The sequence below is a fragment of the Musa acuminata genome, chromosome BXJ3-4 (assembly GCF_036884655.1).
Source record: "Musa acuminata AAA Group cultivar baxijiao chromosome BXJ3-4, Cavendish_Baxijiao_AAA, whole genome shotgun sequence".
NCBI classification, from domain to species: Eukaryota; Viridiplantae; Streptophyta; class Magnoliopsida; order Zingiberales; family Musaceae; genus Musa; species Musa acuminata.
The window spans coordinates 28,312,115-28,384,203 of NC_088352.1; the positions used below are offsets into that span (position 1 = coordinate 28,312,115).

At 35.9% G+C, this 72,089-nt stretch overlaps 5 protein-coding genes across 6 annotated transcripts; 4 read left to right on the forward strand and 1 right to left on the reverse strand.

The window, feature by feature from the left end:
- Positions 1-23,833: 23,833 nt before the first annotated feature.
- Positions 23,834-33,400, forward strand: LOC135634696 (peptidyl-prolyl cis-trans isomerase FKBP20-1-like). Its single transcript, XM_065145213.1, has 6 exons — positions 23,834-24,248; positions 31,075-31,202; positions 32,101-32,234; positions 32,318-32,397; positions 32,484-32,576; positions 32,978-33,400. Exons 2-6 carry the CDS (start codon positions 31,094-31,096, stop codon positions 33,126-33,128), a joined length of 567 nt encoding a protein of 188 aa, XP_065001285.1. The 5' UTR covers positions 23,834-24,248; positions 31,075-31,093; the 3' UTR covers positions 33,129-33,400.
- Positions 33,401-34,552: 1,152 nt separating this feature from the next.
- LOC135634695 (probable protein S-acyltransferase 16) lies at positions 34,553-41,693 on the reverse strand. 2 transcript variants are annotated; one of them, XM_065145210.1, is made up of 7 exons: positions 41,193-41,693; positions 39,590-39,679; positions 39,414-39,515; positions 39,260-39,337; positions 39,087-39,185; positions 38,908-39,003; positions 34,553-34,958 (listed from the first exon to the last, which is right to left on the reverse strand). In XM_065145210.1, the coding sequence occupies exons 1-7, from the start codon at positions 41,457-41,459 to the stop codon at positions 34,848-34,850; spliced, it is 843 nt and encodes a 280-aa protein (XP_065001282.1). In that variant the 5' UTR covers positions 41,460-41,693; the 3' UTR covers positions 34,553-34,847. The 2 variants fall into 2 exon arrangements, with proteins under 2 accessions (XP_065001282.1, XP_065001283.1); XM_065145211.1 differs by lacking the exon at positions 39,087-39,185.
- Positions 41,694-42,371: 678 nt separating this feature from the next.
- LOC135635799 (uncharacterized protein At2g39795, mitochondrial-like) lies at positions 42,372-43,709 on the forward strand. The gene is made up of 3 exons (XM_065147140.1): positions 42,372-42,734; positions 42,889-43,253; positions 43,340-43,709. Exons 1-3 carry the CDS (start codon positions 42,468-42,470, stop codon positions 43,497-43,499), a joined length of 792 nt encoding a protein of 263 aa, XP_065003212.1. The 5' UTR covers positions 42,372-42,467; the 3' UTR covers positions 43,500-43,709.
- Positions 43,710-45,285: 1,576 nt separating this feature from the next.
- Positions 45,286-46,134, forward strand: LOC135636378 (mannose-specific lectin 3-like). Its single transcript, XM_065148067.1, has one exon. It carries the CDS (start codon positions 45,286-45,288, stop codon positions 46,132-46,134), a length of 849 nt encoding a protein of 282 aa, XP_065004139.1.
- Positions 46,135-64,362: 18,228 nt separating this feature from the next.
- LOC135635751 (heavy metal-associated isoprenylated plant protein 4-like) lies at positions 64,363-65,474 on the forward strand. The gene is made up of 4 exons (XM_065147049.1): positions 64,363-64,538; positions 64,665-64,846; positions 64,925-65,009; positions 65,081-65,474. Exons 1-4 carry the CDS (start codon positions 64,433-64,435, stop codon positions 65,389-65,391), a joined length of 684 nt encoding a protein of 227 aa, XP_065003121.1. The 5' UTR covers positions 64,363-64,432; the 3' UTR covers positions 65,392-65,474.
- The last annotated feature ends 6,615 nt before the right edge of the window (positions 65,475-72,089 follow it).

Genomic DNA, 72,089 nt, shown 5'->3' on the forward strand with positions numbered 1-72,089 from the left:
ACGTAAATCTACGTTTAGACGTAAAACTGCGTTTAGACGTAAATCTGCGTTTAGACGTAAATCTGCGTTTAGACGTAAATCTGCATTTAGACGTAAATCTGAGTTTAGACGCAAAACTGCGCTTAGACGCAAAACTGCGCTTAAACGCAATCTGCGCTTAGACGCAAACTGCACTTAGTTACAAACTGAGAATTTGCTTTTGCATCATAATAGTTTTTGAACGAACGCAGCTTTTGGTTTTTAAATAATTGTTAAGATTTCCGCTGCACTAATTCACCCCCCCCCCCCCCTCTTAGTGCTCTCGATCCTAACAATTATGTCATCAGTTTTCTTTCAAAATCTATTCTACTTTACCCCTCCCCGCCCCCCCCCCCCCCCCCCATTCTGTATCAAACCGGTATCAGTTTGGTATCAAACCTAAAGGCTAGATATCATGGCAAGGCGAAATGGAAAAGATATAGTTGGTGAAGGTAGTTGCCATGAAGATGATGCTGAGTCATTGAGGCTATAGCTAGTTACATAGTTTACAAGAAAAAAATAAAATAATCAAATAACTTCAAAGTAGACACAACCAACATGAAAATGATGTCTATGAATTTACTTCTGATGATGATGCACTTCCTCATCTAAGGAGTCGAGAAGATTTCAAGCAAGACATGGAATCCAAGACGAGTGGCAGAACAAATACAACCCAAGATTAGATATTTCTGATTTTGAAGGAAAAATAAAAGTTAATGACTTTATCGATTGGCTTAATACTATAGAAAGAATATTTTATTTTCATGAACCACTAAAACAAAAAAAGGTAAAACTTGTAGCACTCAAACTCAAACGAAATGCATCTTTTTGGTGAAAAAATCTAAAGAAACAAAGAGAACATAAGGGGATGAGTAAAATCGTGACATGGGAGAAAATGAAAAGGGAGTTAAAAATAAAATATTTACCTCACAATTATAGGTAAGAGATCTTTCTCAAAATCCATGATTTCAAGCAAAAAGATCTTAGTGTGGAGGAGTACACTGTAGAATTTGATAATCTGATGTTAAAATGAGAGCTTGTGGAATCAGAAGAGCAAACAATTATAAGATATTTAGGAGGTCTGAAATATGAGATTGCTAAAGTGGTTCAACTACAGCCATTTTGATCGTTAAATGATGTGAGTAAGCTGACATTAAAAGTTGAAAAGCAATAGAAGTTTGAAAAGAGTTCTTAATATGGTTCAAAAGAAGCCTACTGTCCAAAGCAATGTCATATCGAAGGTGCAAGAAAAGGGTGAAGAATATGCTGGTAGTAAAAAAATTCCTAATTCTTCTACCCCAAGTGGCCGAAAATGCTTCAATGTCATGGTTTTTGGCATATTACTTCAGATTGTCCAAATATGAGGATTATAACTTTGGTTGAAGATCATAGTGATGGAGGAGAAGATGAAGCCGATGATGAATCAAAATATGATGAAGATGAGGAAGAGGTTACTTATGTAGATCATAGTTTATCTATTGTATTGTGACGTAGCTTACAAGTGTCTTATGTGGTCGAGGATGAAAGTTGAGTGAGAAAAAACATGTTTCACACTAAATGCACTTCTCTTGGCAAGGTGTGCTTGGTGATCATCGATAGCGGTAGCTTTAAGAATATGGTATCCTTGGAGATGGTGCAGAAGCTAAAGTTTAAAGTTAAACACAATCCCTCATCCACATCAGTACCAATTATATTGGTTGCAAAAAGGAAATGACATCAAGGTAACTAAAAGATATTTAGTTTTATTTTCTATTGGCAAATATTATAAAGACGAAGTATGGTGTGATGTTGCTCCTATAGACGCTTGTCATTTGCTATTGGGAAAACCTTAGCATTATGATAGAAGGGTGTTGTATGACGGCCACAAACATACTTATTCTTTTAAGGTGAATAAAAAGAAGATTATCTTAGCTCCATTACAAACTTCCGAAATCAGTGCACCAAAGAAGAAAGTTAATGCTTTTATGTCTTATGGTGAATGCAAAGGTGAATTAGACAAGGGCGGTCATGTTTTAGCCCTAATGATACTAGAGTAGAAGGAACAACATAAGGAGACACCAACAATCATGAAACCAATCCTAGAGGAATTTCAAGATGTTATACCGGAAGAGATTCCATATGGCCTTCCACCTTTGAGAGACATCCAGCATCACATTGATCTTATTCCCAGGGCTATTCTACTTAATAAGGTAGCATACAGAATGAGTCACAAGGAGCATAAAGAACTTCAAAAGTAAGTTGATGAATTGGGGAAAATGGGGTTAATTCGAGAGAGCATGAGTCCTTATGCGGTTCCAACCTTATTGGTGCCTAAGAATGATGGTTCTTGGAGAATGTATGTGGACAGCCACACTATCAACAAAATCACAACGGATTATCATTTTCCCATTCCAAGGTTAGATGATTTACTTGATCAATTATGTGATGCTTCTATTTTCTCTAAAATTGATTTGAGGGGTGGCTATCACCAAATAAAAATGAGGCCTGGAAATGAGTGGAAAATAACTTTTAAAACTAGAGAAGATTTATATGAATGAATAGTTATGCCACTTGGGCTATCTAATGCTCCTAGCACTTTCATGAGATTTATGAATCATATAGTTAAGCCATGCATTGGAATATTTGTTGTAGTTTACTTTGATGATATATTGGTATACAGTAAGACTGAAGAAGAGCATATGACTCCTCTTAAAGAGATCTTTTTTATTTTGAGATAGCAAAAGCTTTATACTAATATGAAGAAGTGTGATTTTTTTACTCATATTGTGGTATTTTTGGGGTATGTTGTTTCAAAAAATAAAATTATAATGGATCAAAGCAAGGTAGAAGCTATTCTCAATTAGCCAACACTTGCTTCATTGCATGATGTGAGGAGTTTCTATGGCTTAACTTCCTTTTACAGAAGATTCAATAAAGGTTTCATCTCTATTATTGCTCCAATCACCGAATGCCTGAAATATGATAAATTCAAATGGATTAGTAAGGCTAATAATGCTTTTGAGCTTTTAAAAAGAAATGTGACCGAAGCTCCTATCTTAGTTCTACCAAATTTTGATAATATGTTCTAGGTTGAATGTGACACCTCTAATGTGGGAATTGGTGCTGTTTTGAGTCAAAACAGAAAGCCTATTACCTTTTTTAGTGAGAAGCTGAATGATATGAGAAGGAAATATTTTACCTATGACAAGGAGTTTTATGTCATTTATCGAGCTTTATCTCATTGGAGTCAATATCTTCTTGCAAAGTCATTTATCCTATATTCGGATCATGAGGCTTTAAAGTTCATTAATCAGTAGCACAAGCTAAACAAGAGGCATGCAGTTTGGGTAGAGTTTTTACAATCTTACTTTACAATCAAGCACAAATCTGATGTTCAAAATGTAGTTGCTAACGCATTAAGTAGAAAGCATTCTTTATTATCAGTAATGAAAGTCAAAGTGGTTGGATTTGAGACATTCAAAGATCTATATAAGAATGATGTAGATTTCGGCTCAATATGACATAATTACAAATAAGGTTCCTTTCAATAATTTTCTATCTTTGATGGTTTTTTTTTCAAGCTAATGCCTCATGTGTTCCATCTTGTTCTTTGAGATAAGTAATTCCAACTGAAGCTCATGGTGGTGTTTTGGGAGGATATTTTGGTAGGGACAAGACTCTAGGTCTTGTTCAATCAAATTTCTATTAGCTTAAGATATTCAGAGATGTAGAGAAACATGTGAAGCAATGTCAAGTGTGTCATTTGGTAAAATTAAGAAGTCAAAATTCTAGTTTGTACACTCCATTACCAGTGCCAAATGCTCCATTGGAGGATGCGACTTTTGATTTGATTTTAGGACTGCTAAGAACTCAATGAAATAAGGATTCTATCATGGTTGTTGTTGACAGATTTTCAAAAATGTCTCACTTTGTTCCTTACAATATATCGAATGATGCATCTCATATTGCTGATTTATATTTTAAGGAGATTGTTAAATTGCATGGTATTCCAAAAACTATGGTGTCTGATCGAGATTCAAAATTTCTGACTCAATTTTTTAGAACTCTTTAGAGGAAGTTGGGTACTTCTTTAAATTTTAGTAGCTCTCATCATCCATAAATCGATGGGCAAACTGAGGTAATAAATAGAAGTTTGAGAAACTTACTTAGAAGCTATGTTGGCAAGAACATTAAGTAATGGGATCTCCTTCTTCAATAAGTTGAGTTTGCCTTCAATCAATCCATACATCATAGTATTGATAAGAGTCATTTTGAGGTTGTTTATAGTGCTAATCCTAGTGGGAGTGAAAAATCTCGAAGGATCAATTTTGATATTGAGAAAATTCAGGTTAATTCTCCCATATCATCTCCTATTCAAGAAATTATTGTTCCTCAAATCAATGAAAGTATTGATGAGAATGAACAATAAAATAATATCGAAGAACTCTCATATGATGTTGATGCCACTACTGATGATCTTGTAGAACAATCACAATTGGCAACTTTGAGAAGATTTCAAAGGAAATGGAAACATGCTATTTCTGATGATTATATTATATATCTATAAGAATCGAAATATGATATAGGAATAAAAAGAGACCCCATATCATTTTCATAAGCCATAGAAATCAATGATTCTAAAAAAATGATATGATGTAATGAAAGAAGAGTTAAAATCAATGGTCTAGAATGTATTTGGGAACTCGTTGAATTGCCCAATAATTGTAAAAGAGTTAGTTGTAAGTGGGTCTTTAAGACAAAACGTGACTCAACGGGAAATATCGAATGATATAAAGCCAGACTTGTGGCCAAAGGTTTTTCTCAAAAAGAAGGCATCAACTATAATGAGACTTTTTCTCCAGTTTCTAGAAAGGACTCGTTGAGAATCATCATGACATTAGTAGATCATTATGATCTTGAGTTACATTAGATGGATGTACAAATAACATTTCTAAATGGGGATATGGATGAGGAAATCTATATGGTACAACCTGAAGGATTCATAGAAAAAGGGAAAAGAAAGTTTGGCTTATAATCTTAAGAAATTCATTTATGGCCTTAAACAAGCTTCTAGATAATGACATATAAAGCTTCAAGATACCATTACTTTCTTCGGATTTAAGGAAAACACTATTTATCAATGCATATATATGAAGATAAGTGAGAGCAAGTTTATTATATTAGTCTTATATATGGATGATATTTTACTTGCCAGTAGTGATATTGGTTTATTACATGAAACCAAGATATTTCTCAATAAGAACTTTAAGATGGTTGATATGAATAAGGCAATCTATGTTATTAGCATTAAGATATTCATGGATAGAACTTAAAGATTATTAAGATTGTCTCAAAAAGGATATATTAATCGTATCTTGGAGAGATTTAATATGCAGCTTTGCTCAGCCAATGATATATCTATTACTAGAGATGAAAAATTCAATCAAAACCAGTACTCAAAAAATAACTTAGAAATGAATCAAATGAAGAATATTCCTTATGGGTGCGCAGTTAGAAGTCTATTATATGCTCAAACCTGTACAAGACCAGATATCAGTTTTGTAGTTACAATGCTAGAAAGATACCAAAGTAACCTAGGAATTGATCATTGGAAAGCTGCAAAGAAAGAAATGAGATATCTGCAAAGGACGAAAGATTATATGCTCACATATAGGAGATTAAATCAGCTTGAAGTGATAAAATATTCAGATGCTGATTTTACAAATTGCCTCGATAGCAAGAAGTCCACTTTAGGATTTGTATTCATGTTAGTTGGTGAGGCAATTTCTTGAAAAAGTGCAAAGTAATCGCTTATTACATCATCAACAATAGAAGCTGAATTTGTGGCATGCTTTGAGGCCACAAATTAAGCTTTATAGCTGCGAAATTTTATCTCATGACTTAGTGTGATCGACTCAATTATTAGGCCGCTAAAGATATTTTGTGATAACAATGCAGTAGTTTTCTTCTCTAAGAATGATAAGTACTCTAGTGGTTCCAAGCACAATGAGATAAAGTACTTGGTGGTTAGAGAAAGAGTCTAAAAATAGCAAGTGTCAATTGAGAACCTGAGCACCACTATGATGATTACTGATCCATTGATAAAAGCTTTACAATGTAAAATATTTAAAGAACATGTTCTTAGAATAGGGCTTGTGAGTAAGTCATAAAAGATATTGTGATATATGTTTAGGTGGATGCTATTATTGATATTTTTCTTACTTAATTAAAGTTATTTGTTTTTGCTATCTTGTTTACATTTATGCTTATGCATACTATAGTTGAATGTAATAACATGATTGTCTTGACAAGACAAATTACAGGGGTCATTATAGACTATATTAAGAATGACTAACAATATTGTGGTACATATAAGGGAGTAAGACATTAATGATATACAACCGTTGTGACTCACAATGATAGTTGGACTTAATATAGTATTATTGTGTTTATTTAACTTATTAGCTTATTTTAAAATCCATGACCATATATAAATTTTTTTTAAAATTCTTTGGAATCCAATTAAGTAAAATTATTTTCAAATAAGTTTATTTTGATTTTGAATATCTTTTTTATATTTTTATTAATTAATGGGTCAAGTAGGAGAATGTTAGATTTTTGTGGCCCTTTATAATTGGATAAGATATATACAATATAACTAATTAGATTCTGAAGAAATATATTGGCCAATAGAAAAGAAGTCCACTTAAAGTAGGATTTTTTAGGAGATAACCTTGATGGGAGGAACTCTCCTAATTACTTATCTTATATCCTATGCTCTTGCCTATAAATAGATAAGACCTCTAGGGACTGAACACAAGAAGAAATAGAGGTTATCTCAATTGAGAGTTTATAGTCTTTCCATCAACCCTTCTCCTTAATCATCAATCTAGGTGGGTCCCCTTTTGCAGATTCATAGCGATCTTGGATTAAAGATGATGCCTTTGTAAATTAAACAGAGATCTAAGGTACGCATCATTAAATCAGATCTAATTATTTGATTTCAATCCTGGCATAAAAGATTGTTTCCACATTTAATACAGCATATTATAGATTTTATATATCATTAAATCAGATCTAATTATTTGATTTCAATCTTGGCATAAAAGATTGTTTTCGTATTTAATACAGCATATTATAGATTTTATATATAAAATCTATAATATGTTGTATTTAAATATGGAAACAATCTTTTACGCCAGGATTGAAATCAAATAATTAGATCTGATTTAACGTTGCATACCTTTTGATTCCATCTGAAAAGATATCTCTGTTTGATCTACAAAGGCACCATTTTTAATCCAAGATCGTTATGAATCTGCAAAAGGAACTAGATCCTTCTCCTCTCTTCCTATCTTTTCATAGGATCATCTAGATTGATGGTTAGGGAGAAGAGTTGAGGGAAAGACTATAATCCCTCAACTGAGATAACCACTCTATTTCTTCTTTTTGTTGTTCAATCCTCATACGAGAATTCCTCTAATCAAGGTTATCTCTTAAAGAATCCTACTTTAAATGGATTTTTTTTCTATTGACCAATATATTTCATCAAAATCCAATTAGTTATATTATATATATCTTATCTAAATTATAAAGGATCATAAAATCTAACATTCTCCCACTTGTCCCATTAATTGATAAGATATAAAAGAGATATTCAAAATCAAAAATAAACAAAACAAAATTGTTTAAATATAATTTTACCTAATTGGATTCAAAAGAATTTTGAAAAGCATTTTATACATGGCTATGAATTTTAAAATAAGCTAATAATTCTAATAAATAAAATAATATTATATTAAGTCTAACTATCAATGTGAGTCATAGCGGTTGTATATTATCAATGTCATACTCCTTTCTATATACCACAATATTGTTATTCATTCCTATTATAGTCCATAATGACCTATTTAATTTATCTTGTCAAGAAAATCCTGTTATTACATTCAACTACAATATGCATAAATATAAATATAAACAGGATAGCAGAAATAAATAACTTTAATTAAGCAAGAAAAATATCAATAATAGCATCCACCTAAACATGAATCACTATATATTTTATGACTTGCTCGCAAGCCCCATTATAAGAACATGTTCTCTAAATATTTTACACTGTAAAGCTTTTGTCAATAGATTAGTAATCATCATAGTGGTGCTTAGGTTCTCAATTGACACTTGTTGTTTCTGGACTCTTTCGCTAACCATCAAGTATTTTATCTCGATGTGCTTAGAACCACTAAAGTACTTGTCATTCTTAGAGAAGAAAACTACTGCGATTTTATCACAAAATATCTTCAGTGACATGACAATTGAGTCGACCACATCAAGTCCTGAGATTAAATTTCATAGCTATAAAACTTAATTTGTGGCCTCAAAAAATGTCATAAATTCAACTTCCATTATTGATGATGTAATAAGCAATTGCTTTACACTTTTTCAAGAAATTGCCTCACCAGCTAGCATGAATACAAATCCTGAAGTGGATTTCTTGCTATCGAGGCAATTTAGAAAATCAGCATCTAAATATCCTATCACTTCAAACTGATATGATCTCTTATATGTGAGCATATAATCTTTCGTCCCTTGCAGATATCTCATTATTTTCTTTGTAATTTTTCAATGATTCATTCCTGGATTGCTTTGGCATCTTCCTAGTATTGCAACTACAAAACTGATATCTGGTCTTGTACAGGTTTGAGCATATAATAGACTTCCAACTATGCACCAATAAGGAATATTCTTTATTTGATATTTTTCTAGGTCATTTTTCAAGTATTGGTTTTGACTGAATTTTTCACCTATTGTAATAGGTATATCATTGGCTGAGCAAAGCTGCATATTAAATCTCTCTAAGATACAATTAATATATCCTTTATGAGACAATACTAATAATTCTTGATATCTATCCCTGAATATCTCAATACCAATAACATAAGCTACCTCATTCATATCAACCATCTTAAAATTCTTATTGAGAAATATCTTGATTTCATACAATAAACTAAGATCACTATTGGCAAGTAAAATATCATCCATATATAAGACCAATATAATAATCTTACTCTCACTTATCTTTATATATATGCACTGATCAATAGTGTTTTCCTTAAATCCAAATGAAGTAATGGTATTATGAAACTTTATATACCATTATCTAGATGCTTGTTTAAAGCCATAAATGAATTTCTTAAGTTTATAAGCCCAACTTTTTTTTTCTTTTTTCTATGAATCCTTCGTGTTGTTCCATATAGATTTCCTCATCTAGATCTCTGTTCAGAAATTTTATTTTCACATCCAATGTAACTTAAGATCATAATGAGCTACTAATACAATGATGATTCGCAATGATTCCTTTCCAGAAACTGGAGAAATGGTCTCATTATAGTCGATGCCTTCTTTCTGAGAAAAACTTTTGACCATAAGTCTGGCTTTATATCGTTCGATATTACCCGTTGAATCACGTTTTGTCTTAAAGACTCATTTACAACCAACTCTTTTACTATTATTGGGCAATTCAATGAGTTCCCAAACATCATTCTGGACCATTGATTGTAACTTTTCTTTTATTGCATCATACCATTTTTCAGAATCATTTCTTTCTATGGCTTGTGAAAACGATAATGGGTCTCTTTTTATTCCTATATCAGAATCTGATTCTTGTAGATATACCATATAATCATTAAAAATGGCATGTTTCCTTTTCCTTTGAGATCTTCTCAAAGCTATCAATTGTGATTGTTTTACAAGATCATCAACGACGACATCAACATGATGTGAGAGTTTTTTTATATTATTTTTTTCTTCACTCTCGTCAATACTCTCATTGATTTTAGGAATAATAATTTCTTGAATAGGAGATGATATGGGAGAATTAACCTGAATCTCCTCAATATCAAAATTGATCCTCGTGATTTTTCACTCCCACTAATTTCATCATTTTTTAGAAATTTTGCATTACCAAATTCTACTATCGTACTATAATTAGGGCAATAAAATCTATATCCCTTGGATTTTTCTGGATAACCAATAAAATATCCAAAAATAGTTCTTGGATCAAATTTATTTTCATGTGGATTAAATACTCTTATTTCTATAGGATATCCATAAATATGTAAATGTCTCAGATTGGGCTTCCTACCAGTCCATAACTAAAATGGAGTTGATGGAACCAACTTACTAGAAACCCTATTCAAGATATACGTAGCTATCCTAAGAGCTTCATCCCACATTGACTTATGTATAGACGAATAACTCATCATTCTCCTAACTATATCCATAAGAGTACGATTTCGCCTTTCAACAACATCATTCTGCTATGGCACACTTGGTAATGCATATTGAGCACAAATACCCTGTTATTCTAGGAATCTAGCAAAATGACCAATGTTCTGACCAAATCCATCATATCTGCCATAAAATTCACCACCCCTATCAGATCTAATAATTTTAACTTTTCTATCTAATTATCTCTCAACCTCATTTATGTACACTTCAAGAGCATCAACGGCTTGAGACTTTTCATGTATTAGATAAACATAGTCATATCTAGACAGGTCATCTATAAATGTGATGAAATACCTTTCTCTACTAAAATAAGGAATTTGAGTGGTCCGTAGATATCAGTATGAATAATCTCAAGGAGTTCTTTACTTCTTATGGTATTTTTCTTTATATGTTTAGTTTGCTTTCCCTTAATGCAATCTATGCAAACATCAAAATCAGTGAAGTCTAAATGTTCCAAAATATTATCCTTCATTAATCTTTCAATTGTTTCCTTAGAGATATGCCTCAATTGTCTATGCCACAATATAGAAAATCTTTCATTATTAAAACTACGTTTCAATCCACCACTTGATTGCAGAGTCAATAATGTCTTTGTAAACTCAAGATCCAAATTAATTATATACAAACCATTACATAGAATTCTAGAACCAATTTTTATTTAATCATAAAATATATTGAGTTTACCATTATGAAAAGAAAGACAATATCCTAACTCATTAATTCTAGATAGAGAAACTAAATTTTTAGAAATAGTAGGAACATAACATGTGTCAACAAGATCCATTAGATGACCCATCTCTAAGCGTAGATGATAAGTCGCCACTGATATCACTTTCACTTTAAGACGATTCCTATAATGATGAATCTTTTATGTTCTTTTGGTTTCCGGATTGAAATAAATCCCTGCATATTATTGATAACATGAGTTGAAGCACCAGAATCAATCCACTAAGAGTTAGAAGGAACTTATATAATGTTTGATTCAAAACATATAAATGTCGAGTTAATACATTTCTTTTCGAACCAGGTCTTGCGTTTAGTATAGTCCTTCTTCATATGTCCTTTCTTGCCACAAAAGAAGCACTTTACTGTAAAAGCTTTCTTTTCATTAGTCTGTTTAACATTTCCGAACCCGACAAATTTCTTTGATGGATGATGCTTCAATTTTCTTATTATCAACTCCTTGAGTAGTAGTCATGATATTATATGAGCTTTCCTACTTTAATCTTAATTCTTCCTGAACACATATACTAGTTAACTCATTCAAGTCCCAATTATCCTTATTTATATTATAGTGAATCTTGAATGGGCCAAACTAAGGAGAAAGGGAACTGAGAATGAACTACACGAGGAAAGACTCATCAACATTCATGCCTAATGCTTTAAGTTTTGCAGCTTTATCAGCCATAATGAGGATATGATCCAGAATTTCTCGAGTGTCATCATACTAAGCCATAGTCAGTTCTTTCATTAGTATTCCAATCAATGACTTATTAGCAGATTTAAATGTGTCTTTAATAACCTTTAAATATTCATGTGCGTTAGTTACAATCGTTAATGAAGTCTTTGTTGGATCTCAGATTTTGATGATTAAACCAATCAATATGTGTTTATGTTTTAATCTGTATTTTGAGTGACATAGGATGCTTTGATCAGGATGAGACACTTAAAGCAGGAAAAATCATGTTGGGCCGGAGGAACATGTCAGAAGATTGGACGTCGGGCCAATGGATCAGTCAACGTATCGACAGAAGGCTTCGGGCCATGGATTCGGGCATCGAGCCAAGAAGAGCGGGTATTGCGCCAAGGATATTGGAGTTTCGGAGTCAACTGGCCGATTGGGCAATAGGCCGCAGGAGAGGATGATGCGCCAAAGAATCGGACGAAGCGTCGAGAGACCAATGACATGTCGGACAACTTGATTAATGCTTAGTATTAATTGTCTAGATCGAAGTGTGTTTTACATGTGCAGGATTAACTATGATAGCAAGACATGAAGCAAAATGAAGTCCCGAAGTCAAGATCGAGATCATGTTGGGAGTTCGAGAGTTCATCGAAAGTCCAGACATTCGTCGGAAGTTCTGCGGGAACCAACCGAGAAGTCACGGAGCTTGCCAAAGAAGCTCGTCAGAACTCACCAAGAAGATTGTCGTGAAGTCCAAGAGCTTGCCAGGAGTCCGTCGAAACATTGCCGAGAGTTCGTCGGAGATTCGCTAGAAGATCGTCGGAAGCTCTCTAGAAGAATTGACATAAGGATTTGTTTAGCTTAGAATATGTCTTAGGAATCATAGTTAGCACGTAATTGGGATTGGATTTGGGCCAACCCAATTAGGGTCCAGCTAGACCCATGTAAAAACTGTTTTGGGCCAAATAAGAGGCCTAACAGTGTCCCAAGAAGACTCACCATCGTGGCACAGTCTTCGAGACTGTGTCAGGCGGTGGTACTGCCAGTTTGGGTGATTGTACCGCCCCTAGCAAGGTGTCAGGCGGTGGTACCGCCAATCTGGGCAGTGGTACCACCCAACACAGCCTCCTGGGCGGTGGTACCGCCCAGGACAATGTTAGCCAAACTGACACTAGGTAGTAGTACCGTCCAACGTAGGCGGTGGTACCGCCCATGCCTAGGGAACCTGGGATGAGATGTTTTTAGGCTCTAAGTTTGAATCAACTTGAAGCCTATAAATACCCCTCTCATCCCTGGCTAAAACACACAAGTATTGAGAGTAAAAAGTATAGAAATGCTGCTGCAATCTTATGTGAGCTCCTTTCATAGTTCTAAGTGTTAGAATAGTTTGAGAGAGGAGTGAGTGGGGTGTAAGGGTTATCTCCTAAACCTGTCAAAAGGAGTGAAACTGTAAAAGGGTAGTTGGCCTTCGCCTATTGAAGGAAAGCCTCTAGTGGATACCAGTGGCCTCAACGGAAGAGGAATCAGAGGAGTGGATGTAGGTCACGATTGACCGAACCACTATAAATAGTCGTCTTCTCTAGTTTGCATTTATTCTTGCTATTACATTACTGCAAACCTCTTCAATAGCTTACTACCTTTAATACTTTTACGAACTCGCTTTCAAGTTAAGTTTCGGAAAATGGTTTTACGTCGGAAACGATTTTATCGTACGAAAGTTTTTAAACCGACGTTATTTTACCGCTGCACTAATTCACCCCCCCCTCTTAGTGCCGACCATGATCCTAACAATTGGTACCAGAGCCTCGTTTTTCATATTTGGTTTAACACCCAAATTGAAATGGCTCTTTTCGGCAACTAAGAGGGCCACTCTCTCATTCATCCTCCCTTTTTCAATGGGACGAACTATACTTATTGGAAAACTCGAATGAGAGTTTTCTTGCTTTCGTTGGATTTGAATTTATGGCACATTATCGAATCTAGTTTTAAAAGGTCTTTTCTTCCAATGAAAGATTGGAATGATATGGAGAAGAAGACATTTTCATTAAATGCTAGAGCTATGAACACTCTATTTTGTGCCTTGGACAAAATTGAGTTTAATCGGGTTTCTACTTGTGAAACAGCTTTCGATATTTGGTGTACTCTTGAAATCACAGATGAAGGAACTAGCAAAGTTAAAGATTCAAAAATTAATTTTTTAATACATAATTTCGAACTTTTTCGAATGAAGCCGAGCGAAACCATTATTGACATGTACACCCATTTTACGGATGTCGTCAATGGTTTAAAAACTCTTGGTAAATGTTTTTCGAATTTTGAACTTGCTAACAAGATTTTACGATCGCACTCTAAAACTTGGGATTCAAAAGTAACTGCAATTTAAGAATCAAAAAATTTGAATACCTTTCCGATTGAAGAACTAATAGGGTCCTTGATGACCTATGAAATGACGTGCAACGCACGTAAAGAACTTAAAAACTACCTTCCAAAGAATAGGAAGGTTTTTGGACTAAGAACAATCGAAGACCTCTCGAGCATAAGCTCAAGTGATGGTGAACTTGAACTCACTATGAAATTTTAAAAGTTTATGAAACAAGAATTGAAGAACAAAAATAAACTTAAAAAGAACAAACATACTTGCTTTGAACGTAAGAAGAACACAAAGTGGTATGAATCGAGCTCCTCCGAAGACGATGAGAAAATCAACAAAGGCAAGGTGGCAAACTATGCCTTAATGCCTTACGACGTTGAGGTAATCAAAATGCCTTTAATTTACTTCGAAATTACATGATGCTTTTCATGATACATTTTCCTTTTTTATTTAGTTTAGAATTAATTTTTTTTAAAATTACATGTTTAATAATTTAATAATAAAAATGTAAAAATTAAGAATTATGCTTATCATTCTAGTAATTTCGAAAATAATCATGAAAATTGCATGTCTATGATAAACAAAATGATTTTGATTAAAAATACCTTATGAAATCATGCTAAGAAATAATAATATGTATCATGTTGATTTCCATAATCATTTCTCGATTTTGATTAAATGAAATCATGTTTAATTTGACGTAATGCATAATGGTGTAATGAAAATATTAAATGTTTTGATACCATGATTGACTATTTTATGCATGAAATTTTAAAAGTTATACATGATGATTTGGTCTTGATGGTTTTTATGACGAAATTCATTTTTTGATCCTAAACATTGATGCATATTTTTATTTGGCATAAAAGAAAATAACATGCATGCATGAAATAAATCACATGAATTAAAACAACTAAAAAGTGGAAAGGTTTCTTCTTGAAAAAATTATTTTTCCGACTTTATCATTTTTCAAAAAGAGAAATTAATGAATCTATTTGTATTGCTTTTGTGAATCTCTTGAAAATGATCTTGATTTAATGATTTAAACGAGGTTTATCTTGATTTTTTGAAATTTGTAAATTGAGATTTCTTATGCTTAAGTCAAGATTTTATATGCATGAATTAATATCTTGTTCTCTTACAAGATTGAATGAATTCTATCTTTTTCATGATCTCCTAAGAATTCTTTACATTATTTATTTAAGAGGAGATTGTTTATGTGTTCTCTTATGACATCTTTTAAGGTTTATGACTTGAATTTTGTTATGTAAAATTCTTTGAATGTATGAAATATATCTCATCACCAAGTTCTTTTTGATATTCTTTATGTGATGATATGAATGCATGAAACACACATGATATTATTTTGATGCATGCAATGATAAAATATTCATCATGAAAAATTATTTTGATATTCATATCTTGATTTTTTTAATCTTTGTTACCTTACCTTTGTCATAATTTGAATGTATGAAATAAGGGTCTTCCCTTCTTTTTGACAATGACAAAGGGGGAGCAAAACGTGCTAGAAAGCAAATTTGCTAGCTTGCACAATTCAAAAAGAGGCAGGCAAACTTGCTAGCTTGCTAATCTCGAAAATGAAGCAAAAAGTGCTATCTTGCAAATCTCAAGAGAAGCAATGTTTGTCAAGTTACACATTTCAAAAAGTGGCAAAATAGTCCACCTTGCATATCTCAAAAGATGTAAAATTTTGTTAAATTTTTTATGTGTAAAATTTGATAGCTTGCATACTATACATTTGCATACCAAAAGTGCTATCTTGCCTATCTCAAGATGCAAAACATGCTAACTTGCACTTTGCAACAGAAGCAAAATTGCTAGCTCAAACATTACAAAGGAAGCAAAAATTTGCTAGCTTCCAACTTGCACATTTCAAGAAGCAAGAGTTGTTTTCTTGAACATCTCTAATTTGCTAGCTTATGATGTAGAACTTGCTATCTTGAACTCTACAAAGAAGTGTTATCTTGCCTATCTTAAGAAGCAAAAATGCTAAACTTACATATCTAGCAAAAGTTACAAACTTGCATAACTCTAAATCTTTGCTAGCTTGTACGATGATAAAAATGGATATTATGTTTTTTATACCATGTATTGAACTTAGATATCTCAACACCTAAAAACTGGAACTTCTCCTTTTTGTTGATGATAAAGGGGAAGTATGTTGATGTCATACATGATTTGATAATGACATGTTGCTTAGATTTTTTAATCCAAAAGTTTCTATCAATATGGCATATTGATAGAGGGAGTATGTTTAAACTTCGGGAGTTAAGGTTAACCCCGTCATCAATTGGTTGTCATTATCAAAAAGGGGAAGATTGTTGAATCTCGGATTTTGATGATGAAACCAATCAATATGTGTTTATGTTTTAATATGCGTTTTGAGTGACGCAGGATGCTTCGATCAGGATGAGACAATTAAAGCAGAAAAAATCATGTTGGGCCGGAGGAACATGTTAAAAGATTGGACGTCGGGCCGGTGGATCAGTCGACGTATCGACAGAAGGCTTCGGGCCGTGGATTTGGGCATCGGGCCAAGAAGAGCGGGTATTGCGCTAAGGATATCGGAGTTGCAGAGTCAACTGGTCGATTAGGCAATAGGCCATAGGAGAGGACGATACATCGAAGAATTGGACGAAGCGTCGAGGGATCAATGATATGCCGGACAACTTGATTAATGCTTAGTATTAATTGTCTAGATCGAAGTGTGTTTTACATGTGTAGGATTAACTACGATAGCAAGACATGAAGCAAAATGAAGTTCTGAAGTCAAGATCGAGATCACATTGGGTATTCGAGAGTTCGTCGAAAGTCCGGACATTCGTCGGAAGTCCGGGCATTCGTCGGAAGTTCTATGGGAACTAGCCAAGAAGTCGCAGAGCTTGCCAAAGAAGCTCATCGGAACTTGCCAAGAAGATCATTGTGAAGTTCAGGAGCTTGCCGGGAGTCTGCCGAAACATTGTCGAGAGTTCGTCGGAGGTTCGTCGGAAGATCGCCAGAAGCTCGCCGGAAGAATTGACATAGGGATTTGTTTAGCTTAGAATATGTCTTAGGAATCGTAGTTAGCACGTAATTGGGATTGGATTTGGGCCAACCCAATTAGGGTCTAGCTAGGCCCATGTAAAAACTATTTTGGGCCCAATAAGAGGCCCAAATAGTGCCCTAAGAAGACTCACCATCGTGGCATAATCTTCGAGACTATGTCAAGCGGTGGTACCACTAGTCTAAGCGGTTGTACCGCCCCTAGCAGGGAGCCAGGTGGTGGTACCGCTAGTCTGGGCAATGGTACCGCCCAACACAACCTCCTAAGCAATGGTACCGCTAGACCTGGGTGATGGTATCGCCCAAGACAGCGTCAGCCAAACTGACACTGGGCGGTAGTACCGCCCATGCCCGGGGAACCCGGGATGAGATATTTTTAGGTTCCAAGTTTGAATCAACTTGAAGCCTATAAATACCCCTCTCATCCCTAGTTAAAACACACAAGTATTGAGAGTAAAAAGTATAGAAATGCTGCTGCAATCTTGTGTGAGCTCCTCTCATAGTTCTAAGTGTTAGAATAGTTTAAGAGAGGAGTGAGTGGGGTGTAAGGGTTGTCTCTTAAGCTTGTCAAAAGGGGTGAAACTGTAAAAATGTGGTTAGCCTTCGCCTATTGAAGGAAGGCCTCTAATGGATGCCGGTGGCCTCGACGGAAGAGGAATCGGAGGAGTGGATGTAGGTCACGATTGACCGAACCACTATAAACAGTCGTCTTCTCTGGTTTGCATTTATTCTTGCTATTACTGTTAGGATCAAGAGCACTAAGAGGGGGGGGGTGAATTAGTGCAGCGGAAAACTTTCAACGATTAAAACTGCGTTCGTACGATAATAGCGATTTCGGTAGAAAAGCCGATTCGTAAATCACTTGAACTTGTGATCAAGCAAGATGCAGTTAAAGCAAGTCTATGAAGGCAGTTTGCAGTTATGATGGAAATTAGAATGTAAGCATAAACTGAAATATGATGTTCGTACGATAAAACTGATTTACGTCTAAATGCCGATTCGAAAAATACTGAACTTTGAAACATGATCGTAAATGCGCAGAAGGCAATAAGCTGTTATGGAGGTTTGCAGTAAAGATAATATGCTCAAAGTAAATGCAAACTGAGATTTAGAGTGGTTCGGTCAATCTTGACCTACATCCACTTTTGGCTTCCTCCACCGACGAGGTCACCGATGTCCACTAGAAGCCTTCCTTCAATAGGCGAAGGCCAACCACCCTTTTACAGTTTTACTCCTTTTAACGGGCTTAGGAGACAACCCTTACAGAATTTTCTCTCCTCTCTTGAAAGATCAGAACTTGGAAGAAAAGAGGAAGGAGAACTTTTAACTCATACAACACTTTTGAGCTCTAAAAATCACATAGTAAGATTAGGATTTCGATGGTTTTTGGTTGCCCTTTCATTGCTGAAAGGGTGGGGTATTTATAGGCCCCAAACCAGTTTGAATTCCGAGCTCAAAACTGTCATCTCCTGGAATCCCGGGGTCTGGCGATTGCACCGCTTGGCAGAGCTCAGAGGCTGAACCTCTAGGCGATGCCACCGCTTGTCAGGGGCGGTTGCACCGCTTGGCAGAGCTCGGAGACTGAGCCTCTGGGCGGTGCCACCGCCTGACAAGGGCGGTTGCACCGCCCAGTCTTGCTCAGAGACTGAGCCCAAGCGGTGCCACTGCTTGCCTAGGGCGGTTGCACCGCCCAGCTTTCCTGGGAGACCCTCTCCTAGGCGGTGCCACCGCCTAGTAGGAATTTTGGTCCAAATGGGTTGATCCATTTGGCCCAATTTGGGTCTATCAAGGGCCCAATTGCCCCCAGATTAAGTTAATGGGATCACCTCCCATTCCTAACTTAATCTTCATGCTAACTATGATAATTCTTAAGATAATTCCGGCGAGCTTCCGGCGAACTTCCGACGAACCTCCGGCGATGCTCCGACGGACTTCCGATAAACTCCTGGACTTGCGACGATCCACTTGGTGAGTTCTAACGAGCTTCTTTTGGCAAGCTCCTGGACTTCTCATATTTGTTCCCACAGAACCTCCGACGACCATCCGGACTTCCATCGAGCTCTCGAACTCCCAACGTGATCATAGTCTTGACTCTGGTGCAACTCCTGCTGCATGTCTTTCTTTCATCGTAGTTAATCCTGCACACTTAAAACAAAACTTCGATCGAGACAATTAATCCTAAGCAATTAACTAAGTTGTCTGGCATGTCATTGGTCCCTTGACGCTTCGTCCGATTCTTCGGCGCATCGTCCTTTCCTGCGGCCTATTGCACAATCGGCCAGTTGACTCCACAACTCCGATATCCTTGGTGCAATACCCGCTCTTCTTGGCCCGATGCCCAAGTCCACGGCCCGAAGCTTTCTATCGATACGTCGACCGATCCATCGGCCCGACATCTAATCTCCTGACATGTTCCTCCAGCACAACATGATTTTTCTTGCTTTAATTGTCTCACCCTGAACGAAGCATCCTACGTCACTCAAAACGCAGATTAGAACATAAACACATATCAAGTGGTTTCATCATCAAAATACGAGATTCAACAATTACCTTACTGCAAACCTCTTCAATAGCTTATTACCTTCAATACTTTTATGAACTCGCTTTTAAGTTAAGTTTCCGAAAATGATTTTACATCGGAAACAGTTTTATCGTACGAAAGTTTTTAAACCGACATTATTTTACCGCTGCACTAATTCACCCCCCCCCCTCTTAGTGCCGACCCTGATCCTAACAGTCTTTATATTATTTGCAGTCGTCATTCTTATGAACATTAAACTAAGTCTATCATATCTTTCCCAAGCCTTCATTTCATTAATTTGTTCTACAGTACTTTCATTAGTCAAGTCTGCTAGCTTTTCAACAAGCAATGCTAAATCAAGATCTAATACACCTAGTGTAAATTCCACATGCTCTAACCATTCTCAATAATTTGATCTAGAGAGTATAGGGACACTAGAAGCATATGAATGCATAGACGAAAGTACCACAGTAAAATATAAAATAATATTAATGTTTTGAGTTTGTCAAAAATTTGATGAACGATGTCATCTATATTACATCTTTAGGTAAAATATTGGAATATTCACTCAAGATCATCTACGAAGGACTGATACCATCCTTTACGGAATAGTTTTGTTACCTTTGGATATACAATCCTAAATTGCAAGGATATCCAAAATAATATCATCCTACCTCATCACATAATTATTTGAAATAGATTCTCCTTTGGGATTATCTAAATCTCCTAATTATGTGTGTCATTGTAAATATTATTTTCTTACTGTAATTTAGGACTAATTCTTTAATATTATTTTATAAGTTATTGGTCTATGTCACTTTGGTGGCTACAAGACCAATACAATAATATAAAATATAATTAAAAATATCTTATAAATGATAAAAATTTTATTATAATTCACATCACAAAAGCCTATCATCCTAGGCCATTTTGGCAACTACAAGTCATATAAAACTTAGCGAGATGAGTTACAAATAATATTTATCAATTTTTTTTAATTTAATTTATGCTAAGCAGTTCAATAGTAGAATAACAACCATAATAATCATTGAACATTAATTAGCAAAAGAAAAACTCATATGATAATCATGATAATTATTTCGCAATGATAATTATTTTATAATTTTAAATATATATACATGTGAATAATCAAATGAATATCCAAGAATAATAATTAGATTTTATTTATCATATGTAAAAAAATATAATCAATAATTCATATAAGAAAACTATAAAACTAAACCACAATTTATATTTTTTTAATCAATGATTAATTCCAGTCAAATACTCAAAATATAATCATGATTAAATTCAATCATAATTATAATGAATCATATTTATCAATTTTACAATTGAAAATATAAATTAGAATTCTCAATTTCATAAGGGTAAAATTATAAATATTTGATAGAACATAAATTAGAATTACGAAATTTGTAAAGGGCAGAACTATAATTTGACAAAACTAGCCTCGAGGGCAAAATTATAAATATGTCAAAACCCTAATTTGTGTGCGGTGCTGCTGTTGCCCACGCGCGGCCCTATCGCTGCCACCGTAGGGCTGCGTCTGACCACACGCGGCACTACCGTCGTGGGGTCGCCTTTGCTCGCGCGCGTCCGCTGTGGTGGTTCCTACCGTGCATGGCAGTCGCCGGTGCACAGCCTACCTGTGCACGACCGCCGCCGATGCACGGCTCCTGCCTGTGCACAACCGCCGCTTGGGTGTGGCCAACCGACACGCAGTTGCCACTCAGATGCAGCTCCTTCACGCGTGCGACCACCGCTTGGACGCGAGTTCTGCCGCGCCTACTGCGCTGCGGTGCGCAGGCTACCCAGCGCAACAGAATCTTGGCTGTACACAACAATGTCGACGGTGACCATTGCTGCTTCACGATCATTAGAGAATATGTGTCATTCATGCATCATGATTATTGGAGAATAGGTTATCATTCATGCATCGTAAATAAAATAATAAATCTAATGTATTTGATCTCAAGAACATAGGCTCTAATACCAAATAATCTTTTATGTCAGGATTGAAATCAAATAATTAGATCTGGTTTAACGATGTGTACCTTTTTGATGTTATTTGAAAAGAGATCTGGATATGCAAATATATCATCGTTAATCTAAGATCGCTATCATCTTCGCTATTAAACTAGATCATTTCCCAAGAAGTCTTATCTATTTATAGGCGAGAGCAAAGGGTCTAAGATAAGTAATTAGAAAAATTCTTTCCATCAAATTATCTCTTAAAGAATCTTTTTTTTTTTTTTGAAGGAACCAAAGTCAAGTCAATGGCGACGAGTTAATTTTGATCAGTGATTTACCATTGCAAAAGTAATCAATGCTAAATTTAAAATGGGGATGGCTATAGGGATCACTTACTGCCGGAAATCTCTGTCCGGTCCTTTAATCGCAATGACATTCTATAAGAAATTACTAGCATGTTGTTGTTATTGTTTCTGTGATCCACATTGGGTAATCTTGTAGTTCTAACATGCAGGTAGAGAGCATAGTTCTGAGTATAATTTCTATGCTGAATCTCCGGCAAATGTTGAAGCTGCTGTAAGTGAAATTGGTAGTGTATTTTACTGCTATGTCCATGACATGATGGTAGCTCTATTCTCTTCAGATGAGCTCTATTTATTTGTATTCGAATCAGATGTGAGCCTCAGAAAATGTCTGCATAAAAAAAAACTAGCCAATCTTTTCGTGATGTTTTTGACTATGGTCTTATGCAACTCAGTAAAGATCTTCACTAAGTTCCAAGAGATCATGAAGATGTTATCATCGTGGGTCTCTATGTGTGTGTTGGGTAGGAGGGGCCTTCTATGTGTGTGTGTACATTGGACATCAGATGGGAACTGAACAAATAGGTAAGATCTAGATAGCTTTTCTTGGTTTCGAGAAGTGCTCCTTTCTTGTTCTAGGGCTAGGGCTTGGTTTGTGTACTTGTTAGATGATTTTCTATCAAGTTATAATCAAGCGTTCAACTTTGTTCCCTCCCCCAAAATAAATTTTCATTATAGGAAAGTTTGAAAATTCTTTGATGTAATTTAATCTTAAGTTACACCATGTTAATGTATTGAAGTATTTTCATTTCTTTAATAAATTTTTTTTTCTTATTCGATAAAACATCTTAAATAATTATTTTTATCTTCTATTATTTTCTTCGATATAAACCTGCAAAGATATTAACATGGATATTTAGTTTTCTTTAGATCTTGCTGCAGAGGAAAAAATTGGAATATTACAGATCGTTTGTTATTGTTGTCGTCTTTCACAATGTACCAATTACATTGCAGAAAGAATAGAATGGCCGGAGAGGAGGGATGAATTCAAGAAGAAGGTTAGCCACATCGTCGGACGGTCCCAGGAAATGGTGTGAGCCTGATAGCCTGACAAGAGAGAGTGAAGCATCACGGTGCACGAGGCGGTGGTGGCCGACATGCTTGTTTTAAGCGAGTCATAGCGTGGGAGATATCTGTCATTTGCTTCTTTTCTGAGTTGTAATGTAATCAATCTCTTGCAGCCTACGTGGATTTTCCGATTTATCAAGGCTTGTATTTGTGGTCAAAAGCTGTAAATGATGTCGTTTTGTAGGGTCTTATGTGATTTTGGGAGAGACCTCTCAGTGCTGGAATGTTTAGTATTCCATTTGTTTTGTGAATTTAGCCTCTTATTTTTCGGATTTGTGATCTAAAAACTCATTCGTAAGTAAGTTAGTTACATTTATTTTGAATTACGTGACACGGATGTCTAAAATCTTTTCCACATGCTCTAATTTCTTGCCTTAACTCGAGAGATTATATAATGTAACCTATACCCTATAAAACAACTCCGGATGTGTAATTATTTTATCTTCAACAGCAAAACTAAGTGTTCTCATTCGCAACTGAAACACGAAAATTACGATAAATATATTCGACAATAAACTAATAATAACGACACCAACATAACAAGATCAAATTTTTAGAGGGATTAAAGGAAAAATTACGGAAGAACCTGCGAGGTTTCTTCGAGCAGCGGTATGCGATCGTCGAGCGCTCGCGGACTCGGCGATTCCGAAACCAACGAAGAAGCAATCTAAGGGATGTAAAGAGGAGGAAACAAGAGAGAGAAGGCCGAACTTTGGAACAAAGTTGGTGACCCAACCGGGCTGCTCCGATCTCGATGAACTGCGCCTACGAACCAACTCGTGCCGGAAATGCTGCGCAATGGGCTTTTCGGGAAAGGAGGCGTTCTCAGAGTCTTCTTTGAAAAGAAGACGTGATTTGAAAAATCCAAACAAATAGAGACCTTTTCCGAAAATTCACCATTCATCGAGTGCTTATAAGCAAATCTTCAAATCCGGACAGAGAAAGCCCAAAGTAATGTTTGTTTCGGCAAATCGCCAATAGATAAAAGCCAAAACCAGCTCACATATCCCTAATCTTGCCCGGCCTTTTCCGACCGCTCTCTGCGTTGGGCCACCGTCATCGGCGCCTCGCCGGACCTCAGCTTTTCCGTTGTGAGGGCTCCCCGCCTGTTTCGACCTCCGCGGCGGCGGGTCCGACACGAACAGGCCCTTCGGTCATCGGCGAGGAGCACAAGCTTCCCTGGTCTGGTTCCTTCTTGGTCGCCAACCTTCCCCTCCCATCTGTCCCGATCTTCTGCTCCTTCTCTATATTTCTTCGCCAATTTTGCATCTTTATCGTATTTTTAGTCTCGAATTTCCTTTCTTCCTTCATCCTTTGCTCTTGATTCATTCTAGATACGTGTAATTTGGCTTGATTAAACGTCGACGATTGGAATATGGATGAAAAATTGTTTCTTTCTTTTACTTTTCTCATAATATGTTCAGTCTTTCCTTGATATCGTTATTCACTATCTTGGATGATTGCGTTCATTTGTTTCTTTTGTGTTACTGTTCGAATATGGAACTCTAGCCTTTTCCTTCCTGACTATTTCTTGATGTTGTGCTTCTAAGTTCCCTGTGTACTCTGTTACTGTTATGCTAATTAGAATGATAGATCGATTCGTTTACTTCTTTCGATAATTTGAACAGAGTCAAGCACGGATTCGAGCATATGTGCATTCAGCCTCCGTCTAGGTTTTCATGTCTTTAACAAAACCGGTCATATAGGCAACATAAACCTTTTGCATGTGAAACTGCAAGTAAAAAGTCTAATCTGCTAATGATTTATTTCGTGTGATTAAAATTAATGCTTACTGTCTGAATTCTCTATGAACTCGGTGTTGCTGGTGTTTGACAATTTTAGTTAATTAGTAGTAATTTTCTGTTCTTTTAGCTTATCGAAATATTTGTTTTTTAATTTTTTTTATAATTATAACGGAAAATTAAGAAAAGCTATAATCATAATAGATGACATCTTTTTATTTTAACTATAATCTGCAGTCTGACTAGTTAGCCCACTAGTTGGACTAGTAATATGACCCAAGCCAAGCCTTTGCTTGGTCTTGACTAAGTCGTTTTGGTTACGTCACTAAAAAGGAGGCTGTCCATGATGTCATATGTTCTCGACTAGAGCAACTAACATTACCTCTGTAGAGATAATGAACATAAATTTGTTTAGAAGACTTCAGATTGAACTCAATATGATGTTTTGGATCTGACACAATGAATTCTCTGATAATATATAATTTGCCTCATAAATATCTTGGAATTTATATCGATATTAATATGAAATAAGTTCTAAATTTTGGTTCACTGAAAAACTAAGAGATTAATGTGAATGCTTTGACTTCTCTTAGTTTAAGGCATAAAGACACTCCTCTAGCAACCTCCTTTGGTTGAGAAAGTCTCATTCTCAAGTCCTGACTATTTTTCTGATTAAGATAACTGTGAGAGATCAACAAAGATTATAGGATTTTAGAAATAACTTCGAATGGGCTATAATTAGTATCTTGTCTTTTATATGCAAATTCAATTTGAGCCAAAATAAGATCCCACAAATGAATATTCTTTTTTACATAATTTCTTAAAAGAACTCTCGAACTTCGATTGACAACTTCAGTTTTACCATCAGCTTGGGGATACAAGAAGGAACTCCAGTGAAGATCGATTCCTAATTTCTCCTTAGAGTACATCAACTTTAAATCTCTATTGGAAACAATGGGTTAAGAAAAACCATGGAGTTTTACTTCTTTGACTTTTTGTAATGTGCTCTTAATGGGTTAGCAGGTCCATTACACAGGGTACATCTCATTATCAGCATCTACATTCGGAGAGATACCATGTTCATTTTACTATCGTATTCTTTTGACTATTTTGTTGAGTCTCTGAATCTTACTGTTCATGAATGCTAATCTCTAACTACTTTTTCCTGTCATTGTTAAGTTGTAGGTTACACTCACCTTGTGTATGAAGCTGTTTTTAGAGGTTAAACTTCCATTGCCTAGGATTCCTTAAAAACTTTTATTCACCATAACCATAATAGAATGTTCATCCCTCTGGATTTTGCACAAACCGACAACAAAATCCAGTATAGATTCCTAGTCCTGGTCCATGAGCATGAACTTCCATAATGGTAGATTCTCTTAAAGAGCATTGAGGAGTATAGAGTTGGTTGACCTTGAAAATATTACCATCATAAAGTATGAATTAATCGCTATTGCAACTTTGACACTTTTTCCAAGTTTCCTTGACATCAAGATTATCTTTGTACCACTCTCAGGATTTAATCCTACAATATTTTATGGCAATTAAATGCATATGGCATATGTCCTGCTTAGAGAAACAACAATAATATTTTGAACACTGGACTTATCCTTTGTAATAAAATTATAGACTTGCATAAGCTCAATCTACGTAACATGTCACATGATGAGTTTTTGTTGATTGGTGAGACATGTTAAAGCTTTATGATCATGATAACGCGCATATGACTTCAAAAGTAATTACTGATTCTAATAATTTAAAGCTCGATAGGGTGCATAGAATTTCTTGTTGTAAACAGAGCAATTCTTACGATATTCATTTAACTTTTTGCTAAAATAGACAATTGGTGTACCATCTTGATTAAAGATAGCACTAATTTCCATATCAGGGGCATCATATTCAACTTAGAAGTGATAGAGTATCAGCTTTAGTTGTTTTACTTTTGAGAAATACAAAGCTGGTTTGAGCCTTATTTGTCCATTTAAAACCATCTCTTTCAAATATTCAATATTAGAATCATGATGGAGTTGGCTTTTATAAACTATTGATAAAGAGAGGCAAGGCTATGAAAACTTCAATATCATGCAATTTCTTAGGTGTAAGTCAATCCACCTTGCCAGGCATCTTGATTCCATCTTTAGATAAAACATAACCCAGAAAAATGAGAGTAAGAGTGAAAATTTTGTATTTCTTAAGTTAGTATGTAACTTTTGTTCTTGCAAAGCATTGAAAACATTATGAAGACGTTGCATACGTTGCTCATCATTATTGTTATAAATAAAGTGTCATCAAAATATATGATAGCAAATTTTCTAATGAAGTGTTCAAAAATAGGATTCCTAAGATGCATAAATATACTAGGAGCATTAGAGAGATCAAATTGTATTATTTTTTATCCCTTGTTTTGAATGTTATTTTCATTCAGGTCTCACGTAGATTTGATGATAGCCAAGATAAATCTTGGAGAATATATATTGTCCCATGAAGTTGGTCAAATAGATAATAAGGATGGGGAATATGAAGGTATAGTCAACAGTAGTCTTGTTCACAACTATGCTTTTGACACACTTTCACCAAGGTCTATCTTTTACAAGTAGAGCTAACATAACATAAGGGTTTATGCTTTCTCTCACCAAATCCTTAGTCTATCTTTGTAGCTCTACATGCTCCTTCGATCTCATTCTATAAGTTGTTTTGTTTGGTAAAATAACAGGACATATAAGATTAATGCACTATTGAATCTTTCTCATGGGTGGAAGTCTAGGATTAATATCCTCAAGTACAATATTATGGAATTCTTCAAAAGAATACTTTATGATAGGAGAATATCTCCACTATCCTCATTCTCCTCCCAAACTATGATAGCATAGGCTTGACACCTATTTTCAACTCCCTTTTGAATCTAAGGAGGGTTTAATCGTTATTTTTCTCTCTTTTTGATGGTTTAGAAGAAATTTTTTGTTACAGAAGGACCTAAAACAATTTTAACCTTCATCCTTGACAAAAGCATAAGTATTTTTAGGCATTATGAGAAGTTATTGTATCAAGGATGCCTAAGTAGGTGACAAGTATTCATAAGAACTAGTGTAGTCAAAGGCGCTAAGGTACCAATGCTCGAGGCACTTGCCCGAGCAAAGTGAAGCACTCCTAAATATTAAAATTTTTAAAATATATATTATGGTTGATAAACATGATTATTAAAATAAAAATGACACATCAAATTATATTTATGTAAGGTATCAATTTACATTGTCTAGATCCAATCACAAAAATAGCAATACTAAACAAGATTAGCAAGTATGCTACCATGATCATCCATCACTTATCACATTCAGGAAAAAAGAAGTGCAGCGTGAGATTTCCCCTCCCTCTAAGCTTCAGTGGGACAATGCACTCACTACTCTTTAACACTGTAAGCATTCAGGTATTTGCTTGTATGGGTTTGCATGCATGTATTCTCTGCACTTAATCTTTGGTCTTCTGCAAAAGTGAGAAGATACAATCCATGATTGTGTTCCCTCGAGCACTTGAGAGAGATACAATTCAAGACTAATGTGATGGTATTTTATGTTCCCAACAATCAATGGAACTGCTACAGATGTGAGGGATGGCGTCATCACCATCACTTCTTCCCTCTCTCCACTTTGTCGAGAGAACGACACAATGGACCAATCGTCAGTGTCATTTAATGTCTCTTGCTTCAATTGTTTCTTGAGCTAAGAGAAAAAGGAAGAAGTTATTGGGGGTTGCGGTGGAAGAGGGGGGAGGAGGTGGCTGTGGCGGAGTAGGAGGCAGGAGAGGGGTGCTGTTGGAGGTTGTGGCAGAGGAGGTGACTATATCGGGAGAGCGATGTTGTTGAGGGCTACGATGAAGGAGGAGGAGGCAGCTATGGCGGAGTAAGATGGGGAGGGGTGCTGTTGGGAGCTGCGGTTGAGGAGTAGGTGGGAGATGGGTGCTATTGGGGGTTGTGGAGGAGGGGAGGGGGGAAGGCCGACTGCAGTGGAGTAGGAGGAGGGAGAGGGGTGTGGCGGAGGAAGCGACAGCAAAGGAGGGAGAGGGGTGCTGCAGCGGAGGAGGAGGTGGCTGCTATGCTTGAGGAGGGAAAGGGCGACGACAAAGGAGGAAGGAGAGAGAGAGAGATTCTGAGAAAGGGTTTGCTGAAGATCACACTAGCATGAAAGCCTCTTGTTGGAGGAAGACGTCATCACTGTTTGCAGATGGAGGGGAAGACATCGTCGTCATTCACCAATGGAGAGCAAATCACCGTCGTATAGTTCATCGACTAAGTCTTCTAAGGGGGACAATGATTTGTGTGTGCAAGGGGAGGAGGGTTGTGGTAGTGATCAAACCAAATCAATGATCGGGCCTATTTATATTAGGTTCGACCTTGGTTCGATTTGCCTCAGGCGGGTGCTTGAGCTGCTTGGCACCTGCGCTCGACTGAAATCGCCCACCTAGATCACTTACCAAGCACTTAGGCCTCACCTCGCGTCGCTCGAGCGCCTTCGTGAGCATTTGGTGACTTCCCTAATAGTACAACATCACACCATAGTTGTTCATGATTGAACACCATAGTTGTTCATGATTGAAGATGAAATAAGACAATGCATGTTAATTATGATTGCAGTATCTTTTTGAAGCCATGAAAGATTGTAAGGTTGAGGATATGTCTTCGTTTTTAGGTTTAATTTATTTATTATCTTAGTAGAGACCTCATTCTTGATCACAAACTTTTTCATGACAAGCGTAATTGCTGTGAAAAGTATGCTTTTTTAATCATTGCCCTTTTATTTCAATCTGGATAATATTTATTTAAATCACCATAGTTTGTTCATGATCAACATAGATAATATCTTCATCTTCTTTTGAAGTGATTGCATAAGAATCTTTTGTTGAAGTTTCCAAATAAGTTTAAGATTCCTCATTCACCACATCATCATTTTCTTTCTTAATTGGACTGTCAGTTTTGCTTAGGTCATTCAAAAGCAATATACCCATAGTCATGGCATTTAAAACATCAATGAAAATTCTCGCTAAAAGAAATCAAGGGGTGCTTGGAATTGGTCCCACCATCTCCCTTAGAGATTGTCTTTTTATGTAGTTTTCATAATTTAAGTAGATTTAGAATTAGAGATATTCCTCAAGTAAATGAGGCATCATGATCTATAGATTGAAAGTCATTCCGTGAAGCTTATTTTTGTTTACTTTGAGTGCAAGCTGACAAACATCATTATAACTCAATAAGGTTGTAGTTGAACTACCTTATGTATCTTGAGCTCTAGAATAGCAAGATACCTTGTTGTAGTTTGCCCCTTTGGTCTAATAAGGTCACATTTCTTCATAAGATCAAATTCTGTTATGTAGATCTCTTTATGTTTGACATTTTAAAGTTATGAAACTTGAAAAGAACATTTTGTCTATATTTGTCAAGAAGATATTCATTCTTGAGTTTCTTTGTCAATTTTCCCATGTCAAGATCCTTTCTTCTACCTTAATATTTTCTTTTTTCCTTTGAGATTTTCGGACCATAAAGAGGCATGCTTCATCGACTTCATAGCAACAAGCTTGACTTTCTAGGAATCATGATCCAAATCACTGTTTCTTTGAGCATGAGAAGGCATGGAATCATCTCTTAAAGGTTGATTTCAATTAAAACAGAAAGGATTAACATTGTCCTTAGCCTAAGAGATATGGCTTGAATCATTATGTTGAAAAGGCTAAAAATGACCCAAACGATGTTGAAATCATTGTAACATTATGATCACATTGGTGATCACAACAATGGTAACCAAGACCCCCTACCAAATTTGATTATGAGTGGAAGAGAAGAGGACTGAAATGGATTAAAGAAAAGATAATCAAGCTCCAAATAGAAATATCTAAGGGATACATATATGATCCTCTGAAGGATTCTAATTGGGGTTCAGTCTTTATGAATCTCTACTGAGTCCAAATGAAAGGTGTTATTTCTAAGTTTCATGTAGCCTGAGTTTTTCTTTTTGCTTTTGATGAGTTACAAGGACTTTGGGTCCATTTCAATGGTGCAATTCTTCTCTGTGAACAATGAAGTGAATACTATTTAGTTATTATTGCTGGCATAGGTAGATCTCTCGCTGACAATATAGCCTCTTTCTGTTTATGTTGTTGTTGTCACACAAATATATTCCCCAATTTACTGTATGCTAGTCTCATTCATATTTTCTTATTATTTCAAAATTATATCTTTGTTGAAGTATGGTCTCTACTTAAAGTGCTTCTTTCAACAGCTTACAAGCACAGGCAACCATGGGTGATATGATAGATTTATCAGGGGATGGCGGTCTTCTGAAAACAATTATTAGGAAAGCCAAAATTGATGCACTTGCACCATCAGAGAGCCTCCCTCTTGTTGATGGTATGATAAATTTTTAAACTGCTTCTGCACTGCAGAAAAGCTTATGTCTTACAGAACCCAACTTCTGTCATTTCTTTCTATATTATATACTCATAAGTTTAACAATAGCATAGTTGGTTTATTTCATCTCCCATGTATTTTTACAAGATCTATCATAATTGTTTTGAAGAGAACGTCTTGTCTATTTTGAAAAAGAAAATGAGGAAATTTTTGTGCTGAGAGAAACTTATTTTGTTACAAGACAAATTTGACTCAGTGTCCATGAAATTGACTGCATCTTTTGCTTGACAGATCTAGTAGTCGAGAAATGGTCAATGTAGTTGATATAAGCATTTCTTGATCATGTTTTGAAGTTGTCATTATTTTCTCCTTTTTCCTCTTTTCTGTGACCTGCGTGTTTTAGCAAGTCAATTGTTCTTCGAATTTCATATATAATAACTGGGTTGTAGTTTCATCAATGTCTGTGATTTTAATTAACAAACAATAAACTCTTGGAACTTGATCAATATTCTTGATGATGAAACCTGTATGAGCTCCATGTCGAAATCTGAAGAACTAGTCGTGATTGAAGAACTGAAGTCTGTTTTGAATTTAGAGATTTTAGGCATCTAGCAATGCTTTTCTGATTGATGGAAATAGCCTTTAGGGTGAGAATAAACTAACCGTTGATGTACTACGTTAGATGGCCTTCTTGACAAAGCAATAGCATCATACTGCTGGTTGTCCTGTCAGAATTTGTGATCATATGAGCTAGTCTACTAATTCTGCTAATGAGAGAATAGTGGACTGAGGACCAGGAGGATGCTATTAGGATGACTAAGCATGTTTATTGCTTTTTTTTTCCCTTGTTTTCCTCGTCTTTTTGATTGACTTGGCTTCCTGTCTGATCTTGTGGCAGTTCATTACGAAGGCACGCTTGCTGAAACTGGTGAAGTTTTTGATTCAACGCATGAAGATAATACTGTTTTCTCCTTTGAGATCGGAAGTGGCACTGTCATCAAGGCTTGGGATATCGCTCTAAGAACAATGAAGGTGAAGTGTATAATGTCCACTAGTGAGATTCTTCATATTAGTATTTTAAAATATCTGATTACATAACTGTAATTTTGTTCAAGGTTGGGGAGGTTGCAAAAATAACTTGCAAACCAGACTATGCCTATGGAAGTGCTGGTTCGCCACCCGATATACCACCTAAGTAATCCCCATATATTTATCTAGTGGTTCGAGTTTGTAATTGTTAGATTATGATATATACTTAATCAGGAACTTTTGTGAGTGCAGTGCAACTCTTGTCTTTGAGGTGGAGTTGGTGGCATGTAGGCCTCGGAAAGGTGCAAGCCTTAGTAGCGTCTCAGATGAAAAAGCTAGGTTGCTGTAAGTTTAGACATTCAACTTCTGCCGCAATAATCATCTTTATTTATAATTGCTGACATCTTTTTGTGGGTCAAATTTGAGCGACCGTATAACAAAACTAATATGTGCTGCAGGTTCTACTTGTCAACCCTTTTTCATCTTTCTTTTTGTACTTTGACTTGTTAGCATGTCTCTTAAGACAAAAAAAGAAGAAGGAAAAACAGATCGACTCTGTGACATATTTCCTTTTATAATTGATCAGATTTTGGTAAATTTTCTTTCGTGGGACATGCTTGTTGCATGCTAGATTTTGGTAAATTATCATCGGGTGGCATGTCATGGCATGCAGAAATTTTACTCTTTAAACATCAGTTGTCCTTAAAGTGTACAATGATGTTTCTCCTGTACTAATTTTGATTCAGGGAACTGAAAAAGCAGAGAGAGATGATTGCAGCTAGCAAGGAAGAAGAGAAAAAGAAGAGAGAAGAAGCAAAAGCTGCAGCAGCTGCTCGAATACAAGCCAAGTTAGAATCAAAGAAGCACCAGGGTAAAGGCAAAGGGAAAGCAAAATAGTCGTTTATGTTTCGTCCCTCGACAGTTATTTGCTACAATGGTAAAGTTGAATTCGAAACCGAGACACTACTTACCTTGTCTCTGTGTCACTCAGAAATATGTGCCTTTGGGTGACTTCATATAAACAGAGAAATTTCTGGTCAGCCGAAAAATAAGAACAGCAATGCGGTTGCCATTCTTCTGAACGACGTTTTATGTCCTCTGAACAAGCATAGTTGCATGTTGATGTATGCATTCATTGTCAAAGCGTAGCGTAGAGACCAATTCTTGCACACAGTGATCCCTACATGGTTGAATGTTTGACATATATATGCACGCTAACCTATGAAGATATCGAAATATACCATACCAAAGTGCAGTTTAGGGTCATCGTTTAACCAAAAGTATGGAAACGTTGTGTTTTTTCACTTGGGCATTTTTGGTTATCCGGAACTATTTGAGTTTTCTATCTTCATTTTTTATGGTTGACATTATCAAACATAAAAAAATTTATCGGGTTAATTACATATTATCTTTTATAATTATTTATTTTTAGTATTTTGATCTTTTAAAAGTTATATTATAATTCTTATATTTACGAAGTGAAATATTAAAATCTTTATGTTCGATTTTTCATATATATATATATATATATATATATATATATATATATATATGCCAATAATCTATTCAAGTTGTGCTAAGGCGAGCTGGTTGGAAGCGCTAACAGAGTTCTTTTACTTACGCATGAGGAGTTACAGCTTTCCCTTACAGCGAGAGAATCAATTGAATCAATTGGAATGTGTTGGCTTCGTTAATTCTTCTCTAGCGGTTGGGGGGCTTTTGATCAAGCAAAGTTACTCAAACCATTCGTGTTGCACTGTGACCTTCATATTCGACCTGCTTTAGAGACCAACATAGAATAGAATTCAATGTATTTTGTCGTATTGTTTGTGTAAATGTCTCCTGTATTCCATCATTTCACTATGATTGGACAAACATTTTAAGATTTTGTGTGTTCGTTGGGTGCTGAGTAACGAGTTGAATAAGCATGCAGTACTCACCATACATGTATGTATCTACCAACCCAAATATACACATATCACTAAGACATTGATTTTATTGTAACATATATCATGTCTCGGTGACCAAATGATTCATACAAACATCATTTTTACAGTATCAAAAGTGCATGCATATCTAGCACAGAATTGTTTGGTCGTGATTTCTTTTATTTATCAAATGACATCCTATGCAAATCTTAGAAATAATACACTGTACCCGATGATCAAAATCTGAAGAACTAATACAGATACAAGGCACCAAAAATACTAAAAAACTAGAAACGTGTTCTCTGAGCATGTTCTCCTCTGGGAAAGAAACCTTGAGCTTCCAAATCGTGAACATCAGCAGGTCAAATTTATAAACACATAGCGAATAATATATAACCCAAAGACGAGCTGAAAACTACTAAAAAAAAAAATTTTTTTTTACAGTATTCATTGACTAAGCTCACAATTCTAACGTGGGAATGCTCTCCAACACTGAACACTCCAAAACGTTACCAACTTAACCTATTCACAACCATGTAAGTGCCGCTGGTGGGTAACAAGAAACCCAACAAGACTCATCCACGAACAATTGTCTCAGTTGTAGCTGATTGAAAAAAAGCTTTTATAAGATCCTCAACAACTCTCGTCATTCATCTCAAACTACTGCATTTCTGCGTCATCACATAACTCATCTTTGAAATGTGGATAATGGAACGTCGTATGCAGTGCGAAAACGGAGACCAGAGCCTAAATTCTTCGTCACAGGGCAGAACCAACAGAATATGCTGGGTCCCAGAACCTGCAAGAAATTTAGATTTTATTTATCCCAGAAGGCATTGACCATCTGCAGTCATTCCTAGAAACTAGCTGTTTCATTATACCCAAAAGATGGGCACTTCAAGCTCTCTTCTAGACTGCTTATAAATTTTCTGACCATCAAGAGTCAATTAAAATCAATGAGACTGTTGCTGACCTTCCCAAATTCATCCTGCTAGTCTACTACTAATCCCTCTTAAGTTGTTTGAGCAGTGCACCATTGTTCACCATATAAAAAAGCCTAAATCTCGACATCAGTGCTTTGAAATATTCCCTCCAAGCATGCATGCCAATTTGGATTGAAAACTATTTGCACCACCGTGCAATAGAATCTATCCAGTGAAAAGAGGCAAGCACAACGGTTCGCTGTACCATACCGTACCGGCGTTTCGACCCGAGCTCGGTATGGTATGGTACCGGTGTACCGGGTGGTACATCAGGGTGTACCGAGCGGTACACCCTGGTGTACCGAATATTTTTTTATTTTTCATACTGTAGCACTGTAGCGGTACCGGATGGTTCACGTACCGATAACCTATCGGACCGGTACATACCGCCCGGTATGGGTGGTATGCTTTGGTACGGCAGACCTTGAGCACAACAACCTTTGAGTCTTCAAGAATAGTCATGCATTTTAAGAATTGCTTTGCTATGAAGAGCTAATTAGTTGGCAACCCTTGTCAAACTTGGGAAAATAACTTCCATCATATGATGGGTAAACCAATTTGTAGCTCTGATTGCTCTGCAGGTTGTGCTAGTGCCAATTCCAGTGCAAGGTTTTGTTGTTGCTCCTAAAGAAAGTGCATCATAGTTCACCATATAAAAAGGCCTAGTCTTGACATCAGTGCATAAAAAAAATACCATCCAAGCATGGATTAATCTAGTGCCAACACAAGTCAGTAATTGACGTAGAGATGAGAGGGAGGAACAGCAACAACAACAGGAAGGGGCAGAGTAATGGAAGAAGAGGAAAAATAACAAAAGAAGAGAAATTAAAATAGAAAAAGAAAGTGGCGCACAATGGGTATAGGTATCTGGCAGTAGGCTGATTGTTGGGTATAGCTGGGTACTGGTGTGGTAGATTACAGGGCAATGAGCTTAGATTCAGATCAAATCAAGTGAAAATGCCCAATCCATATACTGATCAGTCGTTGGACCAATAAAACTGGACCATATTGATCAATAAAGTTGAGGAAACAATGCCTCAAGCATGCAAGCCAGCCCCCATTGCATACTAACTGGATTTAGTTGGCCAAACTACTGCTGCTGATGGGGTTGATTAATTTGCAGTGGAGATGAAGAAACTGCATTAATCAATCATTGAAGTTGTCACTGCCAACACATTGGGCCGTAGGGGTTATAGAACTGGTTGACCCCTACTATTGTGACCACGTGTTGGTATTGGTATACCCAAAGAAAATCTATGACATGGTTATTTCCTATCCTGGTACTATAATGATGCAGATAGTGATTGCTCCAATGGCATTAGTAGTAATTTCATCCACAACCAAAACCTTTGTAGGAGGTCTTGATGTACCATTCTTATAAACCGCTTGATCGGTCTGGCTGTCCTCTGCTTGCCTAGTGTTTGTAGTGTCATATCTTGTCGGTATTGCATGACTGGAGGTGTTTTCATCACAACCTCTTGTTGTGATGACACTTTGTTGCTATGTAATCGATCAACACCTATAAGTAATTAATGTGAATCTTTGCGCAATTTTGTTTTTAGGATTCCAGTTATAATGAGGCTGTCATAATCAATTCTTTTACCAATTGCTCAAATCAATAGATAAAATTTTTCATGAAGTCGTTAACCTTTTCCCTACAATTGTCGGAAAATATCATCTTCTCGATCAAGTCCTCTAGCCTCTCAATGCAAAAATCATGAGATGCCCAATGCAAAAGTACACCATACACCACAAATCTAGAAGCTTGATTCTCCATGGATCTCTCATAGAAAAACTCTGATACCAAACTATTAGGATTAACCCTTTCAACTTGGGTTTTCTATGATTCAAAGAGAAAGGTGTTGTAAGATATAATCTACAGAGAAAACAAAGGCTTTACTGCTGGAAAATGACTAAAAGACAGTAATAGATAATCATAGATGATGAAGTTGATTTCAGTCATCCAACTGACATGTGGTACTTGGACCAGTCTATTTCTTTGCCATTATGCCTTGTAAGCTGTACACCTAGGATAGTGTTGAGTATAAACAAGCAACAAGAATGGTCCTGGCAGGGTCCTCCTCGATGCCTATCAAAGTCCAAGTAATAGAAAACTGTGAAGGCAATTGTCTTAATCCTTTACTCTGAGAACTCTTTTTATACCCCTTTTGTGCAAACAAAGGTCGGCAAACCCATTGCGCCAATGATGACGGCTTTTGAGTTCCAAGATTCAACGAGACGGCTCTTAAATACTGGTAGATGGTCCATCAGTGACCAATTGTCACGTCAGTCAGCTTAAATATATCTCTAGGCTGTAAGGTGCATTATTTTTCATCCACATCTGCTTCTTGGCTTGGTTGATTAGGCATTTGTTCAAACAGCACCCACAATTAAAAAAACAATAGTCTTAGAAGTGCTTATTGCTCTATTGGGCCATAACCTATTGTCAAATACCCCGGTTGGGCATTCAAGAAGCTACAACATTTGCATCTTTCTCACCCTGATGACTTCCAAAGATTGGACAACATAGTTAGGCTCTTTGGATTGGGAGGAGCATACGGATGAGTCATGGCTCCTACCATCAACTAGTGTTGATTACTCCACCTATGTTTGTGACTAGGTACAGTCACCTACTACAGTTGGCAACTAGGCTTATCCAACTAGATCAGTTGATGCTTTGACTCAACCTAGTAGACCGGTCAAGAGATTTCACCAATAGATGGAATATGAACTAATCCCAGAAAAAAGTGCATGAATCAAGGATTCACTAGATATTTCTTTCAAGGTACTACATGCTAAATGTTAAAGGCTTGTTTTGCTAATGAAGAATTACTTAGAGAAGGGACAAATGTACCTTTCAGAACATGTAAAGTTTCCTGTATATTTGTCTAAAGTTGCAAATATGGCAAATAATCTAATAAACCAAGAATTTAGCTTGACTAATATCTAATTAGTTACAATGAAAAATATTATTCCGACCCCTAATGTTGTTTCTCTTTTTCTCTTTCATAATATACCTTACTACATGTTATATGAGTTTTATTTCTATGAACCCAGGTCTACAATCTTCATTGCTCAGAGCACATATGAAGCCATGATCTATAGCAATTAAGTTCCCTTTTACACATCCTATCACTATACTTGGTGAACTACATGATCAAATATAGTCACTGATGGGTTTTACAAGGATTGCGGAAAAGATTCCACTAATAACAATTTATCCTTTAATAGATTTTAGTATGGTTCGTCTCACCAATCCATACTAGTGTACTAACCAACTGTCAGTATGGTACATATCGAGCTGTGTCGAATGTACCAATGCATGATATATGCAGACATAATAATATATTACTCATACTAATTCCCTATCAGACCGATACATACCACCTATATCGAGCGGTACACTATGGTACGATGAACCTTGAATTTTAGAACATCTATCAGTTAAAAAGTTCATTTCTTTAGAGAAATATTTATAATATTTTTTATTTTATGTGTTTCAATGAAATTATAAGTGAGTGGTGGGGAATGTACAATACTTTGTCCTTAAAAATATAATAGCAATAATTTGGTAAAAATTGGAAATGAGATGCAAGAAACATTAATTTGACATCCAAGAATACTAAACAGTACTACCTAGTGAATACAATTATTATTGTCTGTATTGATTTATTCTTAAAAGTAGGTCTTAATGCATGCAATAGCACCAAAAGCTTCTTGTTACCAACAAAGTAAAACTGTAGCCAAATAGCAGAAAGTTCTTACCCACATAAGGTTTTCATAAATACCAAGGTCATATGGATGCCGATACACATTTCCTACCTTTTCTGCCAGCCACATTGCCTTTACTCCTTCATGATACTGCAGGGCACAAAAATAGTACAAAGAGTTGTTTGCCGAAGTCAAACATGAAATACTCAAACGATATTCAATAACTTCCAAACCTCGATTGTGGTCATGTTTTGTAGGATGAGGTAAATATGCCAACCCAAAAGGACAATTAATGCAATAGTTAAGGGAAGTAGCAGAATGCCACAAATTATCTGTCAATTATATCACTATTTCAAGTCAATGCTAACATAAGAACAGGTTGTATCAATGTTCGTAAGTCACTTACATACGAAATATTGAAAAATCCAGCATTATGTTCCTGATCGTTGTGGAGAGCATAAGAAGCACTTCCCACAAGCAAAACCTATAGCAATATCTTAAATCCTTTGTTAACGAAAATCTCCCAGGCTGCTAAAGGCATAAAAGAAATGAAACTATACCATAGAATGGATGCAGGCAATCACACCATAAAACACGAAAATAAGGAAGGCCTTGTAGTTCTCATGCCCGACACAATTGTTTATCCAGACACAGTGGTGATCCTGCAAGCATCAATAGGCCATAATAAAACCAGCAAAAGGTTTGAAACTACAGAAGAGAAAGTCAAGATGCATACCATTCTCAAGACACATCTTTTACAAGTACGACAGTGATGTGCACGAGGAGGCTTATAGTGGGAACACTTCTGGCAATATCTCAGGTCACCCTGAAAAATTACCGATGTCAAGTTAGTTTCATCTGTGGATATATATATATATATATGTATGTATATATATATATGTATGTATGTATATGTATATGTATATGTGTATATGTGTATATGTGTATATGTATATATGTATATATGTATATATATATATGTGTATATGTATATATGTGTATGTATATGTATATATATATGTGTATATGTATATATATATATATATATATGTATATATATATATATATATGTATATATATATATATATATGTATATATATATATATATGTATATATACACACACACACACACCAGAAAAATATGACCAGAGATAAAGAGATAAGAGATAAATTACTAAGAGCAAATCATCAGCAGGTGACCAATAACCATATAGAAATAACAAAATACTAGTTTGAAGGCCATTTTAAGCTTTAGGTTGAGCATCGGGCCAAAAGGATAGATTGCAATTGAAAACATGTGACCAAGGGGTAATTTTCATATCAAGCAAATCTAACTATGGCAATACATCAATTAATCGTCAAACAATAATACAAAGGTTGAGGTTTTAACATAAAACTGATGAGCAAGAAAGAACAAATACATACTTATCTTTAAGTGAACATTTGCTAAAGTGACAGATAAACAGATCTAATACAAAATAGCTAGATGGACGAATCCAATAGATGCTCTTGGGCTTTAAACAAATAGTGTATACCTTCACGGCAACAACCAGCGCCCACATTGTCTCAAGTATTTAGGACCGTTAAATGGATCTTCACATGGCATTGAGCTCTATTTAAGCAATATCAAGGCCCATATGTGGGTTCTGGTTCGGCATGCTATATCATGAAATTGGTGGGAAGCCATATATTAAAAAGTTCAAAGAAAGTAACAGACGAAAGTTTTTTAAATGCTTGTTTAAGGGTAGGCCCGGGTGCATTTTTAACATACATTACTTTTTTTAGTGCCTGTTTGCAATATAAAATTTAAATATTATTATCTACACAATTTTCTATTTCATGATCATATACCTTCTGCGGTATCATTTCGATGTGGTGTAGGGTTTAAACCCAGTAGGTAGATCAAAACAACCTGAGTGAGTCTCAGTTTAAATCAAATATTCAAGTTCACAAGCGAATTAACTGTCCAACTGCGGAAAAGAGTGCATTCAGATTCGTCTTCCTAGTAAATCTGTGCCATATAAAATGTAGTGCTTGTTATTAAGCAACTTTAGAGATTAACATGCAGACATCCGATCCACGAAAGAGAATTCATGTCGCACGACAAGATCTCCAATGGCAATTTGGTGAAAATCAAAGTCACTACAAAACAAAACAGATGCTTGGAAGGAAGCCAGACGAAAATGTCCACTATTTTACCAAATTCAGAACAGATGCTATATAAGAACCAGTAGAGGATCGCCTTTATTCAGCAACGAAGGACTAAAACCATCATAGTATAGCATACAAATCACGAGAAAAATTACTGGGATATTTAGGGACCAGACGGGAATCCAGACCTTCCTCTTGATCTCGTGGATTGGGCTCTCTGAGTGCTCGATGTCGGGTGAGAAGGAATCCGGAACACGGCCCGGATCCTCGAACACGGCGATCCCGTAGGTGATAACGACCACGACGGCGAGAGCGGTGAACACGGCGGCGTTCGCGAACCCAGCCGCCGTCGACAGCCCCAGCCATCCATCGATCAAGACGAAAAGGGTCGTGTAGTACAGATAGCCAATCGCGGTGAGCACGATAAAGATGGGGAGCGTCACGTAGCCTCGCATCCTCGTCCGATCCGATCCCCAACACCTTCTCTGCTAGGTTTCTATTACTTGCTATGACGTTTGGTTTAATGGAAGCGTCGATTCCTCGCAGCCCTCAACTAGAAGGATTAGTGGGTAAGGACGATGGGCGACAAGGAGGCGCCAGCGCCGGCGGCGACGGCGGCGCCGTTATACTACGCTTTTCACCTTTGCCCACGACAGTTGCCTCTCCGTGTTCAAAAAATTTGCCCATTATTATGTTACCATTATGTGATCTTATATTCAGTAAATCAATTTATTTGTCAAGTTAAATAAAAATAAAATATATTTATTAAATTTTACACTTGAAAATTAATTAAAATTTATTCAATTGCAAAATCAACGTAAAAACATACCACCGTAGTCTTCCTTAAATAGAATACTCATCAGAAAGAGCGTGTGCATCATGTTTGAAGAACTTAAGAGAATGTTTCAGGTGATATAGAGAAACTTCATATTGTTACTTTCTAAAATAAACTTAACACATATTCGACTGTATATTCAACCTAAAAATATATTAAATTTAATATAAAATACTTATAAAATCATCCTGTAATAAAAAATACATTAGAAAGGATATTTGTATCATATTTTGACTCATATAATAAAAGCTTTTGGTGGTTTGAAGAGGTTTTATTTCATTATACTTGAAATAATTTAAACAATTGAAAAAGTTATAATTAGTATTATTATATTTGACTCCTATGTTAAAAATGAAATATATTTGATTATGAATTTAATCTAAAAATATTTTAAATTTGACATTAAAATATTCTAAATCCAATTATAAAAATTTCATGCGGCCGCTGCGTAAGTTGCAATTTGTTATGGGCCATTGTCGGCCGCACTAACGGGTGACCCTATCTATATCTTGGACCCGTGCAACGCCGCCCCTTCTCTAAACCCTAGAGGCTTAACCCCCTACTACGGTAATTTGTATTTGTGCGTCCGCGTCAAGCACGCTTAGTTCCGGTTCCAGCGGCCGCGACAATGGCCTTCTCCGCCGCTCTTCGCCGTGCCGCTTCTGCCGCCGCCCCTGTGGCCGTCCGCTTCCTTTGGCGAGGCCACCAGGCCAACCGCTCTACGCTGATCCATATCCTGTCTCCGAGGGCAACGATCGGAGAGAGAACAGCTTTCCCCTTCTCTTCCGCCGCGTGCTTCTCTTCGGCGGCAAAGAAGCCAGCTACCGACGCCGACCTCGTCCGTGTCATCGAGTCGGAGATCAAGTGTGCACTGGAGTCTGACGACCACGATCGAGTGAGTTTCCTGTATTCCCTTTTCAGAAAGTACTTGGTTCCCTTTTGCCCACAGCTCCATTCTGAAATCTCCGAGAATAAAATCCAATCTTGATGGAAAAGATCACACTTGGGACTAATTCTTGCTGTGCTTATTACCTCAATCGCTTCATCAGGTAGAGGAAGTGCCCGACGGGTTTCCGTTCGAGATCCAGGATGAGAAGGGGATGAACACTGTAACCCTTAAGAGAAGCTTCCAGGGAGAGAACATTGAAGTCATAGTTTCTATGCCCAGCCTCGTCACCGGAGAGGAACCGGATCATGATCGAGTGGGTCACGATGATAATGAGGACGGTGATCAAGAGGAGAAGCCCGGTCAATCCAGCGTTCCGCTGACCGTGAACATCTCGAAAGGAAATGGGCCAAGCTTGGAGTTCTCTTGCACTGCCTACGCTGATGAAGTTACAATCGACAGCATGTCCGTTAGAGAAAACAAAGAATCTGATGATGAGATGCTTGCCTACGAAGGACCCGATTTCAAGTCAGTAATTCTTTCCATCGATTTGTTACGTTTAATGTCTATAAAATCTATTTGTTAATGACTGTAACTTGCTGCTTGTCCTTCAGTGATCTGGATGAGAATTTGCAGAAAGCTTTCTACAAGTATCTGGAGATTAGAGGAATTTCGCCCATGACAACCAACTTTTTGCATGAGTACATGATAAACAAGGATAGCCGAGAGTACCTGTGGTGGTTGAAGAATTTGAAGCAGTTTATTCAGAATTAGAATCTGAAAAATTTTCCCAGATGATACTATCTTTTAGTTTGAATCATTACCAAATTGCAAGCTCGTTATGATTTGTTTAGTGACATTACCAACCCAGCCTATTAGCATCTTTGAGAATGTTAATGGATGCGAGCTACTGCCTGACGTTGTTAGTTCAGTTTTGTACTGGTTTCAAGTCCAAAACAATGGCACCGATCTCTGGCTTGCAGATTTTATGGCTTGCACAATTGAAAACATTCCTTTGTGTGCTTTGTGGTGGAGGAAAGCTTCCTACTTGCCAAGCTTATGAGGTAAAATAGACTATGGATTATCACAATCACCCTTCATTAATATTGTTAGCTGTTGCTTTAGAAACTGCTGAGGTAGTTATTTTTCCTATAATAATTGATTTGTTTTTTTCCTTATGTTTAAATGACAATCACATGAATACAGATTCGTATGTGTTCTCTTTTTTTTTTTTGCATAAATTACCTTCATTATGTAAAAGTAGGTCATGTAGTCGCATGAGTTTAGGTAGAGGTAAGTGATCTGATGCATATGGAAGTATTATTCTTTGCCTGAGAAATGATCGACTTCTTTAGAGAAGAATAGGGAGTATGACAAATAGGGTTTGTGTGTATGCGGTTCACATTTTTTAGTCCCTTTGAATTTAGCTGTATGCTAAATAGTAAGTTAAATGTCTATGTAAAGTAGTAAAATTGGACATGCAATACTAAATATGATCGGGCGACAGTAAGATTTATTTACACTTTGCTTGACATTCATCATATAGGAACCACCTCGATTAATATGTCTTTTGCTGCAACTTGATGAAATGTCTGATTAAAAATGAGAGGTTTAAGCTTAAAAAATCAATATGAGGTGGTAGATGTTACAACAATAAAAATTTTCTTCATTGTGTGATATCTTTTTCCTTCAAGTTCATATTATTGTGTTATACCACTTCAACTTCATCTACCGATTCTTTATTTACACTCTTTCAAGTTATGCACTGGAAATGGGCACCTTAGACAGGGTTTCTGTTTAGTAGGGTGAAATGGCCCCTCAAACCAATTTTTATTTGTCGGGTGACTTTGTATAGGTCATCTTGATAGGATTCCAATAGATTTTACAGGTATCGAAGGGTAAATTTTGATGATTAACAGTCATCGTTGGTTGTTGAAATAGGCTTAGATGAAGATGAAATTGTGGACTTGAAGAGCCTTCACCAGAAACAGATAGATATTGTTTGGCTGCAAAAAAAGGGATTTCAAGCAGTAACTGCAATTTCTTTTGGAAGAATTCAACAGTAGATTGAACTTTGGGTTTTAAGACTAGGATATATTGAAGGTTGTTATAATAGGAAGGAAAGAAAGATGGAGAAGCTGTCTTGTTAATTGAAGTCAACAATCACCTTTCTTATGATACTTGTTGGAGTAGGGGACTTACTGCATAAGCCACCACATCCTTCATAATAATACATTAGGAACAGAGTGATGCGAGAGAATTTTGCAGGAATTTCTCTCTCTATTTTTTTTATTTCTCACATATATATATATATATATGTTGATGATGGTAGCGTAGGGATGTTGGTGATAGGTATCCTGACACACAAATCGTGAGACCATAGCATTCTTTTTAATATCACCTCCCTTGCACGCTTTTTTCATAGGTTTGTCCTTGAGAGACGCACGGGATTCGTCAACCTGATCACACCAAAAGCCATGCCCTGGTTTTTCATCTCTACCCATCGTGTATATAATTAGAGATGCAGGAGACGTCGGCAAGCTACCCAGCGAGAAAGAGTATGGCCATGCCTAGGGTGGTGTGTGCTCTCTTATTCGTTCTCTCCGCCCTCTCGCGCACAAGCCCCTCCACCGCCCACGATAACAACATCATGCTCACCGGGGATATCCTCTGTCCCGACTGCCAGCTCTCCTACCTCGACACTACCTTCACCATGCAAAGCGACTGCAACCTCGTTTTTTACGAGCAGAGCGAGGCGACTTTCTATTCCGATACCTACGACCAGGGCCACGTTAACTGCACCGTCTCCCTCAACCAATACGGTCAACTGATCATCTCCGCCCCCGACGGCACCACAGTCTGGACTTCTGGAACCCCCGCCAGCGAAGGCAGGTATGCGGCCGTGCTCAGACCCGACAAACAAGTTGGCATCTACGGCCCGGTCGTCTGGTCCATCCCTGACACCGGGTCCGCCAGTGATGTGCTCATGGACGACGGCGAGGAGGGGGAGTCCGATGACGATGTCATTCCGACGGTTGACAACACCTTATTCTCATCCGACATTCTCGGCGAAAACGAGGGGCTTTCAACCAGGGATTATTCCCTGACCATGCTTGAAAGTTGCAGTTTGGAGCTCGTCAAGGGCGAGTCCCAGTACCTGTGGGTGTCGGGCAGTGTAGGCCGAGGCAAGCACTGCTTTCTCAGGCTTAATCGCATGGGCCAGCTCACCATCAAAGACGACCAGTATCAGAGCATATGGTCGACCAAGCCTTCGCCACAAGGGGATGGCGACTACGTGCTGATCCTCCAGTCCAACGGCCAAGCTGCCGTCTATGGACCTTTAATCTGGGCCACCGGTGGCTACGATCAAACCACTCCTTCTGCATTCGCTCCGGCTCCGATATCTTAGCTGCTACGCTGCACACGTAATTAGAAGCTCGAGATATCTGTAGGCGATTCCGCCGCTGGTGGCTCATGTAACTCCACAATAATAAACCGGATCATATGTCTTTCTACTTGGAAACTCTGCCCAAGTAAATAAATTAATACATCAGACAAAGTTTGATTGATTGGAGATGTATATTTGGCTAATATATCAGATTTTCTCAAAGATATATGTTATGGTAATATTCATATTCAAAAGCCTATATTGGAATAACAGAAGAGACGATGTTGAAAAAGGAACAACAGCCAATTGTTTTTATTAAAATATATTCATGAAAGAGGATTAAGTGAATAATCCATATATTATTATTATTATTAAGAATTGGAATCGGATGGGTTTGATCCACAACCTAATATGTGAATTGATGTTGATGTTGGGTTGAGATCACGTCTGTCTGTCTGTCTGTCAGCTCTAAACTCTAAATCCTAGAATCTAAACCTAATAATTTTTTTTTTTTTGAATTGAATTGATAAATATAATAATATATGCTAACCAACCTTGTGAATTCCAATACCTTTGTGAATCAGAGATAAGAATTGAAGGTTCAAAAAATCTAACTTTTGTGCAAAATAATGCACCTTAAATATAATCTTCCCACCAAAAATTCTATTCTATTTCTTTAGCATTAATTAATATAAGGATAATTTACCCAGAAAATCAAGGTTTGGACTAGAAACTTGACAAAAAACTTGATTATCACGATAAACGTATTATAATTCAACTATGTTCAAGTTTCTTCGGTTGTCTAACTAATCAAGTCAAGCTTGATACAACTTTCGTTGGTGACCTTTTTCTAAGGAAGCCATCCATAGCTTATGACTTGCAAAGATAAAGAGAAAGAAACAAAAAAAAAAAAAAAATCCTCTTGGAGATGACATGACAACCAACTATTGAATTGTTTTTATCACACTTCCTTACGGTAGATCTGATCGATAATTCATTTAATATAACTAACGCTTGATGTACTCTTTCTATCCCTCTCTTTACCTCGATGGAGACTGATTTGCCATAGTATTGTTAGGATCGGAGCAGCACTAAGAGGGGGGGGGTGAATTAGTGCAGCGGATTAAAACTTCGGTTGTTTAAAAAATCTTTCGTATGATAAGAGCGGAACTTGACAAGCTTAATCTTGAAGGCGTATTCTTAAATATGCGCAGCAAAAGTAATAAGGAACTAAAGCATATAAGAATGTTTGCAATAATGTAAATAGTAATAATGAAATGCAAACCAAGGATCACGCCGATTTTAGAGTGGTTCGGTCAAATGACCTACTCCACTTGCGAGGCCCCTTTTCGATGAGGCTCCCACTTTCCACTAGCAAATCTCTTGAAATGGAAGGGTAAATACCCCTCTTACAACTCTTTACAAGCGGTTCACTCTCTTACCGATTTTCGAAAAGAGATGAGGTTGAACACTAGCAAATTGAAAAGAAGACAAGCTAACACTTTTCTAAGATCTTTCTCTCAAACTCTTGCTGCTCAAAAAGTTGTAATCTCAGCTGAGTTTTGAGGGGTATTTATAGGCCTCAAGAGGATTCAAATTTAGGCTCCAAAATTTGGGCTCCAAAAATTTGAATTCTCTTTGGTTTTCCGATGCTGGCGGTGCCACCGCCCAGCCAATCGGTGCCACCGCCCAGCGTTCGAGTGCTGGACGGTGCAACCGCCCAACCCAGGAGGTGTCACCGCCCAGCCAGGCGGTGCCACCGCTTGGCTCTCCGGTTCACTTGGTTTGGCTTGCTTTTAGCTCAAACCAAATTTGACTTTGGCCCTAGTTGGCCCCTAACCAGGATATAGGATTATCTTCTTAATCCTAAACCTAATTATAAGTGAACTACATAACAAAACAAGTCCTAAGCAATTTATCAATCGCGAACGTCAAGTCTTGTTCCGGCGAGCTTTCCGACGAACTTCTTCCGACGGGGTCCAAGCACGCTCCCGAACTTGTGATGACTTTAATGAGTAGCTGAGACTTCTCGGTGATCTCTGCGAACCTCCGACGATCTCTTCGGCGAACTTCCAACAGGTTCCCGATTTCTTCTCGGTTGGTTCCGGCAGCATCTCCGACGATTCTTCGGACTCTTAAACGTTCATCGAACTTGACTCCGGCATACTTGCTTTGTGTTTTCTGTTTATCGTAGTTAATCCTGCACACTTAACTCAATAATATGGATTAGATTAAATAACCCATCAATTGATTTTATCATCAAAATTCGAGATTCAACAATCTCCCCCTTTTTTATGATGACAATCAATTGATGACGGAGTTAAACATAACTCCCCCTATCTATATGTCATATTATGAGAAGATAAACAATACTTGAATTCCATCCCATTGGATTCAAGCATAACCCGATAAGTTCTAACCATAGAGCTTATCGTGATCCTCATTAAACAATAGTGAGTACGAAACTTCTATGAAAATCATAAGTTAAATGAAGAGGGACGAATTTTACTACGACAGAAGATAAAGATTTTCAATATAAATTTTATGATGTAGATGTAAGGCATGCTTTCAATATGATCAATCAATCTTGTGATATTTTTAAGGATTTTGCAAGGCATATAAGTCATTCATATCACACAAGTTTTTGTGATCCATATAAGTCATGCTATCATTATGGTGTAGGTCATCACTTAGTCATCACTTCTCCCCCTTTGTCATCAACAAAAAGAGACAAGCCAGCGAATTTATGATCATAAAAAAAATTTAGCATTTAACAGTAAACAAGGTTCATCATTCAAATTTGCCAGAAATAGTTTATCCAAAGGAAATCATGCAGATCAAGACAGTAGTTATCTAAAAGGAAGGATCAGTTATCGTTTAATAGATGACAAACTTTGAACTTGTTGTAGGTAATCCACAGTGCTGATATCTAAAAGCAAACATAACAGAATAAAAAGATACATCAATTTAATCCTTAGGAGGTAATCCACAGTGCTGATACATGATATCTATTTTTTCATTCATTTGTCGTAGTGTCTTCAAAATTTCAACTTGTTGATTTTGAATTTGTTCTTGCTGTGATTTGATCTGAGACAGTTCCGCCATAATGCGATCTTCAGAGAAGGAAATAGGAGCTGAAGGTGCTGCGCCAAAAGGACTAGGAGGAGGAGATTCATTTCCCATAAGTATTGGTGTTTCGGGGTGTTCTATTTGTGGAGGAATTGGATCCGTCCTTCTAGGCTGCCTAACCCATATGCCATTGCTAAAGGTGCACCTAAGTCTTTTCAGCAGGTTTTTATTTATTATGTTATATCTATCATTTTGAATAGATTCTTCATCAGGTGGGATGCAAATGTCATAGGCATGAAGAAATCTAGTGATTAACCTCCCATATGGCAGCATAGTATCCTTGGCCATAATATCCTGCATGTGTTGCCGAATTGAGTACCCAAAACAATTATGCTGACCGATCATTATCCAATACATGGTACTCAGCTCTATTTGACTTATTTCATCAAGATGAAATTGTTTGGGGAATATGATGCTTGTGATAATGTGATGAAGAATTTTAGAGTTGAAAGGCAGTAAGTGTTCACAGCTCTTGGGTAGGAAGTCAAGGTTTGGATTTTCAAAAATTGTTTCTACGGCTTCGGTATAGGTTGCTCCTATTGAGTTGACGTCCCATTTACCTTTAAAATAGCATCCTCTATCTTTTTCAGTTATGCCAATTAGCTCACAAATGGTGCTGTCAAATATTCTAATGGGTGTTCCTAGAAGGTAAGTGCTTAGGCTATCATCGTCCTCATATAAGTTGGCATAGAACAATCTAACTAATCGCGGATAGATTGGTTCATCTAGTTGTAGTAGAGGTAGAGCTTCTAGGTGTGCAAAACACCTAATGGGATCTAAGTCTTCTAGTTCATCCAAATCAACATATTTTCCCTTATGGATAACTCGTCTTTCAAATTTTGGAAAACTAAGGGCTACCTCTTTTGATTTAAAAAGATCATGGTCAAATGAATCTCCTTCAATCCTTTTTCCTTTTGATATCTTAGGAGCCATTATCTAGACAAGATGATGATAAAATTGTGAAAAATAAGCAAGGGAAAGAGAAAGGAAAAGAGGGAATGAGATACCAAAAAGAGGGATTTCAAGTGTTACCTTATGAAGATTATGTTGAGAGATGGAAGGCTTGGACCACCAAGAATCCTTCTCCAATGCTTCTAAGAGGTAGAATGAGGGTTAGAGGAAATGGGAGAGGGTTTTGAGTGCTCTCTCTTCGGGTTGGGGGCGGTGTCACCGCCGACCCTAACCCCTCGGGTTAATAAGGGTCGCTCGATCGGTGCCACCGCCAAACCGAGCGATGTCACCACCTGGCGCCCGAGCGCTCAGGCGGTGCAACCGCCAAATCTGGCGGTGCCACCGCTGGCATCCCGTGGAGGAAAGAAAATTTTTTTCTTCCTCCCCCCCCCCCTTTTTTTTTTGTTTGCTTCCCTCAAGATAATAAGTTATACTTTAATGGATCATTTTGAATTGAAGAAGAAATCAAATCCACAAAAGAAAGGAAAAGGACGAGTCATTTTTCGTGAAGCTCATTTTAGGGACAATTTAACATGCCTAATTCCCTTCTAATGAATTCAAATTGATCTTCGTTCAGAGCTTTTGTGAATATATCTGCTAATTGATGCTTTGTGTCAATGAATTCTAGAACAACATTATTGTTAAGGACATGATCGCGTATGAAATGATGCCTAACGTCGATGTGCTTAGTTCTAGAATGCTGAATTGGATTTTTAGTAAGACATATGGCACTAGTATTATCACATTTTATGGGAATATTTCTAAAGTGAATTCCATAGTCTTCTAATGTTTTTTTCATCCATACAACTTGTGCACAGCATGCACTCACAGCAATGTATTCGGCTTCCGCCGTAGATAGTGCAACTAAATTTTGTTTCTTGGAAGTCCAAGAAACAAGTGCATGTCCTAAAAATTGGCATGTTCCGGATGTACTTTTTCTATCTATTCTGCATCCGCCAAAATCGGCATCCGCATAGGCTATTAAATCAAATTTTTCAGATTTTGGATAGCATAATCCTAAATTTGGAGTTCCTTTAAGATACCTAAATATTCTTTTAACACTTTTAAGATGAGATAATTTAGGATTTGATTGAAACCTAGCACAAAGTCCTACACTAAACATAATATCCGGTCTAGTCGCGGTAAGGTAGAGTAGACTACTTATCATTCCCCTATATGTTTTTTGATCGAAATTTTCACTATTTTCATCCATATTCAACTTAGTCGCAGTACTCATAGGGGTGTTTATTGCTTTTGAATTATCCATGTTAAATCGTTTTAACAATTCTAATGTGTATTTAGATTGGTTAATAAATATACCATCCTTAAGTTGTTTGATTTGTAATCCTAAAAAGAAAGTTAATTCCCCCATTAAACTCATTTCGAATTCATGACTCATAGATTTGACAAATGATTCATATAGTGATTCATCCGAAGAGCCAAAAATAATATCGTCAACATAAATTTGCACAATAAGAAAATTATTTTCAAAATGTTTAATAAACAATGTAGTATCAACCTTGCCTTTGGTAAAATTATTTAAAATAAGAAAGGAACTAAGCCTTTCATACCAAGCTCTAGGAGCTTGTTTCAAGCCATAGAGAGCCTTAGTTAATTTGAATACATGATTAGGAAAAAGAGTATTTTCAAATCCGGGAGGTTGTTCGACATATACTTCTTCGGAAATAAAACCATTTAAGAATGCACTTTTGACATCCATTTGAAATAGTTTAAAATTATAACTACTAGCATAGGCAAGGAGCATCCTTATGACTTCTAATCGAGCCACGGGAGCGAAGGTTTCTTCGTAATCGATACCTTCTTCTTGGTTGAAACCTTTGGCCACTAATCTAGCCTTGTTTCTAACCACGATACCATTTTCGTCTTGCTTGTTTCTAAAGACCCACTTAGTACCAATGACTAAATGGTCACTAGGTCTAGGAACAAGCTCCCACACCTTATTTCTCTCAAATTGATTTAATTCCTCTTGCATTGCAATAACCCAAAAATCATCTTTTATGGCCTCGTCAATGCACTTAGGTTCGATTTGAGAGAGGAAGGCGGCATTAGCACAAAAATTCTTGAAAGAGGAACGAGTTTGAATCCCTTTAGATGTATCCCCTATAATTAGCTCCTTTGGATGAGCATCTATATACTTCCATTCCTTAGGTAAGGAAATTTCGGAAGAAGATGCATCCAAGTTGCTATTTTGAGGAAGGGGTTCATTTAAATTCAAATTATCAAAACCAAGATCATCGTCAAAATCATTTTTCTTAAAATTTGAGACTTCATTAAAAACTACATGAATAGACTCTTCAATTACTAAGGTTCTTTTATTAAAAACCCGAAAAGCTTTCGAAACGGAAGAGTAACCAAGAAAGATGCCTTCATCGGATTTAGCATCAAATTTTCCTAAGGCATCCCTTTCATTTAAAATAAAGCATTTACAACCGAAAACTTTAAATTAGGAAATATTTGGTTTTTTGTTATTCCATAATTCATAGGGAGTTTTTGATAAGGATGGTCTTACTAGGACTCTATTCATGATGTAGCAAGCCGTATTTACGACTTCGACCCAAAAATACTTAGGTAAACTATGTTCATTTAACATAGTTCTTGTCATTTCTTGTAGGTTTCTATTTTTCCTTTCAACTACTCCATTTTGTTGGGGATTTCTCGGAGTAGAGAAGTTGTGATTGTATCCATTAACTTCACAAAAATTTTGAAAGTCACAGTTTTGAAATTCGCCACCGTGATCACTCCGAATTGATGAAATCATGAAACCTTTTTCGTTTTGAGTGAGTTTACAAAATTTAGAGAAACACTTGAAACAATCACTTTTGTGAGTTAAGAAATAGGTCCAAGTGTATCTAGAGTAGTCATCCACAATCACAAAGGCATATTTGCTTCCACCTAGACTTGTTGTATCAATTGGTCCAAATAAGTCCAAATGGATCAATTGTAACGGTCTAGTGGTGCTAATTTGATTTTTTGGTTTGAAGCTTGTTTTTATTTGTTTCCCTAGTTGACATGCGTCGCATACCTTATCCTTAATAAACTTCATATTCGGAATCCCTCGTACTAATTCTAGAGATGAGATTTTAGATATCGTTTTCATGCTTGCATGGCCTAATCTCCTATGCCAAAGCCAAGCATCATCATTTACGGCGGAGAAACACATTTCATTACTTAGTTCATCAAGATTGATGGTATAGACATTATTTTGTTTTAAAGCAATCATAGTCATGTTATGATTTAGTTTTTCAATAATGCATATATTTGATTCAAATCTAACGATATAACCTTTATCGCATAACTGACTAATGCTCAATAGATTATGTTTCAATCCATCAACTAGTAACACATCATCAATGGAAAAACTTGATGTGTTACCTATGGTTCCCTTGCTAATGATTTTGCCTTTGTTGTTGTCTCCGAAGGTGACATAGCCTTCGTCCATGCTAGTGAGCTTGGAGAATTGGGATGGATCTCCAGTCATATGCCTTGAGCATCCACTATCAAGATACCATCTCTTGCTCCTAGCATGTGATAGTGTATGTTTCTACAAGAAGGAATTATTTTTAGGTACCCATTTACTTTTAGGTGCCTCAAAAACTAATCTAACTTCTTTATCATGTTGCATAGACTTGATCATGGTTCCTTTAGGAACCCAAATCAATTTATTCGGACTAATTTTCTTGAATGGACATTGGTAAGTTATATGTCCATATTTGCAACAAAAGTTGCAATTGCTTTAATGTTGAACATGTAAGATAGAACCTTTAACGAAGGTGGTTGGATTTTGGTGAGTACTTCTCACAAATCTGATTCCACTCCTTTTAGGAACGTGACCCTTATTTGTAAGGATCATGTTTAAGGACTTGCTACCGACCTCGAATTTCTTCAAGGTGTCCTTAAGTACTAAGTTCTCATTTTGGAGAGTTTCTAAATCATGGCATTTAACACATGGAGCTAGACAATCATGATATTCAGTTTTTAATTTATCAAAAGCACAAGTAAGACTATCATGCTCTTTTCTTAGCAATTTGTATTTTCTACTAATTGTCTTACATTCATCAAATAACTCATGGAAGGCATTTAATAAATCATGATAAGGTAAATCTGCATTAATTAAATCCGTTACCTCTTCTTCGAAGGCCATTAAGGCGTAGTGAGCAACTTGCTCGGTGTTGGACTCCTCTTCTTCGGATGTGCTTGAGTCATCCCATGTTGCCTTGAGCGCCTTCTTCTTTGGTGTTCTCTTTTTGGCGTGAGGGCAATCGTTCTTGTAGTGTCCCAGTTTTTTGCATTCATAGCAAATCACTTGGTCCTTCTTTTGTTCAAATTTATTTTTTATATTATTTTTAAATTTGTTCTTCCTTAAATATTTTTTAAATTTTTGAGTCAAAAGTGTAATGTCATTGTCACTGTCCTCATCACTTGATGTTCCTTTCAAGTGGTCTTCTTGTGATTTGAGTGCCATATCCTTCCTGTTCTTTGGAAGGGTGTTCTCGAGCTCGTCATGAGCTTGACATGTCATTTCGTAGGTCATTAGAGACCCAATGAATTCTTCAAGAGGAAATGTTTTAAGGTCTTTGGCCTCTTGAATGGCCGTAACTTTTGGATCCCAACTTTTAGGGAGGGATCTTAAGATTTTAGTTACTAGTTCAAAGTTAGTAAAATCTTTACCAAGAGCTTTGAGTCCATTGATGACATACGTAAACCGGGTGTACATGTCTCCGATGGACTCACTTGGTTTCATTCGGAAAAGTTCGTAAGAGTGCACAAGAATATTGATTTTGGACTCTTTCACTCGGCTAGTGCCTTTATGAGTGACCTCAAGAGTTCTCCAAATATCAAAAGCCGAATCACAAATTGAAACACGATTAAATTCGTTTTTGTCTAGTGCACAAAACAAGGCATTCATAGCCTTCGCATTTAAAGCAAAAACCTTCTTCTCCGATTCATTCCATTCGCTCATCGGAAGAGAAGATTTTTGAAATCCGTTTTCAAAAATAGTCCAAAGCTCGAAATCCATAGAAATGAGGAAGATCCTCATCCGAGTCTTCCAATACATGTAATCTGACCCATTAAACATAGGTGGACGTGTGATAGAATGGCCCTCTTGCATGCCGGAGTAAGCCATCTCTCTTGGGTATTAAATCAAATATGAGAGATAACCTCGCTCTGATACCAATTGTTAGGATCGGAGCAACACTAAGAGGGGGGGGGTGAATTAGTGCAGCGGATTAAAACTTCGATTTTTTAAAAAATCTTTCGTATGATAAGAGCGGAACTTGACAAGCTTAATCTTGAAGGCGTATTCTTAAATATGCGCAGCAAAAGTAATAAGGAACTAAAGCATATAAGAAGGTTTGCAATAATGTAAATAGCAATAATGAAATGCAAACCAAGGATCACGCCAATTTTAGAGTGGTTCGGTCAAATGACCTACTCCACTTGCGAGGCCCCTCTTCGATGAGGCTCCCACCTTCCACTAGCAAGTCTCTTGAAATTGAAGGGTAAATACCCCTCTTACAACTCTTTACAAGCGGTTCACTCTCTTACAGATTTTCGAGAAGAGATGAGGTGAACACTAGCAAATTGAAAAGAAGACAAGCTAACACTTTTCTAAGATCTTTCTCTCAAACTCTTGCTGCTCAAAAAGTTGTAATCTCAGCTGAGTTTTGAGGGGTATTTATAGGCCTCAAGATGATTCAAATTTGGGCTCCAAAATTTGGGCTCCAAAAATTTGAATTCTCTTTGGTTTTCCGATGCTGGCGGTGCCACCGCCCTGCCAATCGGTGCCACCGCCCAGCGTTCGAGTGCTGGACGGTGCAACCGCCCAGCCTAAGAGGTGTCACCGCCCAGCACTCGGGTGCTGGGCGGTGCCACCGCTTGGCTCTCCGGTTCACTTGGTTTGGCTTGCTTTTAGCTCAAACCAAATTTGACTTTGGCCCCAGTTGGCCCCTAACCATGATATAGGATTATCTTCTTAATCCTAAACCTAATTATAAGTGAACTACATAACAAAACACGTCCTAAGCAATTTATCAACCGCGAACGTCAAGTCTTGTTCTGGCGAGCTTTCCGACGAACTTCGTCCGACGGGGTCCAAGCACGCTCCCGAACTTGTGATGACTTTAATGAGTAGCTGAGACTTCTCGGTGATCTCTGCGAACCTCCGACGATCTCTTCGGCGAACTTCTAACAGGTTCCCGATTTCTTCTCGGTTGGTTCCGGCAGCATCTCCGACGATTCTTCGGACTCTTAAACGTTCATCGAACTTGACTCCGGCATACTTGCTTTGTGTTTTCTGTTTATCGTAGTTAATCCTGCACACTTAACTCAATAATATGGATTAGATTAAATAACCCATCAATTGATTTTATCATCAAAATCCGAGATTCAACAAGTATATGATAGATTAAACCCTTTATATATCATATGAGAATATACACTATTTAGATTCTTCTAAAACAATAACTTTCCTCTCCTTAAAAATATCCAATTCCTTATTTTAAACACTCATCCAAGTGCCTAAGCAAACAATCAATTTAAAGTGGGTACGATTCAAGCACAATCAAGCCCAAGCACTAGGTGACTAAGACATGCACCCGAATTAAATTAGACTTAGGTTCAACTAAGGGTCAAAGGAGTTGATTCCACGTAACTATTTCAACCAACTAATCCACTTTCTCCGACCTACTCTCAAAATACTCATTCTATGATAGACAAGAAAAAAAACTTTTAATACTGCATTTTGAGGAAAAAACCTTTGCAATGCCTAGATAACAGTGACATTTTGATCTAAAACACCTCAACTTATATTTTAATATGAACCAGTGTCATGCTACATTTATATAATCTTGATTTAAACACTCCACTATATATTAAACAACACCCTATAGTTGTTGGTTGCTACATGATTTGTAGTTATTAACTAATTTATAATATGTTGATACTAGTTGGTCACTATAAGAATGATATTAATTGTTAGCTATTTGCCCTTTCCTTCTAGATAATTATATTTTTTGCTTTTAATGTTTCATATTTCAATAACAATGGCAAGTTTAGAGTAACATAAATGATCCCAAAAGTGATTTAGGATAAAAATATAATTATCTAAAGTATCCAAAAGATTCTAATATTATGATACATTCCTATAAATACTATAAAAGATTATGGGTTTTACTTAAAACACATTCCTATAAAGAGTAATAATACTAGTGTAATTTGCTTATCAAAAAGCCATATTTAACATTCTTGAACCAAGTACATTAATATTAGACATCATTTCATTATAAATCATATAAATAATCATGATATATCTTTAGATTTCATTAACACAATATATCAACTAGTGGATATTTTCACTAAACTACTGAATAAGAAATAATTTGATTTTATTAGAAAGAAATTAGGCATGTTAAACTTGAATAAATAAATTTTGATATTATTATGTGAGAGTCTCAAAATAAAATTGTCTGGTGATAGTACCACTAGACTAGCAATACTATCGCTAGTACTCTCTGCTGAGTGATAATAGCATGCCCCAAGCTAGTGGTACTACCACCATCAACTCGATTCAACCCGATTTAATATTAAGGCTAGCGGTAGAATCACTTAAACCCTCTCTAAACTCATCTCCTCTCTGTAGCCGACCTCTCTCTCTAACCCTTTTTTTCCTTCTTTAAACCTCCCCCATAATCCTCTTTCACCCTCTTCCTCCTCAAAATCTCTCCTCTAAACCACCCTCTAAACCTCTCCTAATCTCTCCTCAAGATCTCTTCTTCCTCTTTACTTACCTAAAGCTTAGGACTCAATCAATCTTCTTAGTGATCAACAAAGAGACTTAAGTTGACAAAAGGTTAGACTAAAAGGATAACCTCTAAATCCTTGTCTTATTATCAATTTATAATTTATTCTTCTTTTTATTTTTATAATATATATTATAATATTCATGATACCTAGAATATCCTCAAAGGATAAAGGAAATAGAAGAATATATGAAACTAACGACACTATCTTATTTTATTCCTATGAATATGTCCTAACATTTTTAATATTTGAATATAGGATGGTTTACAAAGGAAAATATATAGACCTAAAAGATTTGAGTAAACTAGAAAAAATTTAATAGTTTGCTAATTTAAATGTTCTTACTATTCTTTAAATTAGTAAACTTATTTATCAAGACTAGTTAGAATGTTTTATAATAATTTACATGTAGATAAAAATGATAGGATAACCACTTATCTTTTTAGAATATCATAGGCATTACTTAAAAAGAGAAGGTTATTTTTTTTCAATAATGGGACATCGAGTCCATTAAGGTCACATATCATGAAGTCACTAGCATTATTTTTAGAAACTCTAACCTATCTATTGTCCTAAAGAGTTATGAGTATCTTTTACCATTTAATACTAAATTACTTCATCATATCTTAATTAGTATTTTACTTTCTAAATAATATCATCTTAATAAAGTTAATATTTTAAAAATAAACATCATATATTGGATTATGACAAGACGTGATTATTGATTTGGTTTCCTCTTACATCAAAATATGATTGATATATCTAAGAAGGATATAATGCTTCCATATGAAAGCTTGATTACTATATTTTTACATGCATACGACATAGCCATCTCACTAGATGAAGAAATCATGAAACTAGATAAATTCAATATCATTAATAGAAATCTATTGAGAAGATTAAGGTGCATTACAATTAATAGAATATGAACTAGATTACCTAGAAGAATTGATTTTTCTCCATCGAGCCTGAGCCTGTACCAGACACACTTATATATAAGGGGAGTCTTTCTCCTCTTACTAGTCCCCTTAAGGCAAGACCTCCAGTGGATTCAACACCTTCTTCATTTTATGTGATTATAGCAGCTCGATTGAATCATCTTGAGCTTCACCGAGTCCAGATTTTGACTAAGATGTAGTATATTCATCAATGTCTTGATACCTTTGATGCATACTTTCATACTTTATTTAGATATTTTGGATTGTCATTACATGAGTAGATTATATATTTCTCTTTTTTCTTGATGACAAAGAGGGAAAAGTAATAACTATGTCCATCTTTATCCTTCAATGAAGTTGTACTATACTTGTCTTTGTCCTTTAATGTTGAAAAAAATATATGTTCTTATGGTATGTTTAAGGTATGATGTTTTTAACTTATGATAATGCTTTATGAACTAAAATTATGCTTCTGATTTTTACTATTAAAAATCACTAAGATTTATGATCAAAATTATTTTAACTTAAATTCAAAATTAGCACTAAAAGGTTATTATTCTGAATTTAAATTCATTATATTTTAAGATAGTGTATAGACAAGAGGAGTTTGGTTAAGACTCCATCATTAATTGGTTATTATCATTTAAAAGGAAGATATTATTAAATTTTATATTTTGATTATAAAATTAATTAATGAGTTTATTAGAATAATATATTTTTGAGATAAGTGATGTAGGAAATACTTCGATCACGGACTTATATTACTGAAAGGCCAACTATTGAGTAAAAGAGCAAGATATTATATCGAAAAATTACTATGTCGAAAATTAGACGTCATGCTAAATGATCGGTTGATGTGCAAAGATCAAACTTTGTTCTATAAGTTCAAGTATCGTGCCAAAAGGATCAAATATTGTGCTTAAAGATTGAATGTCATGGGAAAGTTGATATGCTAGTAGAATGAGTGATATATTAAAGGAAAAAACAATATACTAAAGGTTTGAAGATAGTGTCGAAAGATTGAAAGATATGCCAGAACAATGTGCCGAAAGCTTTGTAAATGTATTGGATATGTGATTGATTTATTAAAGTCTTTATTGAGATTATTTTAGGTCAATTTGAGTTAGTATTAACTTAAAACAATATCAACTTATCAAGAAAACCATTAGGCTTAAAGCTAGGCTAAATTGGGCCTATTAAAAGACTAAACATATGGCTTAAAGTAGGCCTAGGTGGTATCATAAGGCCTAGGCGATAGTGTCGCTTGAGTCAACTGACAAGCACTATTTAATGCTTGTTTGGCTTTGTAACGATAATATCGCCTATAGTGGTGGTAGCACCACCCAAATATTAAATTATGTGATAGTAGCACTATTAGAGTCTAGAATTATAGTGTCAAAAGTTACGACAGTAATGTTAGGATCAAAGTCAGCACTAATAGGGGGGGCGAATTAATGTTTTTGAAGAATTACACTGATCATAAAAATTCATATGATAAAACTATATTAGAAAGACGTTATAGCTTAAAGGTATTCGTAGGAGAGTGGTGAAGATGTAAAGTAGTTGCAAAATAAGTAAATAGCAAAGAAGAGAAGGCACACCAATTTTATAGTGGTTCAGTCGTCGTGACCTACGTCCACTCTCAATTCCTCATCTATTGAGGCTATTGATGTCCACTAATGGTCTTTCTTCAATGGGCGAAGACCAACTATCCTCTTACAACTCTTTCTCCTTTTTGCAGGTTTAGGAGATAACCTTTTTATAAGCCTTACACCTCTTTTAGAATAATCACAAAGCTAAAGAAAGAGGAGGACACTTAGCACTTTTTTAACACTTTCATACCCCAAAATCTTAAGAATTTTGTTCACACTTTCGTGCTCTTTTATACAGGAAAGAGTGGCTATTTATATGCCCCAATGGCTTCAAAAATGAAGCAAAAAATTATCGCATCCCTAGTTTTTGAGGTATTAACGATACCACCACTATTATTAAGTGGTACCACCACCATTATTGGGTGGTACCATAGTCTGTAGACTAACACTAGGTAGTACAATCGCTTGATAGAGCCTCGAAGATCGAGCTCTAGCGGTACCATCGTTTGACAAGGCGGTATCACTACTTGACAGCATTAACTATCGATGGTACCATCGTCCAATCTGGGTGGTTCTACCACCCAGTCTAGGCAATGCCACCACTTGACGTGGCTCCAAGTGGCTGAATGAGCTATTCAACCGGCCCAGTTCATACTAGTCATAGGTGCCCTACAAGCCAATCATGTCAGTGATAGTACGTGTGACTTGACACGTAATCTTTTTGCTAATTATTATTATTTGATATTTTATTACTTTATATTGCATGTTGCTTAAATATATCGTGATCATGGATCTATGCAATAAGAATCGGATCGTAATAAAATCACGATAATGAGACCGATTCATCTTTAAATACAGATTCTAAATAATCCCGATCACAGGTTACTTGAGAGGGACATCGAGAAAACTAAACAAACTAGTATGCTGTATACCCATTCATATGATGGATGTAGTTAGTCTCATAGTTGCTCATGCGGAGACACTGGGGATATAGTATAGGTGCTCATTAGGAAATGAGTTCACTAATTGATTTGCTTATGGAATACTAGATGGTTGATGATGATTTATTGTCGGACAGTAATTTCGTAGTCCCAATGGTATATATGGTCCTTAGACTTAAGACACCAAGGATGTCCTATATGAGTACTTCATTTTTTCATACCAGACTTATAAGTCTAGAGGTTCCAGATCTAGCACAACCAGTCATCGGGAGTGGTAGCCAATCTTACGAGGGCTATTGAGTATCGATAGAGGATCATCCACTCTCAGTGTCATGAGAGGAATATCTCATGTGTTCTTACTCAGACAAATCCCTGACAATGGTCATTCAGATTGGGAGAAAAAGAATTCTCTGAGAGAATCCGATTAGAGCGAGACTTGAGTAGAAACCATATGGGTCTAATAGCACTATGCCTAGTATACGATTTTTGAGATATTAGATAGATGAGGGACTATAGGTACATAGTAATTGAGGATAAACATGTCCAATGGATTGGATTTCCTTGTATCGTTTGGGGACTGCGACATAGTGGCCTAGTACGTCCGTAGTCGATGAGTCGAGTGAATTATTATAGAGATAATAATTTACTGAACCAGAAGGAGTTCTAATATGTATGACTCATGGCCAGCTGGATATTGGGCTTAGAGGATCATACACATATGGTAGGCGTTACGATGAGTAGAGGTTCAGATATGAGATATCCGTTGGAGCCATTATCTTATTGTATATCCAATAAGCTCTTGATCTATTGGATCCTATGGATGAGGTCTAATAAGAGTCAATGAGAGATTATTGAATAGAGATCCACTAATCTAAGAGGCTTGGGTAGTTGGATGGAGATCCAATACCCAATATGACAGGATCCATTAGGGTTAAGTTAATAGAGGACCTCTATAAATATAAGAGAATCAATGGTTCATAGGCTAGAACTTTTTTGGTTTCCCTCTCCTATTCTCCTCCCCTTCTCTTCCTCAGATAGCAAGTTTGAAGTTTTGAGGAGCATCGTCGTAGCCCTACTATGTGGATCACTACTAGAGATGATGAAACTTGACATCCTTTACCCTCTTCAAGAGATCTGTAAGGATTTAGAGATATACGATCTCTCTATATAATATAATCTTTAATATACGTAGTTTTATGTTTCATGATTTTTTTGTACACCAATCTTCGTATGACGACGAATACATCTTTGGGAAATTGGAGATTTTATCTTTAATGTTTTTCTATTACGCATGTAATGTCGCCCCTAGATTTACCAACAATTTAGCCCTATTAAAGACCCAATTGGCCCCTAGTTAAGTTAATAAGATTTTTCCCAAAACTAACTCAAATTAAAGTCCTATGATAGTTAAGGTTAAAATAATTACAATACAAGTAATCTAAGTTGTTGACACGTCAATCGTTCAACCAAACTCTCAGTGAACTTCCAACGAACTCCCAACGATCTTCCGGTGAGCTTTCGATGAACTCCTAGCGAACTTCCGGTAAGCTTTTAGTGAACTTCCAGTAAGCTTTTATTGCATCGTCTGATCCTTCGATGTATCCCCCAATTCATTTGGCCCAATGCTTAATCATTGACTCCAGCCCAAATTCAATTCTTCTTCAATCATTTTGCCTTTCTCACAATCATAGTTAGTCCTACATCACTTATCTCAACATATAGATTCTACTTTACTTCATTACAAACTGTCTAATCCTCTCCTCTCTACTCACTCATAAACTTATTCGAGTTAAACGGTTTTTCAAAACGGTTTACGTCAAACTAAGAGTTTCATCGCATGAAGTTTTTTAAAACTTTGATTAAATTTATCATTTTTATCTACTGCACTAATTCAGCCCCCTACTCTTACTATCATTCTTGATCCTAATAGTTTGTATCAAAGCTACGTTTTTATCATTTAATTTAACACCCAAGAGAAATAGCTCTTTTCGACTTTCAAGAGAGTCAATCTATCATTCATCCTCTTATGTTCAATAGGACGGACTATACATATTGAAAAACTCGAATGAGAGTTTTCTTGCTTTCTTTGGATTTAAGTTTATGGAGTATTGTTGAAAATAGCTTTCAAAAACCCTTTAGACCAATGAATGAATGGATTAATCTAGAGAAGAAAATATTTTCTTTAAATGTTAGAGCTTTCAACACTTTATTTTATATCTAAGATAAAAATAAATTCAATCGAGTTTCTATTTACGAAATGATTTATGAGATTTGGCAAACATTTGAAATAATACACGAAGGCATTAGTAGAGTTAAAGACTCTAAAATTAATCTTTTGATATATAATTTTGAGTTGTTTCATATGAAACTAAGCGAAACTATTGTTGACATATACACCCATTTTACGGATGTTATCAATAGTTTGAAATTGATATATGATGTTTTGTAATTGACCTCGTTTATAAGAACTAGGTTAGACAACAATTATGTTCTTTATTCTAGCTAGTTTCATAATTTAGATATTTACTCTTCTTCTTTTTTTCTTTTAGTTGATTGAATCCTATAAATCGCTGCCATGAATGTATTCTCGTCTGCTAATATTGTGGTTTTCTTGGGTGACCTGCAGATATACTATGAATAAGACTTAGATATAAAACGTACAGTACGGTTCATAGTTCCAAGTTAGGTGGGAGTCTGTTTCAAGTTACAGGATACATAGTCTAAATTAGGTGCTCTTCCGCAGAGAATCCCAATTGCCATCCTGCAACTTATCCACTGCAAGTGAACCACCCTCAACAAATCCCACCAACCTCAACCCAACAAAGAAGGTTTTTGGATCTTTGCCTCACTTTCCACGTACAGGATTCATGTAAAAGCTATAGCGATCTTCTACTATTTGGCATGCTTTCAATTTCTTGCATTGTCTTCCTTCTTTGTTCCGGTTAACATGGTTGAGAAGAAAACCGAAGAAGTGATTGTTGCAGAATACAAAGTCCATATCCATTGCGGAGAATGCGCGCGTGCCGTCGAGAAGCACATCATTCGGAACGCAGGTTAGCTTCTCTATCTTCTTTTGTTTGGATTGCTTGGTGGTGGTTTAGCTTGCACTTGCATGTGTGTGATCATAAACGATATCAATTATCATCAAGTAGAAATAATTGGTTTTATTGGTGGAAAAGGAGTACAAAAGGTGGATATAAATGTCTCCAGCGGAAAAGTCACTGTAAAAGGCAGCAACTTCGACGTAAAACAGGTTCAAGAACGAGTTGAGAGGAAGACCAGAAAGAAGGTTGAGTTGATATCCCCCAAGCCCAAGCCGAAAGAAGTAAAGCCACCAGAAAAGAAGGAAGAGAAGAAAGAAGTAAGCTCTCTGTAGAGATGAAGCCTTTAAGACGTTGATGTGTGCACACTAACAGTTAATCTTCTAATGCTTCATCAGGTTATAAAGACAACAGTCATCAAAGTTCACCTGCACTGCGCGAATTGTGAAAATGACCTGAAGTTGATGTTGCTTAAACACAAAGGTATATAAACCCTTGTTTAGTAACTCACCATAAGAATTGCATTTTGATCGGTTTGTTCGTTGATAACACAGAGATTCACAAGGTTGAAACCAACCGAGCAGCGCAGACTTGCACCATTGTCGGCACGATAAAGGAAGAAGAACTGATCAAACACATTCGCAAGAAAGCACGCAAACACGCGGAGATTGTACCGCAAAAAGTCGAGAAAAAGGTGGAGGAGAATAAAATCAAGTTTGAAGTGAAAGATGGCAAAGAAGAGTTGACAGTCGAAAAGAAAGAGGAGCTGAAGACGAAAGATGTAGTTGTTCCCTACTTCATCCACTGTACACATGCACCTCAGTGGTTTTCCGATGAGGATCCAAATGCTTGTTCTGTGATGTAGATTGATTGGACTGATGATGGCTGGGCTGAGATGACCCAAAAATATGTCCTTTGCTACGTTTAAATGTGAACAGATTAAACATATTTTTTGAAGCTCAAGGTGATTTTTTGTTTGGAATTGTCAAAAATATAATTATAACAGTAGTATGAGCCACCTATCACCATAATAAATTTTGGTAATCTTCTAAGCAAATCAATATTTGAACACATCAAATCTTTCTCCACTAACTTTGTAAAGTTTGAAGAGACGAAAATTGGGAGTGTTCTATAACTCATTCCCTCGACCCTAAAACTGTTTGAAACTATCAATACTACTCCTCTTTGGATTCACTTACTTGGTATATCCTCCTTGTTGGGTCGTCTCCTTAAAATTGATCTTTGATCTCTTCGATTTGAACGAGAAAATTTTGCTATAATATGTGTTGAAATTAATATCACTCAACACCTTAAACATGCTATCTAGACTTGTCCTCCTAATATCAAAAATTTTTAAGTTGTTTCTTATGAAAATAAATTCTCTACCTCATTATTATAAATATTGTTGATTGAGTCATAAGACTGACTTTTTTTGTTCTTATGATTCCTCTCTACTATTAGTGAGAAATTTCAATCAAATTTAGTCAACAATTGCTAGGCATATTATGGAATGTGTTGAGGAGGTTAACCCTAACATCTCTCAATAGTTGCTCAACACACCTTTTCCAAAAAGGTATCTCAGTTACTATTGATATTTGTCAACACAACTTTGCTATCACAACCCTTAAGCATAGGTAAGTGGAAGACTTAGATGGTAGGTCAAATTCAGATTAGACCCTACGATGCCAATCAATCTACAACCAATCTCATATTCGATCTTGTATCCATCATATTTAGACTTTCCCTTCCCCATTGATTGTGGCATCCCAAAAAATACCTATAATCTCTAATCAAAACCCTATTCTAAATCTCTCATCGATGTCAACCATTGTTGTCCCACAAAGCACTTGTGATAGATGCTTTACCTCGTATCCCTTCTTTAGCTATACTTGCCATCCCTCGTTCCCCTTTCCACATTTTTATTCTTTCTGACAAAAGCTAAAAATGTTCTTTCTAACCTTAAATCTCATAATTTATCCATCCCCCACCTCTACTCATTCTTTCGAAGATAGTGACCTTCTTGGAGACTACTTGATATAGAAAGATAAAGATTTAACTATCCAAAGCATGGTTCCATAAGAAATAACATCCATGTAAACTTGAAAGTAATAAATGAGGCCATTAAAGGTAAGAAGAAACTCCCTATTTGGTTTTGAATCTAGCATTTTAAACTTGATTTTATGCCCTTTTGGGAATCCTTCTTCTATACTTTGTATTCTGTTAATGATATTATTTAGCTAGAACTGTAGAGGCATAAGGAGGAAGTCGATTCATTATTTCCTCACTTATGTCGATAGGATCTATTGTCTGACACTAATCTTGTCACTATTGATCAATCATATAAATTTATTAAAACCTTCGGTATGAATTGGCGCAATGCCTTGCAGCCAGCAATTGGAGCTTCAGGAGGTATCTTATGAGCATGGTTTTACCCAAAATTTCAAGTCTAGGTGATATCTACTCAAACTCAGTTTATTCAGCTAGTTATAGAATTTTCTTCTAAACCATGGTTGGTAATTGATATTTATGTTAGTAATTCACTTCATTGTGGAATCATTTACGGTCTAGACTTTGAGTTAAATTTTTTAGATTTACCTTGGTGTGTTCTGGGTGATTTTAATTATATTATGGATTATCCTTTTAATACTAATATCTCTATATGTTATTTTTGAGATATTATTAAATATTATAATTTAATTAATTAGTGGTTTTTTTTTGTTCTAAATACATATTTTTGATCGAATTTTTGATAATACTATTTGGATGTAGTCTTTTTAAAATTCTTCTATTTATCATTGATCTAGATAATTTTCAAATCATGCTTTTTTTTAAATTAATTTGTTTTTATCTAATTTATCTTCCTTTTTCGATTTCAAAACTTATGGACTAATTATCCTAAAATAAATAACTTAGTTAATATTATTTAGGCCTCTTCCTTTAATCAAAATAGAAATTTATTAAATCTCGGATATTAACGATGAAATGGATTGATTGATGAGTTTATGATCTAATATATGTTTTGAGTGATGCAAGAAGAATCAATGTTGGGCCGAAATGGAACATGTCAAAAGATTTGATGTTGAGCCGGAGGATCGGTCGACGTATCGGTAGAGGGCTTCATGCCATGAGTTCGGGCACCAGGCTAAAAAAATCAGATATTGCATTAAGGAGATCGGATGTTGCGAGAAGGCAACATGCCGATGAGGCAATACGCCGAAGGAGAGAATGATGTGCTGAAGGGTTGGACAATATATGATTAATGATTTGTAATAATTGTCTAGATCGAAATAGTTTTAGTTCTAATTGGATTGGTTTAGAATATAATTAGGTCAACTCAATTAGGGCTAACTGAGCCCGAATTAGGGATGTTTTGGGTTAAGAGAAATGCTCATTCAATGACCCAAAAGATGGGTTAGGCGATGGCACCGTTGGTCCAAGCGATGGCACCGCTAGAGGCTCAGTCTCCAAGACATAGTCTCCGAAACTATGTTAGACGATAGTATCATTAAACTATGCGGTGGTATCGCCCAATGTCAGGTGGTGGTATCACCAGTCTGGGCGATGATACTGCTCAAACATAATCTCCCAAACTATGTCAAGTGGTGGTATCGTTAATCTATGCGGTGATACCACCCAGTGTCAATGTTATAGGTAGTAATACCACCTAGCACAGGCGGTGGAACTGCCAGTACCCAAAAATCAAGGATGAAATACTTTTTGGCTCTAAGTTTACTCCATTTGGGGCCTATAAATATCCTCTCATCCCTGCTTAGACAATATAAGAACTAAGAATAAAAATAAGAGAAAACTTTATTGTATTCTTGTGAGAATTTTCCTCCTCTAGTCTAAGTATTGATTTCTATTTAAGAGAGGAGAGAGTGAGGGTGTAAAGATTCTCTCCAAAGCTTGTCAAAAGGAGAATAGAGTTGTAAGAGTAGTTGATCTTCACCCATTGAAGAAAGACCGTTAGTGGATATCGATGGCTTCGACGGAAAAGGAATCAAAAGTGGATGTAGGTCACGACGACCGAACCATTATAAATTAGTGTGTTTTATTTCTTCGCTATCATTTACTTACTTTGCAACTGCTTTACTTCCTCGTTACGCACACTGTTAGGAAAGTTTTTAAAGTTAAATACTTTTTGATATAATTTTCTCGTATAAGTTGTTTGACTCGACGTAATTTTCCCTTTTAGCGCTGACTCGATCCTAACAGAATTCACTTAATAATTTTTATCATAATTTATGTAAAACTAGATATATTTTATCTAATTGAAATAAACATTGTGAGTGTTGGAATATAGATTGAAATCTATTAATGAATCCATAACCACTTTAGAAGCCTTTCTAGATAATTCTAATCCTACTGACCAGGACCTCCTTCAACTTAAATATCTTTATAATCTTCATTTTATTTTTAAAAGTAAATAAATCTCAAATGATGGGTTAAAGTTAAATATGAATAGACTAATGAGGGGTATATAAATGTAAAATACTTTATAATCTATTGACTTACCATATAAGGTGCAATTTTATTATGAGCATTAATGACAATAACCTCTATGTAATTGTGGATACAAATGATATATCATTATCCGTTAACAATCATTATATTAATCTTTGGAGCTATTAATCACCCACTAGCTTTCTTTTCAAAAACTAAATACACATTCTAATCTGATTCCACCTTTGACCCTTATTGAAAGACATCTGACAATTATGTCTATGGAGCTTGGTAAAAGCCTAAGGTCTGATGGGTTTACTGGGGAATTCAATAGGTATTATTGAACATTATTGCCCCTCCATGATGCTTTCAATTGGTATCTTTATCACAATTATATTCCTTCTAGCTAAACTAGACTTTCCTATCTTTTATAACTAAAGTTAAAAACTCATCTACTATAAATCATTTTTATCTTATTGCATTATCTGATGTTAACTATTGAATCCTTTCTAAAGTCTTCAGTTTGTGAGGATAAATTGGCTCAAACCTTTCTTAAGTACCTCATTAGCGGCGAACAATCAATTTTTATTTTTGGGTGAAGCATCCATAATAATATTCTGATAGACTTTGTTGTCATTCCATTGCACAAGTTTTTTACTTTAATGAATATTTCACCTAAATTTATCCATTGTGTTTATACATGTATTTCCTCTTCTTTCTTTTAATGCCTTATTAATGGTCAAATTTTAATATAGGAAGAAACATTATCCCTCTATCTATTTATCCTAGTAGCTCAAATCCTTATGTTTGAAATCAAGCAACATCTCAAACAAAACTAACACCTTTTCACTTTGGTCCTAATTGTCATCTTTGTAATATAATATTTATTAATGGTATCTAACTATGCTTTCAAGCTAAAAAACTATCTATTCAAACTATCAACTCCAACTTCTCCACCTATGAGATCTTAACAAATAAAATAAAATAAAAAATTTTCAAAATTTATTTTTCATAAATCAACTCTTAGGCATATTAAAAATAATATCTACGGATTTCTCATTTAAATACTTTAGAGCATAATTTCTTCAAGAATATTACCTTCTTTTTACCCTGATTGTATCCTTAATAAAATTTGATCTAAATTGGTATATTGGCAACAAAATTATCTTTCTCAAGCTAGTTGGGTAGTCCTAATTAAATCAGTTTTCAGCTCCATACCCTTACATATACTTAATGTGACATGGATGCTGGTTTAAATTCTATATAAAATTAAGATTTTAATTAAAAACTTTATATGAAATAATAATATTACAAAAAAAAAGGGTTGCACTATATTAATTGAGGCATTGTTACTAACAATAAAGACTTAGAGGGCCTTAGAGTTCAATAGTTAAATTTATTTAAATTTTCTCTTCAAGCAGTCCTTTGATATTTAAACAATGATCAGAGCCTTTGGTCCAAAATTATGCATGCCAAATATAATCCTATCTATCCTTGAACAACATCAACTTTAAATAAAGCTGGGTGGGGGGTTGCAAACTATTTAATATAGCTATGAGTGAGTTGCAACATAGTTTCTTCAAACAAATTGGAGATGACACTAATATAAATTTCTTGAATGATCCTTGTTTATTTGATATGTCTCAATGATCCTTGATTATTTGATGTATCTCTTTGTTTAAAACCTACTTATGTTGATGTTACTAATCTATCTCTCGACACAGATGATGTTATTTCATCCGATCGACACAATTGCTATTGGATTATTGCGGTCCAATCCATTGCTTCTATATAAATCGGTCATTTGCCTTGTGAATGATGTGTGGGTTTGGTAGACTAAAATTTCGGGTAAGGCTATAAATAAGAATGCTTACTATTTGCTTAAGCGATATGATTCACCTCATCCCAATCAAAGAACAAGAATCCAAATATTTTATCGGAAACAACTTCACCAAAAACTTTCCACATAGTCATACTGTTACTCACCCTCTTTGTCACTAAGAACAAGAACCCATCCAATGTTCATTTTCTTTAAATGTACCTGTTGACAACAACTCAATATTATCTTTTTGCACAAACTGACCTACTCCTATTATTAGCCATTGCCAATAGAATTTTTATGGAAAACAAAGAATGAATTATTGTTTAATAGTAAAATGACCTTAGAAGGTCATTCTGTAGAACCTTAAAATAATAATTTAATTTCTCTTTTGTTAAAAAAAAGTTATATGTAGAAATTATTGAAAGAGAAGTTATTTATAATATACTTGAAGAATAAAGAGAAGCAGAAGAAACCTTTTTCTCGAACACATCTTGCATGCACTTTCTGTTCATATCAAACTATACAGCAAGCAATTAAGACACTAATATTGCTTACACAACTTTCACAAACAGAAGTCAGCAATCCAAGCAATGTAAGGAAGATAAGAATTAGGATGGATACGATAGACAGTATTGAATGAGATCTCCTTGTCCGAGCAATGTAAGGAAGATAAGAATCAGGATGGATACGATAGACAATATTGAATGAGATCTCCTTGTAGGAGGTTATCAAAAAAATTAAATGTATCCAAGTTTGAGTCCAACTATTACTATATGTGGTGTTGGACATTATACCAATATAAAAAATTAATTATTTGTCAACGCCAATGTACATGATCTGAGTCTGTTTAGTGCTCAAAATTTTGAGACTAATTATGCATCATTTTCATATTCATTTCACATGTCAATAATGTTTTAAAAATCTTCTCCATTTGTATATGGCTCGATTACATTTGGACGTCTATCTTTTTATTCTTTTGAGATTCAAAGTTCGTCGTTACAGGCGACGCACTTATGTGCATCATTCGTCGCAGGTTCTTTCAATATTTCATGAGGCTATCCATTTATTTACCTCTACATGTTATCACAATTCATTAGTCTTTCATTATGTTTAGTATTCTTTAATATTTAGAAATATGAGACAAATTTTTGATTATATATTATGTCCAGTACAATATTAAACTATAAGTTGATTAACTTTAATATATTCTTTAAGAAATATAAGACTAATTCTTAGTGATATTTTAATTTTTATCTCACACATCGATGTTTCTGTTTAATATGGGTTGTAGACATTAT

Coding starts and splice junctions, on each gene's coding strand:
- LOC135635751 (XM_065147049.1), top strand. CDS start 64,433: ATGGTTGAGAAGAAAACCGAAGAAGTGATTGTTGCAGAATACAAAGTC. Junction 64,847..64,924: donor AGAAGGAAGAGAAGAAAGAA/GTAAGCTCTCTG, acceptor ATGCTTCATCAG/GTTATAAAGACAACAGTCAT. Junction 65,010..65,080: donor GATGTTGCTTAAACACAAAG/GTATATAAACCC, acceptor TTGATAACACAG/AGATTCACAAGGTTGAAACC.
- LOC135635799 (XM_065147140.1), top strand. CDS start 42,468: ATGGCCTTCTCCGCCGCTCTTCGCCGTGCCGCTTCTGCCGCCGCCCCT. Junction 42,735..42,888: donor AGTCTGACGACCACGATCGA/GTGAGTTTCCTG, acceptor TCGCTTCATCAG/GTAGAGGAAGTGCCCGACGG. Junction 43,254..43,339: donor TACGAAGGACCCGATTTCAA/GTCAGTAATTCT, acceptor CTTGTCCTTCAG/TGATCTGGATGAGAATTTGC.
- LOC135634695 (XM_065145210.1), bottom strand. CDS start 41,459: ATGCGAGGCTACGTGACGCTCCCCATCTTTATCGTGCTCACCGCGATT. Junction 39,516..39,589: donor AAAGATGTGTCTTGAGAATG/GTATGCATCTTG, acceptor TGATGCTTGCAG/GATCACCACTGTGTCTGGAT. Junction 34,959..38,907: donor TTTATGAAAACCTTATGTGG/GTAAGAACTTTC, acceptor AATTTCTTGCAG/GTTCTGGGACCCAGCATATT.
- LOC135636378 (XM_065148067.1), top strand. CDS start 45,286: ATGGCCATGCCTAGGGTGGTGTGTGCTCTCTTATTCGTTCTCTCCGCC.
- LOC135634696 (XM_065145213.1), top strand. CDS start 31,094: ATGGGTGATATGATAGATTTATCAGGGGATGGCGGTCTTCTGAAAACA. Junction 32,235..32,317: donor TCGCTCTAAGAACAATGAAG/GTGAAGTGTATA, acceptor ATTTTGTTCAAG/GTTGGGGAGGTTGCAAAAAT. Junction 32,398..32,483: donor CCACCCGATATACCACCTAA/GTAATCCCCATA, acceptor TTGTGAGTGCAG/TGCAACTCTTGTCTTTGAGG.